This window comes from Sander vitreus, chromosome 17 (assembly GCF_031162955.1).
Source record: "Sander vitreus isolate 19-12246 chromosome 17, sanVit1, whole genome shotgun sequence".
Lineage (NCBI taxonomy): Eukaryota > Metazoa > Chordata > Actinopteri > Perciformes > Percidae > Sander > Sander vitreus.
Genome location: NC_135871.1, coordinates 7,093,181 through 7,165,269, shown reverse-complemented (window position 1 = coordinate 7,165,269; position 72,089 = coordinate 7,093,181). Strand labels below are relative to the sequence as shown.

At 41.1% G+C, this 72,089-nt stretch overlaps 1 protein-coding gene across 1 annotated transcript; it reads left to right on the top strand.

Annotated features, from left to right (window-relative positions):
- Positions 1–48,819: 48,819 nt before the first annotated feature.
- Positions 48,820–69,288, top strand: LOC144532785 (gamma-aminobutyric acid receptor subunit pi). The gene is made up of 9 exons (XM_078273722.1): positions 48,820–48,905; positions 53,263–53,375; positions 57,561–57,628; positions 58,858–59,075; positions 61,429–61,511; positions 66,379–66,516; positions 66,683–66,835; positions 68,148–68,338; positions 68,926–69,288. Exons 1-9 carry the CDS (start codon positions 48,820–48,822, stop codon positions 69,286–69,288), a joined length of 1,413 nt encoding a protein of 470 aa, XP_078129848.1.
- Positions 69,289–72,089: the final 2,801 nt, after the last annotated feature.

Below are 72,089 nucleotides of genomic sequence, written 5' to 3'. Positions count from 1 at the left end.
GAAGCTGCAACCATCATCCATCATCATCAATCATCCGTCAATCATTGCTAAACTGCACGTGCATTATTCCCAGATCTTGTAATCCCTTTTGCGTCAATAGTATTATATTCTCTAAATTCCTCATATATTTATTTTCTTTATTGGATTGTATTTTTTTTCAGGGTCATGAGTCCCGGAGCCAAATCCCAGCATGCTTTTAGTCGAAGGCAAGGAGATACCCTGGACAGTTTGCCTGTCCATCACAGCACTAATGCAGATAGACAATCACTCTTTTTGCAGTTTTAATTTAGTCTCACTTGTCGCACATGTGAAACAAATTTCTCATAGAAGAGCTTTAAAGCAAGACTATGTAATACCATTAATCCACCCAAATGTGCAGGTATATGCATGTTTTTTTAAACCTGTAAAAATAGCCTATAGACTTTACTTGAGATACAGTGGTTCAACGTCACAAACATGCTGGAAAGTGTTAACTAGCTGCTACAGCTTTCCGACAAAACTGCGAACTCTGCTGTACATTTACTCGATATCTTCGCTAATAAAGTGAGTTATTCACTCAGACCGATCGCTCTGCATTCACCATCCTTCTCTCATTCGTTCCACCACGCAGGCCCCAGAGTCTGTTACCTACTCTGTCTCTCTTTCAAACTCAGTGCCGCTTGGGTAGAGACGGACAGATTTTGTTGGCTAAGATGATAAAAATTACTGATGGAGGCGACGTGCGTCACAGCATAGCGCTGGAAAAGGGACGGAAATTAGCGTCAACCCATTGGAGCTGGAGCCCATAACTATCCGTGCATTTATTGTCTAACTACTATGTCATACGTGAGTTTTGAACACATTTATTAATTATGATTGTCGCTAAGACGCTGACAATCACAATCCAAAATGCTGATATTTGGCAGGTACACTTTTTACCATGTTCACCATCTTAGCATGCTAACGTTTGCTAAATAGCACTTAACACAAAGTACACTCAGGCTGATGGAAATGTCACTAGTTTTTCAGGTATTTGATCAGAATCCAAAAACTTATAAACAAATTACACTTTTTACCTGATAATACACTAGATAAAAAGTGAGGGGAACACTAAAGGGATTGCAATTCAACCTGAGGGGGGCATATCCGAGCCTAAGTCTTTGGCAGTGTCCAAATTTAGGATCCAGTGGCCTGAGGGTAGAAGCTCCTCCTGAGCCTCTCAGTGCTGGCCTGATGTACATTCTTCTACCTCAACAGGAAGAAAAGGCTGTTACCTGGGTGGTTTGAATCTTTAATGACTATTCTAGCCTTTTTCTTGCAGCGCCTGGTGTAAATATCCTTTAGGCAGGGTAGGGCACCGCCTAATGTATGTTCAGCCAAACTAACCACTCTTTGCAAGGCCTTGTGGTCCTGTTTGGTGCTGTTTTCATACCAGGCAGTGATGTTCCCCGTCAGGACGCTCTCGATGATGCAGGAGTAGAAATTCCTCAGAATTTGAGGGGACACCTGGAATTTCCTCTGATGTCTGAGGTCTCTGCATTGCCTTTCTTACCACTGTAAATTCCAGTTGAATAATGTCATCTAAAATCACACAAAAAAATTAACATCTGACAACATATCTCACCATACTAACATTAGGCCCAGCAAAGGACAGTGTTAAGGATCTCTCAACATCAAATAGCCTATATGAGGACAATTAAAATGCAAAGCAAAACACATCTACTGAACGACGCACTGCCAATACATTTCAGACAGCAGTCGATACTTGAAGAAAAAAATAACAATGACATTTTAATAATTTAGAAGCTGGCCGGCTGACTAGTAAGCTAGCTTGCTTGCTAGGGGGCTAATTGTTTAGCTGTGCAGACAGTGCAGAGAGAGGGTCTGTTACGGTCTTTTTATAAATTTCACGATATTAGTTAATTTTGTAAGGTGTAGGTATGTAAATCTTTTAAAAGACATGTTATTGTTCAAATAACTATACCAACACAAGTAGTTATGTATACCTTGTTTTGTATGTTTGCCATCTTATGGACATAATGTGCAAAAATAGTTATTTCAATCGTTCAAAACTATGTGTTTTTTAGAAGGAACATTCAAACGTAATTTTTGGCCAGTTTTGACAACTACGTGTGTTTTGGATTATTCAGATTAGATAAAGAAAGGGGAGGGGCCTTCTGTGTACGCTCTCACTGTTGTTTGCTTTCCTCACTACGGTTTTCAAGCTGAACAGCCAATCAGGTGGATTGCCTGACGAAGGCCGACATTTGGCGATTGTGCAGGACACACCCGCACAAACTAGGGTGACGGCAGCTAAGCGACAGCCCAACTTGGACCGACGGCAGACGGTCGCATTGGTGTGTCAGGGCCTTGACGTTCACTTCTTGAAGAGGAATGAGGTGCGACGGTCCTTTATGTCTAAATCCAACAGGATGATGACATGGATGAGTTCATTTTCAATTAATAGCGTAGCCAGGGCATTCAACCTCTGATATTTTGTGTAAATGTCTTTATTCCTTCCAGAGTGGAAAAGTTTCTGTCTGATTCAGAGCTTGACATTGGTGTTGCGATGGTGATTGGATCGTGGTTTCGAGGTTATTTTCATGAATGGACTTTAATTGCGGTGTTGCCTTTTGCTCAGTTTACTGTGCTGGTAGAGGGAGCTCAACTCGGTTTACAGCTTTATCTTATTTGTTAATGGCCATAGATGAACAGCACATTCCAGTTCAGCCTCTGGAAATGATTTTACAAACCTAGGGAAAAGTGTACAATTAATGAGTTTTGCTGTAATTAAATGATCACTTTTAGAGAACCTCTCCTCCACTTGACTTGATACATTGTCGCAGGCCTCTTTCATAATTGCAGCCGTGTTGATTTCTCTCCTCTTATCCCCTTCTGCTCCGCTTTTTTGCACAATTACATCAGGTTGTTACCTAAGATTCCCTACATTCTTCTATAAGGTGTCCATTGCCTGGTTAATACCAGCCACATCAATTTCCTGTTTTTGCTGTACATTGTACAGAATGCCCACTTCTGGCATGAGCGCAGAAAAAAGAGCTGGAGGAACTTCGGTTCCTGCAGGTGCAGGTGCATATACAAACCATAGGCCTCGCTATCCCACCCCTCTTTTGTATGAATGTTGTCCAAACGCTCTGATCTCCTTGCGGCTTTGCCAGACAGCATGAACTGTTCTGCTTTTGAAACTCCACTGCGGAGCTAGAGTTCTGGGGGTGCGAACAGTCAATGTCTCTGCAAGGGCAGCCGTTTTCTTGGGCGGATTTGAGAAAAAAAGTGTTGAATGCTTACAACCACTTGTCCAACATTTTCCCCAAATCACCTGAAGAAAAGAAACAAACTTTCAACATTCAAACTGACACTCAAGTTACAAGGGTGACAGAAAATGTAGGTGACAGTTAAGTTCATCTAAATTGCAAATCTAAATTCTTATCCCAAGGTAAGGAGAGGAGAAGAGGAAAATGTAGAGTATTCTGCACAGAATTCCACTATAGTGTAATACAATCCAAAACAATAGCTCTACAGGAAAGCATGGTTTTGTTGGGAATGATGTTGCTTTAATTGATTTTTAAGGTTGTAGTTTGTGATTTTGTTGTATTAGGTTGCATTATATGTATTGTGCAACCACAGACGCACACACACACACCCACACACACACACGCGCAAACACGCACATGCACGCGTGCACACACACACACACACACACACACACACACACACACACACACACACACACACACACACACACACACACACACTGTTGGTTATCTGCCATTGCAGCTTCTTGTTTTTCTGACCTCATCAGACCTTTCTTGGTTTCCAAAACAATGTGTAACCGGTGTGTGATACATTACCAGAGTGTGTGTGTGTGTGTGTGTGTGTGTGTGTGTGTGTGTGTGTGTGTGTGTGTGTGTCTGACCCTTTAGCTGACTGCTGGTTGAACATTTCTCCTGGTACCACGATATGGTTTATTCAGCAGCCACAATCTCACAGAAAAGTGAAGTGCCAGCAACAAACTATGTTCCAGATACCCAACAGAAAGTTATTGCTTTCCCAGGAGATTATTAATGAACCAAACTTTTCTGTGCAGTGATAGAAATACAAATACGTACAGCTATTTGAACCTGTTGATTCAATTCAGCTGTAACTTCCAGTCACTAAGAATAGTTATTAACACATAGGCCCTGAACATGCCTTGCCTCATTCCTTTGTTTTGTGAGTTGAAATATTTATTTTCTTGGGGTATGAAATCTTTACAGATACAGTATGAGGTGGCTTGGTTTTTTTTAAATGTAGTTGTTGCTAGCAGCTTATTATTTACTCTGACAGGCACTTCACCTTCAGCTGAGCGGCCTGGAGTATTTGCAACCTCTCTAAATAATGTATGTAGGTATGAGCCAGTGGTCCTGCAATCTGTTTTTCAAACTTTTTTTGTCTGAAGTAAAGATATTCAGAGGGAGGGAGAGTGTGTTAGGGAGAAAGAAAATTGGAGAAATAAGACAGATGGGGGGAGGAAGTAAATGTACATACAAAGAAGTGCCAAAATTTGCTCAAATGCAAATGCTGCCCAAACAATAGTCCAGGAGCAACCAGAGCTGGGATATGTTGCTTTAGAGCGTCTTCTTATGCTTTTCATCAATATATCTGCAGACATCAACATGCAGCATATTCCTGATGTTACCATGGAAACAAAACATACTCTGCATGGACCAACAACAAATTTTACATTTGCCTCAGTATGTTTCAGTGTTTAATCGGTCTAATTGTCAAACCAAACAAGCAAATTGGGAGTGCACTTGCTTATATTGTTCTACAAAACTGAAGAATGTTAATGTGTATGTTAATATGTGTTAGTGAGAAAATCACAAAACTAAGAATAAACTGTGAAATTTTTCACCCGCTTATGAAATGTGTACTGTAGTGTAATATGTCAAATCTACACCATAATGGCTTAGTATAATTAGTTTTTTTTCTCGCATACACTGGTACAGATATTGCTCAAGGAAGACAAAATACAACCCTACATATTCAAGTTTTGAACCCTCTTTACCCACCTCACCATCCTTCCATCAATCTGGCTGTAGCAAACACTGAAGTATTCAGTGCAAATCAAATATGTTGCACTGGATTTGCAGTGTAGGATGAGGTTCTGAGTATTCACAGAGACACATGGGCGTGTTGATGACGTTCTTGTCACGCGATCAACGAAAATGTCTAACCGGATGACGACGAGATTATGAGGTCGCACTTTATTTTACGGTACTTTAAAAAGACGTAATAAGCCATACTTTGTATCAAATGAGATACAAATTGTACAAACACGATTATGAGAACTTCTGTCGATTAGGGCTGACACCGAAATCTAAAGACAAATCCAAGTAACAGCAAGAGACACCGTTGTTTATGACCAAATAACAAACCAGCTACGCGACCGCGGCGTAATATGCGTCATGTCCTGCCTCCTGCACGCTTTACCCAGGCGCCACTCCTCGCCTAAACTAAAAGACATATTGCCAGTAAGTGAGACACGGACAATCTCCTGTTGTGTGCAACATGTGTGAAAGGGCAACTTCTAACAATGTCTGGAGTTTATATAAAGTAAATGACTCTCTTTGAGCTCTGTTTTTGGTCTCCACCAACTCCTGAGGGAAATATCTGACTCTTTAGCTGCTAAATGCTCCACTATGTTAACTTGATAGTTGCTAACTGTGGGACAGTGGGTTTTTTTAGAGATTTTTTTGTTGAAAAAAGCTACATGCTCTGGTCAAAGATTATGCTATTAGAGAGTGAACAATGTCAACAGTCAAGTTGGTCATTTCCTCTGATTGGCTCACAGTAATGACAAGACTCCTGGTAGTTACTGCGTCCAGCTGTTTCCTAAGAAATAACTACAGTAGCTTACCCCTTTCCTCCAGTCTTTATGCTAAGCTATGCTGATCGCCTCCTGGCTCTAGTTCCGTACTTAACACACAGACATGAAAGTGCTACTGATCTTCTCCTCTAACTCTTGGCAAAAAAAAATAAAAAAAAATGTTAAACTATTTATTTAAGGGAAGTTTGCAGAATTTACAACATTTATCAGATTTGTTTTGGCATCTGAAAATGCACATCTCTTTCAAGAAAACACAGGTGTTGCTGGTTTAAGGTGATCAGGCTGCAGGAAAGAAACATGAAAACAGGGGCCTGCACTAAAGATCATGTTCAACCATTTTCCACTGGGTACACCAGGGATGACCAGCCAAGAAAATAAAGTAATCCTCAACTGGAATGGCATCAACTGGAATCACACTTTGCTCTGACAAAATCTCTTAGTCACGAACTCTCAAACTACATTGTGACTCATTTGCAAGCCCTGGTTCATTCGTAACTCACCAGCTTTGGGTGAAGCAAATGTTTCTCCAATAGTTAGTAGCAGAGAAAAACAAACTGAAAGGTGTGAGTACTCAAAGTGGAAGGGTCTCCAGTGGACTGGGATGACTCACAGAACACATTTTAGTGCAATAACTTCAGCACAATACCATTGGAGGTTTATCTCAGTATCTGCAAGGTTAAGACATTTTTGGTTTGTCAAACTACAGCACTGTGTTATTATGACTTGATGGATTTTGTATTCGTAGCCATTTCAGTATGAAGATAAAATCCAGTGGATCGTTTTACCAGGTGACAGGTGATGCAAATTCAAGGCTATTTTGACATGGAATTAAGTTTTTAAAAAAGCATGTCACTTTTGAAAGATAAAAGCAAGTTTTCTCGACTCTCGGTAGCAAATCCATTTTGTTTACTTACCAGTCTGAATATTCTCTTTCTGCCCAATAAACAATATCAGCTTTTACTGGATAGTTTTGTATAATGTGAGTAAAACAAAGAAGAGAGAAACAACAGAGAGAAAGACAAAGATAGAGAACATGGTTGAATGAGCGAGGGATCAAATGGGAAAATATTTAAAGAGAGGAGTGATGAAAGTACAAGGGGAAGAATCGGGGAAATTGTTTGTTTGGTGTGCTTCTACCTGCTCCCCCAATGCTTAAATTAGTTGTGCTTGTGTTTTTAAGTACCTTTTACAAAAAAGATCTGCTTCCTATGTTCCTGATTAAAATTCCTGTTTAAAAAAAAAAGAGGAAGCACATATTTTAAATGACCCCAAATCCCTTCTAGCTAGGCAAAATAAATGACATGCAAAAAGGTAACATTATTGAGCTGGAAAGTGACTTTTTAGCTCTGTAATTACTTTCTTAGCTAGAAAGTTGCAATGACACATCACTGCAACATCTTTTGATTCATTCATCAACCTAGCCCCGCTGTTTTGTGACACATAATTCTGCCTTGTATGCAGGGTTATTCCAGTCATCCCATCACCAGTGTGGGGGAACACTCGACACAAAAACAATTTAATATGAACACACCAGAAAAATGAAAGGATGGAAACCTCAGGTGGAATGACAAGGCAGTCCAGCTTCCTCTGACATCTGTTCCTGTGAAAGGAAAGAAAGGACGCCACTAACAGTTTACCCCAGATACCACAGTCCCCTCTGGCATCAACATCTGTCTAATGAGGGTGCACAGTAGCTCATGTGAAGCCAGACATAACGGCACTTTGATATCATGAGGTTTGCTAACTTTTCAAGAAGATACAATGATGAGGATGAAAAAGCTAAAATACTAAAATGTATAAGGCGTCTTAAAATTTCCCTCGGGATGAATAAAGTATCTATCTATCTATCTATCTATCTATCTATCTATCTATCTATCTATCTATCTATCTATCTATCTATCTATCTATCTATCTATCTAGAGAGGCTTAGATGTCTAAAAATCTAATTCCCAATCTGTATCCAGATGCTTCATCTCTTATTGCATTTATTAAAATATATCTAAGGGTTTGCATGGAGAAAATATAGGACTGCATGCTTCTAGTCAATATTTATTTGTCTACTTTTCATTGTACAAGCCAAGCTGTGGGCATATAATGAATTAGACAAGTTATGTATTGGTTTGTAATCACTCCAACGCTAAATAACTCAGGTGTGACTGAAAGCTAAATGAGATCAATTGTGGCCTTACTCCATCCAATAGGCAAGTGCATTGAACACATTTTCTATTGTGTGGTTGTGATTATAGAAATGACCAGGGGCAAGTTCATAGGCACATTTGTAAAATGGGTAAACATGTGTTAAGATGCAGGTTTAAATCTCTGGTTCTTGGCAATATTAAACTGTACATAGTTTAGTCACTGTAATAAATAAATGCCAAGTAAATAATTTGAAATGTTCTAATATTTAATAAAAGCTTAAAATAGCTGCTATTGGTAACTCCAAATAGCTAGAAACGTCTATCCGTCTGTCTGTAAAGAACTGCTACCAGATTTAGCCAGTTAGCTCCTTTTAGCTAGAGCAGCAATGCCAAAGTAGTTCTGAATCAGCCAACTGCTGCAACTGCTTAGCTGCTGCTGTAAATAAACTCAGTACGCAGAAACTAACATCTCATTTTCATGTACTGAGCTTAAGAAGGCTGCACATGCTAATTATGTAACTAGCTGAGTAAGTAACTAGCTAGGTGCGGTTGTGACCTTAGTTCATTAGCATAAAAGTGAAGAGACAATATCAGCAGCAGTCAATGTTTGTTTGTTACTTCTGCCACATCTAAAGATGTTCCTCGGAGAAAGACACACAGCACTGAAGAGCAATACGACACAAAGTCTTTCTCTGTGGTCGTTCAGTGTTACAGTAAAAGGAGCTAGCTAACACTGCTAACACTTGGGTTCCATACAACTGTAGTCCCTGCTGCTCACATTGACATAGAGAACAGTTTGCTGTCCATGGTTCTGAACTAGTGCAAATATAGGGTCAAGACATTTTTTGCCCTATAAATAATTGTCATTTTAGAAATAATAATGCTTTAATGGTGCAGAAATTGTTGCCAAATAGATATAAATCTTCACCTCTCCAAGTCAAGGGCAGAATCCATGGTTGATAGCATGGATCTAGCTCTGCAAAGGCCACACTCTTGTGCTTGGAAAATAAATTGTGGATGAGTGATTCCTGAGGCTTTGCACTGAAATCCATCAAACAGATTGGGAGGTTGGGTCACCTTGCAACTGATTGAAAATACATGGCCATGCTAATATCCCAGCTAGCTGTACTGGCTCTGTGGTCAAATGTGAAATGATTGGACAAGACAGAGACACTCTGCAGCACTTCAGTGGCAACTGGAACACTCCAAAGACTTACTTCATTGCCACATTTGGAAAAATTATCTCCATCTCTATAGTACATATCTAGCTTGTAACTTGTTGAATAGGAATAATATATCACACGTGGAGCTTAAGAGATCACTAGACAAATGCATAAACAACTTTGGTTTCAGGGTGCACCATTAATCTGTTCTCCATTTGGTGTCCCAGTTCTAAGTTATGGAACATGGAGAAAACAGCCCACATAAATCATGCATGTAACATGCACATGGTCATATAACCCTGGGTTAAATGGTTTGGTGAAAGCAGCAGCAGCAGATGAATGAGGGCTCAGGTGGATGGTGAAATACCAGGATTCAAATGAGACAGGGAGAGATTCATCACAAGTGGGCCTGTCGTTGGAGGAAAAGGTTGTGAGCATGATGGCCTTCAAGTTAGCGGCCGTATCTTTTCACCTGTCTGTTCCTCTCTGCATAAAGAATGGCAGAGGGACAGTCCCCTGTTGGAACTTCAAGGATAGAGAATAGAAGATATTAAGTCTGTAACACGCTACAAGGACAGTGAGACATGGCAAGTGGCAGTCATTTCTGGATGTGAATTGTATTTCTTCGTTGAATTGTGGGATGGATGGATGAATGGATGGATGAATGGATAGGGAGGCTATTAGGGAGTAACAAGATCTCAAAAGTCAGACGACTATACTTCCTTTTCTTCTATTTTACGTGAAACAGTCTGTAAAAGTGAATATTTCCTCAACTGTAATGTTTAGCTCCCTACAGTAAAATGATTCTTTAATTACCCAAAGGCATTGGATTATAACTTTTTCACTTTAAAACAATGCAATTACTATTTGAGTGTCTACGAGTTGTGAACAGTTAGCCAAAGAGTAATTTTTCCTCTCAAGTTCTTTTGTTTTAATACTTTGTCGACTAGGCCCCAGGAGGCGAAATTGTGAAGAAAAAAAATACTAAGATTAGAGCAAAATCTGAAGAAAAATAGACATCACCCTTTTGCTGCGGAAATATACAGTATATCTTTCTGCATTCCTACTCTGTTACTCAATTTGTGACCACTGCAACTCAAACTATACTAAATGTCACATTTACACAGCATGAGCTGCCAGGCCACATCACATTTGTGAGCACTGCCTAACTGTAAGTGTAAATGAGTAGAAAATGCACAAGTGTGAATGAGGTTGCTAAAATGTCAGTTCCTCTGACTGTCAAACATGTGGTAGTTGTTTTGCGTAAAACAAATGTATATTTTTCAATATTGAACTGATCTCCAAAAGACATTTGTTTTTACATTTTTACAATTTTCATTCATTGAACTCAACCAATAAAATGCCTCCAAAGAATCACTGCCTCTTTGAAATACATAATATATACAGTAGCTCCATTCTGCAAATGCCTTAATAATCCACACAGGGAACTCCTCGTTTCTCCCCTCCCCACTAAGGTCAGGGTTCAGGTTCAGGGTCAGCGAGAGAGCATGCCTCCCTGGAGAGGGAAGCTAATACATCAATGGGCGGAAGGGATTCTCTGTCCCACTTAAGCATGCTTCTGCTGAATGACTTGAACCCGCTCTCGCTTGAATGGTGGTCTCTATAAAAGCACCACAGCACTCCCCTGCCCTATCATGCAGTTATGGCACACATGTGAGCTCAGATTGGATCAGCTGCTGCCTGACTGACCACCCCTAACACCCTTTGGGGTGTTTTGGTTGGAAGTGTACACCCACGCAGAGGTAAAGAGGTGAGGCCTAGGCAAGGTTGTCGACCTCCATCCATCAGAGGCAAACACCTTGGCACAAGGTCCTCCATCCTGACTTGTAGCCCATGAGCGTCCTTCCCTGGATTTTTAGACCAACCTATTTTTTTTCTCCGTGAAGCTGATTAGAAAGCATAATAGCTTCAAGTGCTGCTGTGAAGCGTTAAACGTGCACTGACAGGATTAATGTCACTTGATTTATTCAAAGTACCACAAATAGAGATGGAATGATAGCACACTGTGTGAGTCGTGTCTGTCAATATATATTCCATTAATCCACTATGGTGTCTTTGATATAAAAAACATCGCTGTTAAGGGTTTGAAACACATGCATCTTTGTCTCATATGAATGGGTTAAAAAAACAAAAGAAAAACACAAACTCATCCATGGTTTAGGTTGTGGTATGAAATATAGTTTTTCTGTGGACAACATCATGACAGATATTCTGGGCATTCATCTCCTGGGCAGCTTTGGAGACTCCAAATCAGCTGCGAGTCCATGGCGTGCGTCATTGCGCAGCGGCGCGTCCAGCACATAGTGGTTAATGGGAATCCGCTGACAGAGCACAACCAGTTGTTTCTGCAAGCATATGTATGCGCGGATCAGCAGGTGCTCTCTTCACCCAAACTGGATGGAAGTCACGGTTAAAACCACACCGATCTGAGAGATCAATTCTTACGGCACGGACTCCCTTTTCCAGGATGTACTGACATATGTGACATGCTCACGGCGATCGGCACTTACAGGTAAAAGTTCGGATTTTAACTTTGTTACCTTGGCTAATTTCTGTTTAAATGGTGGCGGAACCTGTTCGTGCTTGCTGCGACACACATTCTTGGAGACGTTTGTTATTTTTTCGTGCGCCTTTTTCTAACCAGTGCGCCTTTGAACAGAACGTGCCGTCTAATACATGCTGATTAAAAGTCCGCTGACGATTTAAACTTTGAACTATGCAGTAATCTTTTTTTTTTTAAGTCCGAAAATATCAAAAACAATCTGTAGAAAATGTTGATGCGTAGTGAACTGTTTTTGGCGTATCTCGGTGTTACTTAACAGCATGGTTTCCCTACTAAAATCTGCTGCTTTCATTGAATTATGCCTGTGTAAGCTGTTGGTGCACCAGTGTATGATGCTCTTTATTGATGTGAATGAGGGTTAGGAGGTTAACAAGAGCCACTTAATCCTTGATTGATTTTTCTGTGGGGCCATTTTCTTTGGGAGATTGTGCTCAGTTTATAATAAGAGCAACATTCACAGTATTCCAACGGTGGTCCAGCTCATAAAGCTTTAATTTACCTTTAATAAGGCACAGGGGAGGTTTAGATGATGGTAGTTATTAAGGAGAAATAACGGTGAAGGTTAGGAATGAAGGGTGATGTGCAGCCTGCTGTCTAGCTGTGTCTTATGTGTGTTACTGGGAGACATACATGGAGAATTTATCAGGGTTAAACACTACAGCCTGTAGACTTTCACAACCTACTGTAGATAGTTCTTATCAATGGTGATGTCTACTTTGGCCAATATTTTCCCAGCGGCTCTGCATCAGATAAAAACAGTTAAGCTGTCAAGTCAACAGAAAAATGCTCCGAGCAATGCGATGATTCCACTGTGAGAAAACAAAACTAAAATCACGCTTCTGCTCCCTGAAGCCTTGTGCTGGGTTTCCCTGAGTCCTCCTATAATTCTCAAACTATATTTATCACAATGATGCCTGTAATCAGTGGAATAAGCACAGATTGTAAGGCATTCTTAATTGGTGCAGAATTCTGTTCACTCATTTGGTATAAAGTGCCAGCTGTCCTTCAGATTTAGCTTTCACAGTGCAGGCCAGCAGACACAAGACGGCACGGGAAGGGAGAAGAAGGAGATTTACATGAATAGAGTTGTACAGAGATAATATAAAGGCTCTCTGTTATCATCAAAACTCCAGAGCTGGGGGTGTATTCTCTTTACCTCTCAGATGGACAACATGGAAGAATAAAAAAAAAAATAGCAGTTGTAAGCAGCAAACTGAAGTATTGTAGTGGCTGTGCCTTTTTGGACAAGTGACAGCATTGTCTACCTTTTCATTTTTCTCTTTCTGTATTGATTTCCCCCCTTCTCTGTTTCTTTTTCTTTTACCTGCTTATTGACTGCTTTGAGCTAAATAAGAGCGTTATTTTCTGTCATACATTCATCCATCTCTTATGTCAGGCGCAGACCTTATGACCCCACTTTTTCATACGTTTAATGTGTCTGCACTGAACTCAAAGCAGCATTTTAGACTCACCAGGTTTGTTTGCAGTGCAGGTGCATCATGGCAGTAGCTGCACAACTACCTGGTTTATGTTTTATGGGATGTGCCTCTAATCAGTAGCACACTGCCATCAGTAATATAATCTGATAGCCTAAGTCCTTCTGGTATTGTCCGTTCTCGAGCTGTCACAGTGTCCAGATGCGTCTTCAGATCAACTGGTTTCCCTCAGGCTTTTCTTTTCAAGGATTACACGTAATCACAAGTGAAATGTGGCCAAAGCCCAGTGGTGTGGTGTTGATGGACCAGACGCTCTTAAACAGATACACACAGTATGTTTCAGTGGATGGTGATGAAGTCCAATGTATCTTCATTTGTCAAGAAAAGTTGACACAGTGGCAAATATACTTATTCACTTTTGTGCAGAAACTGCATCCTCAGTGTTACATAGAAACACAGGGTTCTCCTGGATAACAACCCTGTAGGTTTATGTTTTATAACATTATAATTATTTCAACTTAATCTCTGAGGCATAATGTTTTGTCCATCATTGGTATAGTGGGCGGCTCTATATACTACAATACCCATGAGCCTGCCGCTGTTGCTATGAAGAAAAAGCAAGATATATAGGCATAGGGAATCAGAGCAGGAGCAATTCAAAACACTTTGTTGTTGCAGTTGGGAATTTGTCCAAATTTGACTTAAAATCTAAAGTGGAATTAAATGTATCTTTGGATTGTAACTGTTGTCTCAACAGTGTAACCTTTAGCTCCATCTCTCCCTTAGCAGCCCAAATAACAGGCTATTAAGCTCTGTAAATGGATTTTTCATTCCGAAATGCACCATGGGAGTGGTAGTTAAACAAGCAGCAACCTCAGGGGCTGGAAAATCAATTAGTCAATCAATCAATCAATCAATCAATCAATCAATCAATCAATCAATCAATTCCAGTGAAATTAAATCCCAATTAGTGCCAAGTGCTAACAACTGCAGTTCCTCGAATAGCCACTTGAGGCTAACTTCAATAGGAAGTCAAACACCTGCATATCCACGACGTTCCACTTCTGGGATTGCTCCGTTGCCTACAGAAATTCCGCCGGATTTCACTCTTTTCAGCCGGATGTCCGTCACCTTCCACTTACCTTGTGTTGGAATTCTAAACTCCGGTGGATTTATGAGGACTATGGTTAACTGCTCCTCAGATCTCTGCAGGGTACATTTTCCTCCCATGCTGTGTGGACTAGCCAGACCTTCCTCCGCAGCGCTGTCTGGCAATGCAAGACTAATCCCTATAGTCCCCTATGTTACATTGTCCAACTTTACAGCAGAATTAAACAGCTTGGCACAAAAAATGGCTTTGGTCTGAATAGCTTAGTTCCCCCCTTCATGCTAACTGTATGGGGGTGACTTTTTGTATCACTCACACGTTGACCTATTTTAAGGCTTAAAGCTTCTGTATAATTAAGTTCTGCTTTGAGTGACAGGTGGCTGCCATCACAAGTGGCTAGCATAGACTGTAGGCTTCATTAGGCCCACCTTAGCTCCATCCACCTTCCTCCTCTTTGCCCATGTTTTGATAACACAACGTCAGGCACTGCCTAGAGGGCAGAAACCTATGCGTTACTTCACGGAGACTATGTCCATTTTTCATACAGTCTGTGTAGTTCCTCCCAACGATTGGGACAGATGTTAATTCTCCGCAAGAAGGCAACCACGTGCATTTCCTAAAATGTTGAACTATTCCTTTAAACACAATCCCTACTTCATTATTATACCTTGCATTTTTTATGGATTCCTCCTCATCATTACCACGGCTGTAATTGCAAACCTGCAGATTTCCTCCCAATGCTGTATGTTGATGGGCAACACTGCTGACTCATCCCAATAATGATGCGGAATGACAGACACTGGAGAACTGTCTGAGATGATGAGAAGTAGAAGTCACTCAGAGTCTGAATCGAGACATCTAAACCCACAGATGAAAGAGGGGAGGAGAGGCATCCGCCTAGATGAAGTCCATAGAGTCTCTAATCTTTCTGTGAGACATTGCCTTTTGTGTTTGAAAGAGAGAGAGAGAGAGACAGAGCAAGAAAGAAAGTGAGACTGAGAGGCTCTCTGTCGGGAGGTTGTGCTGGGGGGTACAGAGCAAACTCATTTTTATATAAACAACAAATGTTTTTTAGACTGTAGCAAGAACCTTAAAGACCCTACAGCACATTGACAACATCGCTAAGATCCTTTGATAACAGATGAAATGATTAGACCACACAGTGAAATACTCCATTACTCTATTCCATCACTCTTACATTAGTTATTCTTTAAGAGCTGTTTTTGCTTGTATTAAATCTATTTATTGTTTTACTTTTTCACCATATCTTCGTGTCATAGTTTTCTACCTGACTGGATAGGTAGAGAATCAAAGAATTATTCGGCTGACAACATTTCATAAAGTCTGGATGAGCTCAAGCCTTTAGGGCAGTTGTGTTACTAGAAATAAATGAAATCCCTGATGCTAGTTTATGAGACAAGATATTAATGTGCTCAAATATATATATCCAAAGCAATCGCTTGCTAAAGTATAGTCAGAGATGGCCCCTACATGAGCAATGGTATCCGTATTGGCTGATTCCCTGAGTTGAGCTATCAGAATCAGTATCGCAAAAAAGATGGATTTGTGCATCCCTAGAGATTTGTGAAACCCTGGAATAAAGGTGACAAAAAAGCAATAAAAAACATGTATAGCCAGGAACTTGCACAACACAATTTCCTAATTAGCACCTATAGTAAATGATACTTAGGCTTATTTCTGCCATTTTATTAGGTGGAAAATCTTTACACTACTTTTGCTAAAAATCCCCTACTGCAATGTTTTGCTTAATAAAATGGACATTTTAAAACCTTTGATTTGTCACAGCAAAAGTAGTACTGTGTACCCAATACTGTACCAATGCCTCATAAGCTATGCTAGTGAGCCAGCGTCCACAACAGCAGGGCCCTACTGGCATGGGAGGCATCCATTATTTATGCAATTCATTACAACGGTACCTTTCCAGCTATAACGTGTCAAAATTTCTGCTGTGCACGTAGTTTTACGTGTTACACTGTAAAACTACTAAGACTCACCTTGAGTAAACTACTTAGTGTTTATTATGTAGCTAATGAAGCCATTTTGGATGGCGATATCTTGGGGGACAGAATCACGCTGTCACAAAGAGAAACGAGAGAAACAGGAAAATGCCAAAAAAGCTGCTGTGGAACAAAAAATATAAATAGATTTTAAGCACATAAGATACGTAAATATTCACTGTCAGTGTGGTAAATCGCTGAATAATGCTGGTGACAGTTACTAGTGAAGGATAGCTAGCTTGAGTGGGAGGCTGCTGCAGTTCAGCAGCATCAGGCTGTCATGTCCAACTAAATCTCAGCCTAGCCTTGATCAAACAGTTGGCTATTAACAGGGTTGGTCATTTACAGTGAACACTTACAGTAGTCTAATGATACCTGGCCATTCAATCAAATATGTATCAATGTCCGGATAAGAAATATATGCCCACTGTGTTGGGTCACTGATCTACGTGGACAGGGGAAAACTGAAGGGGCATGAGAGCAGACAGATCAACCTTAATTTCTTAATGTATCACGAACGCTCAGGTTTAGGCAAGTTTGTAAAATACCTATTAGACATGTCTATTAAACATATGTGTGTTTAACAAAAAAATGTATACAAAATGATTTAAAAAAAGTATAATCCAAACACACGTCCTTTTCGGTTTTCTATCCCCCAAAAAGGGGTGTGGTCTTGACGTTTGTCTATTCGCAAAGTCTCTGAAAAAGTTGTTTTAAGCATGGTTATCTACAGTAGGAATTTAACTTTAAAAATAAAAAAAAGTCAGCTCCTAAATGTAGCTGCATTGTACATGTGACATGCTAACATGTCATTACTAGCTTTTAGCTTGTAAAGATGTTTGCATGCAAATACATTGTTTAGGCCTACGTGTGCTTACAGGACAATGCTAGTTAGCTAACCAGACCATAATTATAAGAGATAGGCTAATGCTTTATTTTTCATGTTGTTGTGGCTTTTCTGCCTGCTTGCTACACTCAGGGCAAGTAGCAAAAAAGCTTTGTTGTTGTAATTTTGTTTTGTGTTTTATCAGGACCATGAAATATTCAACAAAAAAGCTTTTCCTGTATGGAAAGCCACTACAACAGGAAAAAGAAGATCATTATCTTGTATAAATTTGGTGTCTGGTTAGCTAGCCGTCACTGTCCTGTTAACAATCACACATGTAAACAATTTGTATGCTAACATATCTTGAAAATCAATGCCACCCTTCAATAAGTCAAGGCTATTGCGGAGATAAAGGAGAATAACTGGGGGAAGGGCTGAATTTGACTATGGACTAGCAGCTTGGAGGCCACAAAGGTTGACATGTTATGTGACTCATCCAGTATGCCTATAGAATAAGTACTTTGAAGAGTGACAAAGGAGAGAAAAGCCAGAGAATTAGATGAAGTGACTCAGTTCTGCCTGACACATCTTTTTTTTATATTTGCGACTGCCCTTTTCAAGTCAGCTTAAAATCAAATTGCCAGCAGTTGGAGTCACAGCTGAAAGACAGCCTTCACTTTGGAGGGCTGTTGCCCATCCTCCAATGTTGGAGTGTCCTTCATCATGATAGTCACTGAGCGCGGGCGGATGCCAGAACAGATTTAACATATGAACATGGGCTGAAGAGTAGAGATATCTGTGCATTAGGTGGAGCGCTGCCTTACCTGGGGCGCTGATAAATCATGGTCCCATCTTCTAAAATAACAAGTAAGCAGATATTTGGTACTTTGAAGATTGGAGTTAAAACAGCGGTAGTCAACAGCCAGCTTTCTATGTGCACGTTGTTGCATCTGTATGTGTTTTAAGTGTCCTTTGGTCTAAGGTTGTGTACCATAAATGTGAAATAAGGCCACAAAGGCTGAAATCTGTGTCTAATTTATTTATTTATTTTCATCCGAAAATGTTTTCCACTGACAGTGACAGATGGATTCAATTACACCTGATAGTGAGAAAACAAACAAGGAATGATGTAGTTTTCCCATGTACTGTCCATCACCCAAGCCCATGCCCACTAGGGCAGTAACTATAGGGTATTACAGACAATCGTATGTCAAAGTCACACACTTTACAAGAGGAACATTAAAATGGATTTTGAAGTGAAGTACAGGACTCTAGCTGGTTACAAGTCTGTTGCATGGATTCTGGTTATTTGAGTATTGAGTTTTCCTTTTCTAGCACTGGAGTAAAAACTAATTTAGATCAATATGTTATTGGGTGATGCTGCCATCTATGTACTGAAGCATGCAAATTGTCTTTTTGCAGGATGCTTCCCACTTTAAAAAGCTGTTGTAGCAGCAGATTTAAATAATCCAGATTGCCTGCTGTATCCTACATATCATATCACTTATACATATACACCCAGAATCTTACAGCAATCTTTTCCTATATCAAAACCTCTTGACATCCGTTCCTAAAATATATAGCAATATTCGAGCATTTGCATTGAATGACCTTAATGGTTCTCTTGGTTATGTCCTAGAATATGCTGACTGAATTGCTTCCATGTGAGTGGGCGTCATTCAGTCCTTTTAATGCATTACCAGGCTGCATGTATAATTATACATAATCGCTGTCCACAGTAGGGGTCCAAGCATAATGCTGGGAAAGATGAAAAGAATGTCTAATACATTTATCATACGACATGGCACCTTGTAATTCATATCCGCTGCAGCAGAGAAAAAAAAACATTACAAAAAATATTTTTAAGCTCTTTTTATGCTTTTAATAAGCTGAAAGTCCATTCCCACTAATTACCCCCAACTCTGCTACTCAATGAGTGTGTTTAAGTGTATTCTGTCTTCAGTGCATCAGTCCAAAAATAACACTCCTATTTGGGTTTTAACATCCTTCATTGAGCTTTAATCACTCTGAAGTGGTGCACTCTGGCGTGTAAATAGAGCTCAGTCTCAGTCTCATTTGCTCAGTCTTATGTGAGTGACAGGTCAGCGAGGAGGAACTATGATATGATGATTGGTTATTTTTGCTAATATACAGCATTGGAAAATATTGCTTTAGCAGCATCAGTTAATAATTTAAATATTTTACCTGATAGGTAGCCTGTATCCACGACGTTCCACTTCCAGAATTGCTCTGTTGCCGACGGAAATTCCGCCGGATTTCACTCTTTTCAGCCGGATGTCCGGTACCTACTGCTTTCTTTGTGTTGGAATTCTAAACTCTGACAGATTTCTGAGGACTATGGTTAACTGCTCCTCAGATCTCTGCAGGATAAATCCAGACAGCTAGCTAGACTATCTGTCCAATCTGAGTTTTCTGTTGCACTAATCAACTGACCTAAAACAACTTTTGAACATGCACGTTCATGCAAGTTCCTTCCTGAGGCTATTTTGCAGAGACATCGTGGCTCTGTCCGGCTCAATAAACCACAGCAAGTTTTTCTCCCATCCCAGAATGCTGTGTGGACTAGCCAGACACTCCTCCGCAGCGCTGTGGAGTAAGGTCTGGAAAAGCGAGACTACCTGATGGTAATGCCCCTTAGTACTCATTTAGCTCCCTTTACTGGACTACGGCACACAGCATGTACTATTGCGTTGCTTCCTCACATGAGCAATACATTTTTATTTAATGTTAAGCTTTCACAAGGGACAAATAAAGCCAAGTTAAATTCATAATGAAGTAAAGTAAAGTTAAGAGACTGCTTAACTTACTAATAGCTGAATACATATCACCAAGACACACAACTGACTAACCCTAACCCCTTTGGTTTAACAAAATCCTAGCCATAACCCCTTGACCTGACTGTTCATTTCATGGTTTTGCTGCTCATTGACTACTGCTTTTGTGGTTTCAGTGAAACACTTGACACACTGACATTTTGCATAATTCATATTTTGAATCAAACCTTTCTTTTTTAGGAACTGGTAGCCAATCAATCTACTTGCTCAGAATACAAACTGATACATTGACAGGCCAATTTAACAAATGCAGGTTGTTTTAAAAAAAAAAAAAAAAAGTCACACATTAGTAATAAATAATAAAAGTCATTGAAATCCCAATTTAACAGGCTTTGCTAATGGCCTGAGGTTTGAGATGGTGGTTATGTTGCTGTACAGGCCTGGTAATGATTTGTTGCACCATCTCGCTCCTATCTTCTTTCAAATACCTGGCCCAGCGAGATTGTGTGGAGAAGCGACAACAACAACAACAACAACAACAACAACAACGGATGTGCTAGCAACAGGTCACGCAGAAGGCCTCAGAAACAGGCTGAGGAACAGGGCACACCGCACACCACTGCCCAGCATCCTGCTAGCTAACGTCCAGTCAATAGAAAACAAGCTGGACGAGCTCAGAGACAGAATTAAATACCAGAGGGACATGCGAGACTGCAACATCATCTGCCTCACTGAGACATGGCTAACATCTCGATACTGGACCATGCAATTCAACCAGCAGATCGCCTCTCAGTTCACCACATGGACAGAACGAGGCTCGATGGTGTTTTTTGCCCCCAACTGCTCCTTCCAGGCAGCGCTGCGACCGCTGCCTTCAAGGCACCTAACCCTAACCTTAACCCTAACCCTAACCATAACCAGTGCCTAATCCTAGTGCCTTCCAGACAGCGCTGCCTGGAAGGGGCCGTTGGGGGCAAAAAACACAGATAAACCAGAACGAGAGAGTCCGGAAAGTCGAGGGGAGGAGGCTCTTGTTAACCACCAGGCTGAACATCAGGATGCAGCTGTCATCGTAGCCGGGGATTTTAACAGTGCTAACCTGAAGAGAGTCAGACCTGACCTTCGGCAGCACATCACATGCCCCACCAGAGGAGAGAGAACCCTGGATCACTGTTACTCACCCTTCAAGAAGGAGCTTCTTCCCTCAGGCTGTCCGTCTGCTCAATGAGAACTGTGGCTAGCCCCCCACCCACCACCTCATTTTCTTGTGTTGTATATATTACTATTTTTATGGATGTTATTGTTATTGTTTTTATTGTGACAGAACAAGTACACAATGAATTTCACTGCACATTGTACTGTGTTGGTTGATTGGATTTATACTTGCAGGATTATTCAAATAATGATCTGAATGCACTATTTACATTAACAGAGTAGCTCATGAGTCATAATGCATGGTTGTTGAATGGGCTTATCAGCAGTGAGTTAAATCTTTAAACATTCCTGCACTTCTTCAGGAACGTGTGTGGGTAAATGTAGTCTGTTTGACTGTAACAAAGTTGGCAAATTGATCATTAAATAGATCCTATAGTCCTATAGCTTCTGTGTGCAAGGGCTGATGTGTGCTTGCTTAGCTACCAAATTGTAGCTTGTTCAGAGCTGTAGCACTGAGAATTAATAACAGGAAAGTCAGGAAATCTAGCTATGATTACATATCTGTAAAATCCAAATTGCATATTGTATTTTAGTACTGTGGTACGCATCTGTCCACAGCAGCTTAAACTACTTACATCACCATGATTACATAAAGATTATGGGCATGGTGGTTAAGTTCATTGTCAGTTGTACTCTTAAGCCTAGCAGTGATTGCCAGTGATGCCTGACCTGCTATAGACCAACACGCTGTATATGATGCATAGACTGTAAAAATAATGGACAAAGCTTTCGGGTCTGAAAGTGAAGCCAATGCTGAAGTGCCTTAAACCTGCATTCTATCTAATTTCCAGCAGGAGGCGAATCCACTGGTTGCAAAAAGAAATCTGTTTCTATAGAAGTCTATAAGAAAATGACCCTATCTCAATTAATATTTTCATAATGAGTTTATGTTCTCAGTCGCTACTTTCAAGTCTTCTTCAATACAGCTTGATGTTCATTTAGTAAATTATGGGCCCATTTATTTTATTTTGGCCACGTCATCCTCCCCTGCTCCACCCTCTTGTCAAAAATTGTCACGTCCGGTTTCAAAAAACCAAGATAGTGGTGGCCAAATTGCCAAACAAGGCAACAATCAAGGCTTCAAAACGGCAGTCCACAAACCAATGAATGACGTCACTGCTGCTACATCGACTATTTTTTTTACAGTCTGTGGAATTATGTAACCAAAGGTCTTTTACTGTACTTCAAGTCGACACCACTGTAAAGTCACTTTTAACACCACAGCCACAACTTTACATTAAATATTTCCTCAGCCCAGCATGCCGTCCACATTATTCGGGTCTCAGTGGTTGCATTCTGATCTCTAAAGGTTTTCTGTCTGCTTTCATCTTAAAAAAGCCATATGAGAGAGAGAGAGAGAGAGAGAGAGAGAGAGAGAGAGAGAGAGAGAGAGGATGACTCTCTTTGAAGGATATTGCAATATCGTTTTGTACTTTTCAAGTCTGGAGATCACAGTGGCAGGCTTGGAGTTGAGGTCAGTAACAAGAGGTCATTACTGTTGAGAGAATGTCCCTCAGGCATGTCAGTACTAAGACTCGCTCTTGTGCGATTTAGAAATACGTCTCGAAAAATTGTCCCACATTTCAGTGTGTGTAAGAGAATCTGTAAAAAAATAACCAAGTGGCACCGAGAAACCATCGTTACCTGGGTGATAGGTATCATCTCAGTAAAAATAATATTTGTGAAACTGTGGACTGTAAAGATTAAAAATAGAAAAGGGGGCACAGGCCATCTGTGATGTGTGCCAACTGATTCAGTTTGAAAACTGCTCCTGAAAAAGGACGATGTAGGAGTCTACTACTACTATCTTCCATCCTTGCTGAGATGCATCAAACCATCTTGGTTTCAAAGGGAACAAAATCCATATTTTCTAAATCAACTATCATCACTTGCATCTCTCTAAATTGCATGTTGTTGTCCTTTGTTTGCTTTGATCACAGATAAACTCCACCTGGCATCTCCACTCCTTTGGCAGCCATGTCTCTCTCTGTATCTGGAAGGACTGTGTTCACTATCCTCCTCATTAGCAGGTAAGACTGCTTACAGAAATACAACCACTGGGATATGCAGACACAAAGCCATCGTAACAGGCAGAGGGCATCATTAAGTCATGTCAGATTCACAGAACACCAACGCTGTGAATGTGGTGAGCTGAGAAGGAAATAAAAAAGGTACTCAGTTGTATCATTTTCTCGTGAACCATCAATACTCAATATCAACTCCCCATGCATCAGACAAGAAGCATTGAAATTCCATTGCCAAGTTCACGGTGCTGCTGAGCAGAGCTGATGAAGTAGGATCCAGTACCATGTGTATCAGTCATTGCATACAATTGGTGTTATAATCCCTGCAGAGGTCATACAGAGGGGATGATGGGATGTTTTGGTGCTGTTTTGTCAAGAGAAGCCTCTCCACTTCTTACAGTTTCTTTTCAAAGCACAGAATGCACTTAGCACATTTTTGATAAGGCAAACCCTCTGGGTCTGGCTGAATCCTGCTATAAGATATTCTCTGTATAGTGCAGCGCTTCTTTGCACAATCAGCTCTGGGATTCATGTGCTGTAGCAGATTGCCTAGTGCACTAGTATGTTGCCAAATGCATGCTTTTAGTGTAAATGCCATATGCCAGACTTTAACCATTCCAGCATGAAATAAACGGATTTCATGAATCTGTGAGCTTTCAAAGATTCCATGCTGATTACTTTTGCAATGATCATTGTTGTGATTGAGTGAACCGTCTGGGTAATGACCCTGTAGTCACTGCACTATAGACATCAAAAGATTGTTGCATTGCAGTCAAGGCTGAGAAAGCCTTAAGCATACAGTATACATTCGTATAAGACATCTCTGTTGATTTATTAATCAATGGAAAAAGGTTATTTTATTGTGAAAATATAACTTTAAAATGCAAGTGTAGCTGGCAATATTTGCACATTTTGTTAAAGGTATACTGAGTAGCATTGTGCTGCTTGTAAACATACAGTCCTTATTAGCTCAATAAGACATCAACCACTGCATTTTTATTAAGTCTCTCATTGTTTATTCAGCTACTGTATGCTAATAACGTACTGCCATTATAAGGAATAATGCCCTCACAGGTCTGCTCAGGTGCTGCAGATTCAATAAAATGTGATACCCACAAAGGTCCTCAACTTGTAAACGGCCTTCATGGGAACAGAGACCCAGATCATGATGTACAAAGTATATATCCAGTCCAAACTGTAGGATTTCGTTGGATTGCAGTGTGTCTTGCTTCTGTGCGTCAATTTGACTGATATCAATTCAAGCGGACTCGCTATAAGCACTGATGACATTGTATGCCAATGATTCTGGATTGGGTCTAATTATCCTTGGTTCTAGTTAAACTGGGTCTGATGGTGTTTTTCTATTGGTACTTTTGGCCCGGCGGAGTCAAACCATGCCACACTGAGTTGCGTTTCCATTACCACTTTAAACACGCCGAGTTGTGCCAAGTCGCGCCAAGATGGGCCATCTCCGGACTTGGGCTAAAGTGCGCCTGACCCCGCCAAGCGAAGAAGACCCCACCTTCTTTCCCTCAAACAAGCTTGTGTTGCCTGACTCAACTCAAGTCTGTGCAGGTGACCAGAGAGAAAGACGTTTTTAAAAGTCATTGTGTGTTCAGCTTTCGGTGACTGTTTCACGTTTGCTTTTAGCTGTATCGGAGTCGTGTCAAGTTACTGCTGATGATAACCCAACATTTCCTGATTTTGCTTCTTCATAATAAAAACGTTTAAATAACAAAATAACGGGCTCCTTTCATTGTGAAGATTTTACAGAAAATAACGTGGGTGTATCCACCGTTTTACAGCCGTTCCTTTGACCACTAGTCACAGCCATGGATCCGCCCGCTGCTTTTCAACGCCATCGACTCAAGACAAGCGTGTTACAGTTAAAGACACACCTTCAAGGGTTGTAGACCTGTTGTAATGGCAAATCCCCACCGTGCTGAGCTGACATGCAGAGTTAAGCCAAGTCTTAGCCAAGCCAACATGTGTATGGAAAACCACCATGAGTGTCTCAGTTCCCTTTTAGTTAGCTTAGCGTGCAGCTTTGCCTTGGGCTGCTCAGACGCTTTGGCTTGTGTCCTGTCTTTTCCGACTGGAAAAGTAGAACAATGTAATTTTCTTTCTGCGTCTCAGTGTAGCGGCGTGCAGCTCACCATGAAATGGAGGTGTTTTTGAAAATTCAATTTGAATCTAGTGACCGCTTTCACTTTGCAGCATTTCAGCATCAAATGTTTTTTTTTTTTTGTAGGACATGAGGATTTATCTCAGACTACCATTTTTCCATAAATGATAGGTAGAAGAAGGAGAATTTTAGGATAGTTCATCCTACTTAAGAAGAAAATCTTGCCCATTATGCCCTCTATTTTCTTTTCAATTCCAGATCTATACGTTTTTTTGCTGTAAATGCACCATTGTAATGAATGAAAATCTCTTTTTTTAGTCTGGTCTGTTTAATTTAGTGCTTGATGAACACAAAACTGATCCTGTGTAATTAAATGATGGAAATTCAGTCACTGCAAATTGTGACAAATAATTCAGCATGTAATTAATATGACCTCTGTGACATCAAGGCCCTAGAAAGTTGATTTACCATGGCCTGCAGCCCATCAGCAAACCCTGTCGGCATGAGCTGCTTAGCCCAGAACCCCTGATAGCGTTGTCGATTTAGTGATAAGGAAACACTGATTGCCCTCTGCCAGTGGAATACAAATGCGCTGCAACCATTTTCACCAACACACATGGCCACATTATTGACCTAATAGTTTTATGAAGACGACCCATGACCCTGACAACGCTGAAACTGCCAGGACCTTGCAGCAAAGGAACGCTCATAAAGGGTCATGAAAGTCTCGCATACATCCAGCACAAACAGGCTCACAGGGACATGAACGGCCTGCTTGAATTCTGTGGAAAGATTGATGTCTTGCTTCATATGGAGGATACAGTATACCACCAATGTAGATTAATTCGATAATGACACGTTGGCAAATGCTTGAGTGTCAGTCTAGCCTCAGATAACTTTCTCCTCTCATGTTCCTGTAGCAATCATTGACAACCCTGGCAGAATTGGAGCTTTGTTTGACTCCCCGAGTTAAAAGAACAAAGCAAGAAATCCAAGAGGATCACAGCTGAGCTTGTTATTATAAAAAAGCTGTTGCTTTAAAAAAAAACAAAAAAAAACTGAATCGTTGTCATCTGAGGCAGTCAGCCATATAAAGTATTAACTGATTGTTGACTGTAATGTAAACATTGCAACAGTGCACCTCACATATATGCTTTAATTTCACTTTTTAATATTTTGTGTGTTGATTCTTCTGCTCTAATTTCAGCTAGATGTTCACATTATAGCTGGTGTCTTTTGCAAGAGAGCTAAAATTCAGAAACAAACAAAAGGTGAGGAAAATATGCAGGGGAGAAAACAAAGCATCAGAAAATAGAGAGAAAGCGGCACCATGAAAACAATTTATTTGCTAAAGAAGGCAATACATGTGACTGTTGTAATATCAAATTGATATTGAATTTGCTTTGTTACTGCTGCTACGCCTGTTAAGCTTGTTTTTCCTGTTACGTAATTTTTCATAGATGTAAACACAGACTTTTGATGACGTCATGAAGTTGCGTGGGATCATGGGAGTTGTTGTCTTCATTGTTAACCACCATTGCCGACTGAAATGTATCTGTTCACAGACAAGTTAATGTATTAAAGTTGTATTCGCGTTACGTTCAGTAACGTGCCATTCTCATGAAATAGCTGCAGTGTTTCACATATAATTCCTTAGATAAAATACTTTACACAATGGATGTTCTATTCATGAACAGGGATTTTTTTATGTTACCTGTAACCCCAAAAACTAATGTGTGTAATGCACACAGCTCCGGCATGTGGACAAATCCAAAGCTTGACATGTTTGCCATGGCTAGTTACGGTTGCTAAGCTATGATTAATCAATCACTTGTCCGGGGAGGGGTTTAGCCCTTCTTTTATTTACAATAATCTGATTAATTTGTCTTTGTTAAAACAGCTACAGGGTAGAAAGGGCACATTTATGATTGTGCACCCTTTTGTGCCTATGTCTCGCCTAAAATGTATTCAGAAACATATTTCAGCTCACTGTTTAACTGTTATACGAATGCGTTGTTACCAGCCTGCCGCCATATTGGTTATGTGACGTGCTCTCATTATATGTCACCCACTAGCGGGAGCGCTTATTGGTCCGGTGGTCTTATTGGTCTCTCTAAGATCTTTGGCGGTGGCGCTTCCACTTCAGCTGGGTCGTACCAAACATTAATATAGGGGTGCTGCAAGGCCTCATCTACAGAGATGCGCTTGGAGGCATCAGTCACTAACATCTTGGATAAGAGCTATCTTGCTTGGCTTGCTTTCAGTTTATTGTGGTCAGAGTCGCCAGGGAAGAGCACAGTAGTGCATTCTAGTAGTTGTAGGTTTTCTACCTTTTGAGCGAAAGGGAATATCACAGCTTCTTTTCTCTGTTTTCTCTGGCCATGTAGCACCAATTTAAACAATGTCTGAGCCATTCTACTGCATAGACAGCCCTGTTTTATGAAATGACCCTCTTTCCAGCGGTAAAGTACTTCTTTAACAGCCCACTATTACAAACCCAGGCGGCAGCATCAAAGCAGTCATCTTTGATTTCTCATTTAATCTCTCTCAATAGAGGCTCAATGACATAAAATAACACCACAGCACTGAAAATAGGAAGCGATGGTTTCACAGCACTGGTTACAGAGAGCATGGATACAATTTCACTGAAGCCTATTACAGGCAGATTAAAGGCTTACAGTATGCTTTTCTTGCCTTTACTGGAGAGACATGACTTACTCCTGTATAGAAATCTATTTCTTGTCCCTGGAAAGATTAGTGTACCCCTATACTCGGATAATTAAATTACTGAATTGTCTCAAACCACCACAAAAAGAAACGTGAGGAGAATTTATTGTCCTGAGAGAATATTGTATGCTACTGTAGTGTAGTGTATTTAGTTTTTTCTTAAAGCTACATTGTGTAAAAATTTCTCACCTTTCTTAAAGGTGAAATTGTATATGACAACCAACTGAATATTACTTTCTAGCCCCGCCCATTCCGATCGCGTTTTAACTCCTACGGTGGCCGAACCTGAAATTAGCTCTTAGTATCTCCGTCGTTTACCCGCAGCTGTTCTAGCCACTCCAATATTAACTTTGGTCTTGTTGCTTTGCCTGTCACGTTATCATTTTAATTCTCTTTTTCGCTTCCCTGGCGAGTAATCTCTCCCTGGCATTTGTCATGGTGCGGGGTGCCACTGAGTGTAAAAGGGCAAAAGGTGGAGGCCGGCACTCGAGCGACTCGCCCGTATGTACTCTGAATGATTCTGAATGTCAGATCCTACGCTTACGAGAATACTTTGATTAGTTGGTGGAAGTAATTACACATGAATGAGCACATATTTGTGAAAGAACAAAGGGGTTTTTGCTAAGAAAAATCTGTCATATTTCATTAAATGACCTGTAACAGCAAACGAGACTAACAGTGAAAAGAATGCTATTTTTCTTCATTTTTTCCCGCCAAGTCACAGAATGATTTTTGGCAGGTAGACGTTGCTACAGTAACACATTCTGATGGATCACAGATTTCTTTGGAACACCAGAAAAGCTTGTGTTAGCGTATCCAGCCAGTTGAGCCAGGTAAAAGGAAGCAGGAGATTTCTTTATGTATCTTTATAATTGTATTTTAATGTTATTTTACAAGTTATCTGTTGTAGTTATGGCTGATACTGGGGCAGGACCATCACAGAAAAGAAGGAAATTAAACGAAGAACAGCTAAGAGCTAAAAGGGAAAGTGAAAGACAACAGGCGATAACACGAGTCACAGTCGGTCGGGCTATCAACAGATGGAGACAATTACGGGATTGTAAATTATTCAAAACCCACCCCGAATTGGCCCTCAGGTATGTAATATGTCTATTTCATTCATAAAATAACTTTACAGTGCGCGATGTGGTTGGACGTCAGTAGCCGACATTAAATACGTCCCCCTTCCATTTATCGTGGACGTTTTAATCCTTTTAGTCCGTGTTTGTGTTGGCTTACTATTTTCTTTTCCCTTGTCCCCCTGTACTTGTGTGAAGTGTCCGTGGGTTTCATGAAATGCGCTATATTAATCTAAGTTATTATAACATTGGTTACTACAACAAACTCTTAAAGTGCCCATATTATGCTCATTTTCAGGTTCATAATTGTATTTTAAGGTTGTACCAGAATAGGTTTACATGGTTAAATTTTCAAAAAACACTATATTTTTGTTGTACTGCACAGCTCTCTCTCACTGCTGCAGATCCTCTTTTCAGCTGGTCTCTGTTTTAGCTACAGAGTGAGACCTCTTTTCTTCTTCTTCTTCTGTACTATCTTTGATTGCACTCGCACATGCGCAGTAGCTCAGATGTAGATCATGTCAGCTAGCTAGCTCCATAGACAGTAAAAGAAAGGCTGTTTCTCCAACTTCAGTCAGTTACAAGGCAGGATTAGCTGGGAGACTTCTAAATGAGCGTGCACATGGAAGTAGTTCTTTTGTATATTATGGTGAACTTGTGTGTGTTGTAGCAGTGCTTTGCTATTGAGAACGAGGTAGCATGCTAGCGTTAGCGTTAGCATGCTAACGCTACGAGCTAATGGTTGCGGTTAGCCAGCTCGTTTCGGCTTGTGACGTCACAAGCCGTGCCGATTTTGAACAGCCCACCCGGAGACTGAAGGCAGGACACATTCAGAAACTGTATCTCACTCAGAACAGCATGGATGGATTTTTTTCAAAGTTGGTATGCGTGTGGAAGCACCAGAGACACAAAAGAACACCCTAAATCCCAGAAAAAGTGTTTTTTTCATAATATGGGCACTTTAATGCTTTGGCTCGTGACACAGTGACAGTGATAACGTTGTCCGGTTTAGGTCACGATACATCTAAAGTAGGCTAAGTTACCGTATGCAACACTTGAAATGCAACGATGCTGATCTGTAACGTATTCTTTTATTGTAAATTAAAGGTTTTCTGTCAGAGCAAAACATTCATCACAACTATAAAAAAAACAGCAATAAACAAGCCGTTCTTTAATGTCACCAACTGTTGTTTAGTACCCTTTTTTTTCCTTTTCTTTTTTTCCTTTTTTAAAAAGTATCGGTTCAGGCACCGTTAATTATGTATGCAATTAATTTCGATTAATTAATCACAGAGTATGTAATTAATTAGATTAAATTTTTTAATCAATTGACAGCCCTAGTAAAAACACTACCGCTTTTGTCCAAAGCGGCCGCTAGAATCAACACAGACTGAAAGTTATATATCATATAACCACTTTAAAGGGGAAATAAATAGTGTTTTAGTGTCACTTATTTACAGTAAATGACTTTATCATGTCTGAGGAATAGGTAAGGTTGTAGTTTTAAAATTTAAAAGGAAATGTGGGTTGGTGTATTATTTTCCCCATTCATTCAGAATCAGATAGTGTGTTTTCATGCAGTTTGAAGGTATGTTGAAGTGTAAGCTTCCTAGAGATCATATAACAACTGAGATTGTACTCCAGCTAGTGCTCTGGCACATTGATTTGGAAGAGTGATCGTCAATTTGACTGCTCCTGACAAGTTAATGCTTGCGGCAGCTCGCTGATGTGACACTTGTCAAGGGTTACCAAAATGTAACACCACTGATGTTTCTGAGCTGATGCAACCATTTGAAGCTTGACTGAAATACAAAAAAACACATGGTTAGACTTTAGCTTTGATACTAAGTGGCTTTAAAATGCTTATTGCAGTGGTCGCCATAGAAACACAAGATAACCCATGTTAGAATATCTATTAGTTTGCCAGTGATTTGACTAAAAGCTTCCTACAGTTACTGGCAGCAGAATAACCTCCTAGACAGGTCAAGGGAGAAGGCTTTTAAGAGATTATTTGAACTTTTTCAAAGCCTATTTTTCTCAGAGATATACACCCGCATATATTGCATTCAGTCTTAATTTAAATAAGGTTGTAATTGAGATCCTTTTGAATTTCACACAACCCCCTTTGTCTTTGCTACAGCGACTACATTAGGTTAGAAATGCCCTTGCCTCGCCTATTTGAAATTCATCATTTATCATTATCTGCAGCAGAGCGAACTGAAAACCAGTTTTTCATGTTCATTAAGTTTAATTGTAGATCCCCTATCTGGAACAATATCTTCCCTCGGTTGGGTTTCTCTCCCATTTCCATTTTCACAGCGAGTTGTCATGGTACCATTGTCACTTATATTTTCCCTAAGCAAGGCACATTTCTCACTAGAGACCTGCTTATTCTGTACTGCTCAACGCTCTGAACCACAGGGCGTAATCTTATTGGCCTCTTCATTTCTGTGAGAGCACCTTGTCGTCAACTCATAACAGATTAACAATAAAAACACATACCACCTCTGTCATTTTGTAAAATAATATGAAAATGCATTTTGTTGGGCGTTGGACGTTTCTTGACATGGTTAAACATATTCTTCGAAGATGGGTCTTTAACAAATGATGTGATATACATTAAGAGTTGATTTCACTCCCTGCGGCAGATGACAGACGTGGCAGATGTTCCCCATTTAGAAGTTTAGCATTTTTGGGCACATGATTTGAAGTGCTAATGTTTTAACCATAAAAGTCATGTACATTTTGTGAATTTAATTTTCAAAATTAGAACATGCATTTGTTATGTTATTCTGTTACTTAGCCTTTAATAACTCATACATAAACAATTCATCTGCAAATGATCTGCAGAATTGTGGTGATTGGGGTCACCCAACTGAATATGACAAATAAAAAAAATGCATTTATACACGTTTGCTAGCTGGAATTAAATACAGCTTGCAATGTATTGTTTTGTATCTTCTTTTTAGTGTATATGGTGGAGAAAATGAATCAATCATTACGATGATTTGAATGAATATGATTTGATTTCCAACAGATAATGTCTTAACATAGTGGTACATTGTTACTCACCAGAGGGAATTATTTTTTATTTTATATCGACATGTACATACAGTATCGTTTTATTTTTATTTTACCTTTATAGTAGCTTTTTTACTTTCCCCTTCACAATCAATCAATCAATCAATCAATCAATCAGTCAATCAAACTTTATTTATAGAGGACTTTCAAACAACCAAAGTTGACCAAAGTGCTGAATAAATAAGACATAAAGTACATAACTCCCACAGGCATAAAACAGACAGCATTACAGTAAAACAATAAAATACTTCTCCTATGAACTCCTCTTTCGAGATAAGACATAATGATAGGAAGTAGCATTATTTGGGCTACACATACGTGACTGTAGGAAAGGGTACAAAGCTCCCTAAAGTTCAGAAATGACCAGGTTTTGACTGACTAGTTCAGTCCTGTGGTTAGAAACCTTAATCTCTGATATAACTGGAAACGTTAGCACTCCATTTCTTAGACAGCATTACATTTAAAAAAAAAAAAAGAAGCTATCATGTCAATTACAGCCTGCAATCTACCATGCCAGTGTCTGGATGTGATTTAAATTTAGATAAGTGAGTCAGTATCAAATGGGGAAATTTGAAGAAGTCAACCCTGTACAGTATGAACAGTATCTGTGCATGAGCTCCTCCAAAGCTTCAAGGTCCATTTCATATCGCAAGACTGCAAAGCCAGAGCTAGGGAAACAGCTCTTATTACCATGATAACGCTTTGTAGTGTCATCTTAATTAATACTAACTGAGATCTTATTTTGGCCTTCCTTTGAGCTCCTAAAATCTCAGAGCTCATGTAAAAGAAGATGTATTAAAGGAAGCACATGCTCGCCTTGAGCAGGATGTTACTGTAGCTGATAGCTTTTCCCATCGGACAGAGACTCTAAACTCAAGATCATTTTACTTTGTATCTCCCTCACCAAGGCTTTCTCAATGTTAAAGGCACTTGCAAACTGATTGTCATGTGTTTGCTTCTCTCATACTTGAAGGCTTTACAGGCTTCACTTCCTGATGATCCAATGATTAAGTTTAAGAGTAACAGTGTGATTGAATCACGGAAGCACAGAAAGTTCAAGCTGTGAAATTTCAAAAAGGTTTCCCCCATTTTAACGTCATCAAAACCTCATTTCTTACCCTACTCTTTTTTTTTGTGAGTACTTTAATAATTTAGTGCCAGAACAAACATTTTAACATTACTTAAATTGCCATTCCTATACACAATACTGTAAACTTTAGTGAACACAGTCTATTTTCTAGAGAACTCTTTAGATAGATATGAAATATTTAAAGGTCCCACGGCATGGACATTTCACTTTATGAGGTTTTTTAACATTAATATGAGTTCCCCCAGCCTGCCTATGGTCCCCCAGTGGCTAGAAATGGCGATAGGTGTAAACCGAGCCCTGGGTATCCTGCTCTGCCTTTGAGAAAATGAAAGCTCAGATGGGCCGATCTGGAATCTTCTCCTTATGAGGTCATAAGTAAAGCTCATTGTGGGACTGGCTCTAGTGGCTGTAATTCTGCATCAAGGCTGAATTTCAGGAAAGAGACTTCAGATACAGTATTAGGGGACCACTAAGGTCTATATAAAAGAGACTTCAGATACAGTATTAGGGGACCACTAAGGCCTTTATAAAAGAGACTTCAGATACAGTATTAGGGGACCACTAAGGCCTATATAAAAGAGACTTCAGATACAGTATTAGGGGACCACTAAGGTCTATATAAAAGAGACTTCATATACAGTATTAGGGGACCACTAAGGCCTATATAAAAGAGACTTCAGATACAGTATTAGGGGACCACTAAGGCCTATATAAAAGAGACTTCAGATACAGTATTAGGGGACCACTAAGGCCTATATAAAAGAGACTTCAGATACAGTATTAGGGGACCACTAAGGCCTATATAAAAGAGACTTCAGATACAGTATTAGGGGGACCACTAAGGTCTATATAAAAGAGACTTCAGATACAGTATTAGGGGACCACTAAGGCCTATATAAAAGAGACTTCAGATACAGTATTAGGGGACCACTAAGGCCTATATAAAAGAGACTTCAGATACAGTATTAGGGGACCACTAAGGTCTATATAAAAGAGACTTCAGATACAGTATTAGGGGACCACTAAGGCCTATATAAAAGAGACTTCAGATACAGTATTAGGGGACCACTAAGGCCTATATAAAAGAGACTTCAGATACAGTATTAGGGGACCACTAAGGTCTATATAAAAGAGACTTCAGATACAGTATTAGGGGGACCACTAAGGCCTATATAAAAGAGACTTCAGATACAGTATTAGGGGGACCACTAAGGTCTATATAAAAGAGACTTCAGATACAGTATTAGGGGACCACTAAGGTCTATATAAAAGAGACTTCAGATACAGTATTAGGGGACCACTAAGGCCTATATAAAAGAGACTTCAGATACAGTATTAGGGGACCACTAAGGCCTATATAAAAGAGACTTCAGATACAGTATTAGGGGACCACTAAGGCCTATATAAAAGAGACTTCAGATACAGTATTAGCGGACCACTAAGGCCTATATAAAAGAGACTTCAGATACAGTATTAGGGGACCACTAAGGTCTATATAAAAGAGACTTCAGATACAGTATTAGGGGACCACTAAGGCCTATATAAAAGAGACTTCAGATACAGTATTAGGGGGCCACTAAGGTCTATATTAAAAGAGACTTCAGATACAGTATTAGAGGACCACTAAGGCCTATATAAAAGAGACTTCAGATACAGTATTAGGGGACCACTAAGGCCTATATAAAAGAGACTTCAGATACAGTATTAGGGGACCACTAAGGTCTATATAAAAGCATCCAAAGAGCACCATGTCATGGGACCTTTAAGAAGATTCTATCTACAATGGCTGGAGCTTCTACACAATTAAAGAACAATGAGGGGTTGGGGGCCTGTATAGCTCTCCTGGTAGAGCGTGCGCCCCATGTACAAAGGCTCAGTCCTTGTCGCAGCGGCCGCAGGTTCAACTCTGACCTGCGGCACTTTGCTGCATGTCATTCCCCCTCTCTCTCCCCTTTCACATCTTCAGCTGTCCTATATAATAAAGGCCTAAAATGCCCAAAAAACAAATCTTCAAAAGAACAATGAGGGTTAGACAAAGTATATCCTAAAACAAATAATACCCTAAAAATCTTTTATTCAACATTTTTAATTTCAGTATTTTTAGCTTTAAACAACACAATTGTTTTCACAATATCCCTCTTGTTGCTCTCTCACTTGTCACTTGCATCCCGTTCGACAGAACCTCTGGGGAGCTTTATGAACTTTTTACCTGATGCATCACATTTGAATCTTCCCTCTAGTTTATAGTGTCTGCATGTGTCTAACTAAACTCTGCACTGGCGGACTTGACTAATTTGTTTCTCTAGTTGAAGGTTTTTTTTTTTATCTTTCCAGATTGTACAGTAGGGATAACCTGTAGGTGTGTTGGCAAAGGTTTTGATGAATGCAGTTGGCCTTTAACAAGAAAGTGAAAAGGTCAGATCTGATGAAAGCGATAGGCTACTAACGATCCACCCTTTCCAGCTCATTTACCTAAATAAAATGTTACAGGTGCCTACTGTGCTCTTTCAGTGCATTCGGAGAGAGCTATTACTCTTGCAACATATTGTTACGGAGCATGTTCAAGCTTTCAAGTCCTCCCTTCAGGATTTTGTTGTTGTTGCAGAATATAAATACTTCTCAGCTTCTTGAGTGTCTATGTGCTCTGTGCAGTGGAGACTTAGTAATGTAATGCAGCATGTAACTGTGATGATAGTTCGCCCATGATGAATCCATCAAAACTTTAACAAACCTATATTAAACCAAATTATTCACTTCAAATTCCTGCCTTAAAAATGTATTTGCACAATGATAGTAGGTTGGTGGCTTTTTGAGAATATAATTAGACTCTTATTATACTTGCCTACAGATATTCTCATTCTCCATATACCTACCTTAATGTTTCAGCTCTGCAAAAACTCTATTAAGGGCTGCTTGACTAATCCTAGAATACCCTGGGGATCTGATTTAATGTGCTGTCGTATGGATGTGATGAAACTGAGAAGTATTCTCCACTCTTTTGTTCTTTGGCAGCGGCTCAACTCACTTCAACTTTCGACAGCCTTTAATTAGAGACTTAAGGGTGATGGAGGACATGGGCGTAAATCTGATCTAACAGTAACCTAACATTTCCGAAGAGCAATTTTTGAAGAGGACACAAATAATTCAGCCACAATTATACTCGTAGAGGACATGTGTACACAGATGAAAGCCTAAATACTATCATTAGTGTAGCATGGAGACTCTACCATTATCCTTCTTTTCAGTGTTTCTCTCGATTCAATGAAAAAGCTGACTAAATTGACCAAAATATTCTTCTTTAAAACCATTTATTTATTTCTAAGTTGTTTACAATCAAGCCACAAAAATACCTTAAAACATAATGACTTATTTTGAAAATATTTCCCCATATAAAAGAAATACAATGCTTTTGTACACTTGTTAAATTAGCTGATCATAATGTAAATTAGTGAGCCACTAGTAAAGCTCATCTGCTCACCCTGACAGCCACACACCTCCAAAAATATGAACTAAGCTCAACACACTTACCTGAGACTCTACACCTGACTGTCCCTCGTCTCCCTGAGACTCTCCACCTGACTGTCCCCGGTCTCCCTGAGACTCTCCACCTGACTGTCCCCGGTCTCCCTGAGACTCTCCACCTGACTGTCCCCGGTCTCCCTGAGACTCTACACCTGACTGTCCCTGGTCTCCCTGAGACTCTACACCTGACTGTCCCTGGTCTCCCTGAGACTCTACACCTGACTGTCCCTCGTCTCCCTGTCCCTCAGTTCTTTCTGTCTCCTTTGCCTGTGATATAGTGACGTTATTATTTCCATAAGCACCCATTCTTATAAAGATGTTACCAAATTGTCTTGATATGAGGACTTATTGTACTTACTTGGCATTTTGGTGTACTGAAAAAGGATCTTATGCCTGTTTTTCATTTCTCTGTCATTTTATCTGGGCAACAACAACACAAATCTTTAACGTCAGATGTCTAAATATGAGTTAGGTTCATAGGTTCACCACGCGGTCATATTATAATTATAAAATGATCTTGCGTCCTCCACATAAATATTAGGTTTCTTCTGGGACAGAGGATATATATTTAACTGATCAGCCACTTAACTTCATATTCAGCAAAACACAACTGTAGATCTTCAATATTAACCCTAATGTCAGTTCACACACATAACGTTAGGCTTATCGCCGCGGTAACGTTAGTTGTAGTGGGTGCATTTCTATCCAACAAGCTATTAAATAAGCTAGGTAACGTTACATTATATTACACTAACATAGCAAACTTTTTGTCATGACTAATTCATTAATTACTCAGCATCATTTCTAATTGAGAAAAGAAAAACTTCATCCGATGTTTAATGTGAATAAAACAGCCTTGAACCGCCTACTTACTAATACATTCCTGTCACTACCCGATGTGACTGTGAGTCTAGTGCAGATCCTAAGGTACACATCTATGCGTTTACCTGTTAATTAACAAAACTGGTTAAAAAATATATTAATATTTAAAGCTTTAGTGCGTAACTTTTTGATATTAATGAACATCTATTACATTCAAGTCATTGCCAAATGAGTTGCTACAAAGCTAATCAAGACTATCAGCTCCACACAACTCTCTCTGGGGGGGGCGGTGCGTGGTCATGGTAGGCTTGAATCATGTGGACGCGTCTACAGTTTTGTTGTCATTACTTAGAATTTCTCATGGGGGCAACAGAAACTACGCACTATAGATTTAAATAAATCACTGGGAGAGTCCGGTACAGCCCGACTCTGGAGATAACACTGAGATTAGCTCTCATATTCAAGTTTATGTTCTGCTTGTTCAACTGTTGTTTGGTAAATTGCTCTTAAATACATTTAGAAAGGATTTAAATTACTATTTCATTTTGGCGCTGGTGATTTTTCTTTTGGGGGTGGCTAAAACCTCTTTCGGGGGCGCCAAAAATTCCTCTATGCAGGAAAAACCCTGATATTCAAACACATATACAGATGCTGGCATCAAACAAGTTTTATTTTTGAAATTGTTTTTTTTTTTTAAGGTTGGATAAAAAATGTCACATGAAACCTCACTGTTGTCAGAGCACTAATATTGTTTTTTATTTCATGATTGCTCTGAATTGAGAACAATTTTTGCAAGTTATGTGTGGACACGTTTGGTAGAGGCATCCATTAACACGCTTGTTACTCCATTTCATCTGGCATTGAAAAGAAAAGACTTAATTATCCTGATGATGGGATTTTTCTGGATGGTTACATTTTTCTTCATAACTAATGAGTTTTTTCCTCAGTAATGACTTAACTCTGTGTTTAATGGGCAGGAAGAACATGCTAAGAGTACTTATAAATTACCCACAGAGGCATAAAATGTATCGCTCACTTAGTAAAAATCAAACTTGAGTGCAATCTTGGCAGGATGACGGCTACAGTTTCAGAGCAATATTTCATTCCATTTGGGATGGTGCTACAGAAAATAATCAGGGGGTCACCAAGTCATAAGGACACATTAGGGACATTAGGGAAAATTCTGAAATAAAAAAAACAAATATTGCAAAAAAGGTTTTTATGCTTGGCAGTAGTGGAACAGTTGATGTATTGATTAATACAAAAAGTGAATGTGAGTGCAATGGAAAAGGACTTGGGGGATAAATCATGACGTACATGGAGCATCAAACTTACACATCACTCAAGCTTCCACTGAAGAGACCAAAACATCAGATCAACATTCCTCAAACTAATACGTAATAAAGAAAATGAATGCTGTATTTCCATCACATTTTCTCCATTGTTTTCCATCATTTTAGGCTCATTATTACCTCATCACCTCTTCTTGTTGTGTCCCCTTCCTCTGCAATCGTTTATGGCAGCTGACTGGAGAAATAGCACCACCAACTCTCAATTAGCCAACTCCTCATATTCCAATGGAATAACACATGGATGGAAATTCATTAATTCACATTTTCTTTTGCCGATTTTCTGAAAATCTGTTGATAATTTCAGTCTCAACTAAATGAACCAACATGGTGGACTGACCAACCGACTGACAGACAGACTGTCCTCCCCATGGCAATAAAAGGAAATATATTTGCACCAGCAGTGCTGTCCTCTTGATGCACAGGCTGTTAGGCTTTCATAGTTTGACCCAGAACTCAGAGACAGATACACAGACAACAGGGGAGCAGTTTAGGTGTTTATTTGAACAAACTTGGAATAAGCAGAGAGGAATGGTGCAGGTGGAGTGGCTCCAGGCGGGGGCGCAGCTGGAGGCAGGCTTACAGGTGTGTGGCTGGACAGACTGAGACTCGACGGAGGTTGCGGAGAAAGTCCGGTCCTGACTCACCCAGGTGTTTGTACGGGGAGATGAGCGACAAGGTGAGCAGCGAGGAGAGCGGGGTGGAGAGGCGAGCAGGCAGCAGGAATCAGCAGGCGAGCAGCAGGTCCAGAGACGGAATCTGAACACAGGAGATAACGTGAACAAAACCACTGGGAAGCACAAACACAGAGCTAGAAAGATGAGATACTAGGAGTGGAATCGCTAGTAGGTTACTGAGCCACGTTACCACAGGAATGGTTGAAACAAACGGGCGCTGAAGAGGTGAACAGCCTGAGTAGATAACTGTTAGGTGATTAGTGGAGATGTGCTGCAGCTGAGCTGGAACAGAGCAGGAGAGAATGACCACGCCTCTTGACCTAGATTCCCTAGGACACGCCTCTCGCCACAGCAGGTAGGGACAAACACACAGACAACACAGGGAAAAAGGAAAGAGGATAACAGACAGGACAGGGAAACAGACACTGAACCATGACAGTACCCCCCCTCAATGGACGCCTCCTGGCGTCCATTGGCTTGTCAGGGTGGTCTCGATGGAAATCCTTCACCATCTGAAAGTCCAGAATAAAACGCCTGGGGATCCAGGTCCTCTCCTCTGGTCCATAACCCTCCCAGTCCAAATAATGGAAACCCCTGCCATGTCTCCGGACGTCCAGAAGTTCCCGAACTGTGTACGCCGGATGATCATCAATAAGACGTGGAGGAGGGGGATCCGCAGGCGGACACAAAGAACTGGAGGAGACAGGCTTCAACCGGGACACGTGAAAGGTTGGATGGATCCTCATAGACCGGGGCAGCTTCAACTGAACAGCTGATGGGTTTATGGACTCGACCTCAAGGACCCAAAAACCGGGGCGAACGCTTACGGGACTTAGGCCGCAGGGGAATGCTGCTGGAAGAGAGCCAGACCTTTTGACCAGGTTGGAACTGGGGAGCAGGAATCTGGTGTCGGGTCAGCCACTCTTATTTCGCTCCGTGGTCTGGAGAAGAGCCTCTCTGGTGTCCTCCCAAACCTTGCGGCAGCTGCGAAGGTTTTCTTGAACTGACAGAACAGCCAAGACCGGTGGCAGAGGTGGTGAGTGAATTGTGGGCATACATGACCCAGGGGAGATGGTTAGCCCAACTGGATGGATTGAGAGCTGCCACACAGCGAAAAGCAGTCTCCAGGTTTTGATTGGTTCGCTCAGTCTGGTGGAAACCTGGGGAGAGGCTGACAGAGGCACCCAGAGCAGAACAAAAATCCTTCCATAAATGGGAAACTGTGGGCCTCTATCAGAAACAATGTCCACAGGTATTCCATGGGGACGGAAAACATGTAGGACAAAGAGGTCCGCTGTCTCACTGGCAGATGGTAATTTAGGTAATGCGACAAAATGGGCAGATTTAGAGAATCTGTCCACGATGGTGAGTATTGTCTCATTACCTTCAAATTTAGGAAGACCAGTGACAAAATCCAAAGCCAAATGGGACCAGGGGCGGCTAGGGACTGGAAGGGGGAGCAACAGGCCCAAGGGAGACCGGTGAGATGCCTTATTCTGGGCACAGGTGGAGCATGCCGCCACGTAGGCTCGGACATCAGCCTCGATGGAGGGCCACCAGAAGTGCCTCTTGAGCAGAGAGAGTGTTCTTTTCATACCGGGGTGACAGGAGAAACGAGAGGTGTGGATCCAGTGAAGAACTTGAGGTCTTACGGCAGATGGGACATAGAAGGTTGGGGGGTCCGTCGGCCAGTCCAGGTTCGGTCTCTTGAGCCTTCCTGACTAAGAACTCGATCTCCCAGCGGACTGCCGCTACCAAGCAGGAAGCGGGTATGACAGGTTCGGGATTGCAGGTCTCTTCTGAGTCAGAAAACTGGCGAGAGAGAGCGTCAAGTTTGATATTACGTGTGCCAGGACGGTATGTTAACACAAAATTGAATCTACTAAAAAACAGGGCCCATCTGGCTTGACGGAAATTCTGCCTTTTAGTAGACTGGATGTAGGCCAGGTTCTTGTGGTCTGTCCAAACGATGAAGGGCTGTTCCGCTCCGTCCAGCCAATGTCTCCACTCCTCCAAAGCCAGCTTGACTGCGAGTAGCTCCCGGTTTCCCAAGTCATAGTTTTTGAAAAAGCTACCGGATGAAGTTTCTAATCAGTGGGAGAGCATTGGGACAAGACCGCTCCCACTCCCGAATCTGAAGCATCCACCTCTACCACAAACTGCAAACTGGTATCAGGATGAATCAAAACTGGTGAGGTAGAAAACAGTTCTTTGAGAGTACTCACGGCTGATTCTGCCTCTGGAGACCATCCGGCTACCACCCGCCTGAAATCCTTGATGAAACGGCAATAAATTTAGCAAAGCCGAGGAATCGTTGCAGCCGTTTCCTTGAGGTAGGAGTGGGCCACTCGGTAACTGCTCTTATCTTTTCCCAATCTGGTGAAACTTGTCCCCGCTCGATTACAAAGCCCAGGAAAGGAACTGACTGACGGTGAAATTCACACTTTTCCGCCTTTACAAACAGCCTGTTCTCCAGGAGGCGTTGGAGAACCTGACGGACGTGGGAAACGTGTTCATCATGGGATTTGGAAATCCCATGATGAACAGTATATCGTCAGTATATCGTCTAAATAGACAAAAACAAAGCGATGGAGAAAATCTCTTAAAACATCATTGACCATGGACTGAAAAACTGCTGGAGCGTTAGTGAGACCGAATGGCATGACTAGATACTCAAAGTGCCCCAGAGGAGTATTGAATGCTGTCTTCCATTTATCCCCATGTCTGATTAGGACAAGGTGGTAAGCGTTACGCAGGTCGAGTTTGGAAAATACGGTGGCACCCTGAAGGGGTTCAAAAGCCAAATTAATGAGAGGCAGGGGATATGTATTTTTGACAGTGATGTTATTGAGTCAGAGCAGAGCAGAGAGACTTTCAGAGGGCGGAATAGCAGAACCAAGGCAGACAGAATGACAATGAGTGCTCCAGCTATGGATCTTGGGACGTTGCCAATCAATGTGGGGATTGTGACAGCTAAGCCAGGGATAGCCAAGGATAAGAGGGGAGGCAGAGGCTGAAACTACCTTAAACTGAATATTTTCCCTGTGATTGCCGGACAACAACAGAGAAACTGGGACAGTCTGGTGCGTAATCTGGGCAAAACGATGGCCGTTGATGGCAGTGATTGTGATAGGGGAAGACAGGGGCTTAACGGGAATTTTGGCTTGCTTAATAAAATTGGCGTCGAGGAAGTTATCCTCAGCTCCAGAGTCAATCGGGGCGGTTAAGGGATGGGACAGGTTCTGGAATTGGAGAGTAGCAGGAATAGCTAGTCGGGGTGCTGTGGGTTCAGAGTTAGAGGTAGGGCTCGCAAGTACACCCACTTTTACCTGCAAGCCTTGTCTTTTGGTTGGACAGGGCAGTTGGCGAGAAAATGGTTGGCGTCCCCACAGTACATGCACTCACCAGCCCGAATGCACTGTTGTCTCTCAGCTGGGGACAGTCGAGCACTGCCCAGCTGCACGGGCTCATCTTGCTCCTTAGTAGAGGAAATGGAGGTGGGTGAGCGCTGTCCAGATGGGATTGTGATCCGGTGAGTCAAAGGTGGCTCCCGTCTTCTGTCCCGCAGCCTGTTAATCTTAATTGCTAGGGACACGAGAGAATAAAGGTCAGTGGGCTCATCACGGACAGCTAATTCATCCTTGATAATGTCACTCAAACCATTTAAGAATGCTCCCTGAAGAGCTTCTTCATTCGATTTGGAATCTGCGGCCAATGTCCAAACATCGACAGAATAATCAGCCACACTGCCCGTACTCCCTCAGCCTTAGGAGTCTCTTAGAGTCATTACCGGCATGGTCCAGATGGTCAAACACAATCTTCAGTTGGAAAGAAAAATCATCAAAAGAAACTCGCCATCTGCTGGTTGGTACATACGGCCTCTGCCCAGGCCACAGCTCTCCCTCTGAGCAGACCCAAAGCGTATTGTACCTTAGACGTCTCGGAGGAGAATGATAGGGGCTTCTGTTCGAAAACCAGACGGCACTGAAGCAGGAAGCCACGGCACTTGTTTAATTCCTCGGCAAAGGGTTCTGGAGGTAACAGGCGTTCCTGGGGAACAGGTGCGGTAACCAAGCCTGAGGGAACAGGCAGAGGAGGAACAGAAAGAGGATTATTCTGAACTACCAGATTAGCCATTTGAGATGTTAACTGGGTAACCTAGTCTAACAACTGCTGGTTGTTCTCCACTAAAGTCCGGATAAGTTGGTCGTGTTGGCCCAACAACACTCCCTGGGAGTGAATGACGCCATCTCCCTTTGCCATGTGTGATGTCTCTGCTGAGTCCATTGTTTGGCCAGTTCGTTCTGTTAGGCTTTCGTATTTTGACCCAGAACTCAGAGACAGACACACAGACAACAGGGGAGCAGATTAGGTGGAGGAAAAGGAAAGAGGATAACAGACAGGACAGGGAAACAGACACTGACCCATGACACAGGCACCCATATAAGCATATCTTCAGACTTTCCTTATTTTTGCACAAAAGGAGAATTAGAACGAGGATACAATGCTTGGTTACTCATGAATCCCTTCTCGAGACTTGTGACACTGTCTAAATAAAACACACAGTCTTCCGAGCAGTAAGGGAGGAGCTCAGTCAGTTCACAAAGTGTTTGCCAACATGATGCTATATTGTATGGCTCTTGGAAGTTTGAGTAACTTCATGTCAGTTAAACCATTTTCCTAAGAGGCATTCAAATGTGCATCAGTATTTTCCAGTCAGAGAAAATTGCATTATCTTGCAGCACTGGCCATCATTTTCTTTAGCATTGATGGAAAGTAGTACGGGACCTGCCCGCCTGCATTACAACAAGCAATCCACCTGGACTGAGCCACTCAGAAGACTGTGTACGCATTCAATCAATAACTCATGGCTGATTCTCAAGCCCTAATCGCATGAGACCAGTATTCCCAGGGGATCCGATGTGAGTTCCAAATTCCCTAACCTATGTCTGTGTTTTGTGTGGCGCATTGGCACAGAACGAGTGAAGTCTGTATTTTACTCAAATGTACTGACATTATCCCTCACATATGATGTCAAAGCTTTCTTTTATAATTGCCAATACAGCCAATACAACCCCGAATCACAGAGATGCCGATTCAACCTCTGTGTTTGGCCAAATATGATTAACATAATTGCGGTGGAATATTTACTTGACGAATTACAGACAAGAGGCGATTAAGATCACAGACGAGCTCTGCAATTATTACAAATTACTAAAGGTCCCCAGGTAATACTAGGTAATAGGACTTTAGACTGCAATCTCGCTATAACTGTATAAAGAGAAGTGAGAAGCAGTTTGGATCTAACATCAGACTGAAAGCAGGCGCGCAGTGCTGGCTACAGCCGGCTGGATTTGTCTCACAGCAGGCTCACTAAAGCTGTGTTTAATCACTCTGAAAAACTCTCTGCAGAACCTCTTGTCAAATCATGCACCGCTTGTTGTTCAGACAGCCATATGTGTCTTCTATCATTTTGTATATGTGTTTTCTCATTTCAACGGCTTAGAATATTCTTACTGTTCATACACGTTCACAGCTTTGCGGCTCCTGGAATGACAAACTGCCTGTGGAAAGCAATCTTGTATAAAAGCAGCATCTGACACATTAACAACACAATTAACGGACGCACATGCTGTGAAACTCACATGGATAATCCGTCCAATTTACCGTGTGTTTCAGGACATTGTTTTATTTCTGATTGCGCCGATGCTGTATTATAACAGGGCATGACAAGTTCATAGTGTAAAGTGAGCAATACTTCAGCATAATTGACAGGGGCTGACGGAGCAAAGCACTTCATTGACAAATCTCACTCTGCCCCATCAATAAACAGCCGAGCAGAGCTCCCAGGCCTTCATGTCGCCTATTATTGATGAAAAAGAGGTTAATGATATAATGGAATAATATATTGGAAGTAGCAAAGCGCTATACATGATGTAATGATGGTATTTTAACATTAAAGTAAACCTATCAAGATTGTTAAGCATAGGACGCCTTGTAATCCAGGCAGTAATGATAATTATTTTCCTTCCTTTTTGATGTGTTTGTGTGAGGTTATAACTAAGACTAGTAGCCAGAAGCATATCAAAGTGTTCCATCTATACTTGCAGATTTGCCTGAAATAAAGTCACACTTCTTTTTGATGTAGGACTCACATTTCTTCTGAGATTCAGACTTCAAGTAGGCTTATGAAGACAGTAAATGTTCTGTATTTGGCAGGAGGGAGTTCTTCTATTCTCCTATGTGGATGGGGCTTAAGGAGCTGCCTGGGCTAGCATGAAAGGGAGAAACAGCTGCTTCTATCCACAAAGGCCTGCAACATGAACTCAGGAGGACTTTTTTTTCTTTCGTGGTGCCTGCCTCTGCATCTCCGAGCCAGGAGCGGCTGAGGGGTCTGAGGAAGCCTGGAAAGTCCCTGATGAACAAGAGAATAATCTCTGTATATGAGAGCAGCAGCGACTTTCCTCAAATCCCATTTCACAGCGGCAAAAAACTGATTATTCTCCGCAAAAAAAGGAAAAAAAGCGGGCATTTAATGCAACGTGACAGGCGAAGCATCCATTGCGGAGCGAACGTTTCTAGCAGACCTTGAGGATTGAGCTAGGCTGTATGTTTTACCTGTTCTCTCCAGCAGCCTGTCACTAGACAATGGGTGCCTCCCCTGACTTACAGCCTACTGTACCAAGGAAGTCAGGAGGGCACCTTTCATGCAGTGAAAGGCACCCTCCATACATGTCAGCTCTGTATGGAGGGAAAATGAACCCATTAATTTGGCTTATATTTGATCTGGGGGCTGTGAAGTAGGACGCAAATGTCATTAGTTGTCATTTGAATATGAATAAGCTTGATTCCCTAACCTTGAATGTCAACCGAGGACTTGCCTTGTTTTATATGGTTTGCAGAATAACTAATCATGATGTCATAACCCCTGCCATAAGCCCTACACCCCTGCCTTATTAAATCATATTCCGCCCAGCAAATTTGTACATGCTCCTCAATGGGGAATGTCCAATCAAATTGCTCCTGTGCGTATACAGAACACACGCGTTGAACTCCTTTGTGAAGCTTGAGCGTCATGGCATGCCAATATCTGCGGGGATTTCTGCAGCAGAGAGGAGGCCGGCTGAGAGTTCGGGGAACAAGGAATGACATGAATCAATGAGAGAAGAGTAAGAAGCGAGGTTGGAGTCAAACATACTGCCGAGTGGGAGAAAGAACAGAGAGGGAGAAGGAGGTCCACAGTGAGTGTTACTCAGTTCTCTGTAGGGGTTATTTTCAACTGAATTAATCTGTTGTGAAAAGTGCTGCCAGGACTGATGCCTTGGAGTTTCGGAAGAAGAGTAGGAGTGTGTGTGTGTGTGTGTGTGTGTGTGTGTGTGTGTGTGTGTGTGTGTGTGGGGTGGGGGGGGTATCTGGGAGGCTGTGTCATGAAACAAGATCTGAAAAGGTTCGAGTCCTTCATTCCAAGCCACCCTGTATTACTCTGTCTGAACCTCTCTCTCCACCCTCGCATCCAAACACAAGACATATCAGCATAGCCTATAGGCCATAGAATGTAGAGTATGTCGGCATAGAGGCTATCCTGTGGTGGTGGAGGTCGCTCTTGCTAGATGTTCTCTAAGTGCAGGACTACACAGTTTTACAGTCTTTGACATATTTAACTGGGAGGGCTCTCAGAGAGCGCGGACCTCCGCCAGAGCTATATTTCACAATGGTAATGCAGCGGGAATTTTCTAAGTCGGTAACTCATTTTAAGGATTATTCTGACACCACATGAATGCAGCACAAATGCCTTATCTCACAATGTTAACGAAAGTGACACATGTTTTGTATCCGCCCCGTGATTTGGATCTGCTCCAAAATTTGATTTCTTTTAGCAAAAAAAAAGAGCTTAAAACGCAACTTGCTAGTGCAAAGTAAATACTAGCAAGTTAAGCATTTAAGAAATAGATTGTAAAACCTTTTGTTTTTTACTTAATATTTAAGAACTTTTCTTAATTTACTTAAAATATATTTTTTTTATAATATTTTAACTGTTTTACTTTACTGATAGCATTAATCGGTCAAAATTTGTATTGTCGGTTAATGGTTAAACAGTTAATTATTAACATCCCTGCTCGCAATTTATGTTGTACAACCTACCTTGCAAAAAGGCAAAAATGAAAATTTGTGGTTGTGCTGGAACTATTTCTTTCCAAACAATATGCAACAGGTTATTTGATGATTTTGATGTTTGATACTATGGGTGTTTAATTTACAGTAAAAGAAACATTGGCTAGATGTTTTCCCCTGCTTCCAGTCTTTATGCTAAGCTAATCACCTGGCTGCAGCTCCATTAGAGTGCGGATCGGGCGGCATTCTGACAGAGCCCAGCCCGCGTCCGACAAAGCAGTAACCTTACCCGGCCCGAGCCCAACAGGCATTAAGATATTTATGTCCATACTAATGACACATGTACGTCTGTTTGTGTGGAAAGCCTGCTTTTATTAAGCAACTGTAGGAAGGCATTCGGAAATGTCAACAGATGAGCGCATCAGCACACATGGGGCAACAAGCGCACGTTACACAGACGCGCACCTACATAATAAGCTGTTTTAAATTTAAAATGTTCAATGCCTTATCGCGCTGATGTGACCGCGACCGACCCGAACCCCAACATTATTTCTAAATACCCGGCTTGGCTCGGGTATCTATCCTCTATGCTCCACAGAGTACTTATTGCACAGACATGAGATATGAGGTATTTATCTTCTCATCTTACTCTTGAAAACATGTAATTTTCAAAATGTTCTATTCTTTCAAGCTACACAGTACTTGATTAAGTGTTTTTCTGAAACTACTGGCCACCAGTACATTTATTGGCAGATAGTTTCTGATTTCTTCCATATTCTTTCATTGTGTTACTGGTGTTTTAATTCACACAGTGGATACAGTTTGGCCAGCAGTAATATAATGGGTGCAATATTTTGGCTCATTATCTTCATCATTGCGCAGTCAAGCAACCCAGACATTGACTGTTTACACTGTGAGAAAGAGGTGCAGAGACTAGAGCTGAAGATCTTTGCGGGTCCCGACAGGTTCGGTCGGGTTCGGTCTTAATTTCTATCATTTTACACAGGCTCCGGGTTGCGCAGTAAATGAGCAGTCAGGTGATGCATTTCGATGAGCGCAAAAATGGATGCTGAGGAGGTGAAACGGAGGATGGCCTCTGGTGATTACGTTTTGGTTGCACCGGCAAAGAAAGCAAAGTCTGAGGTGTGGTAAACTTTTGACTATGTGCACTGCGCATATTTGAATTATGTCGGGCTGTAAATGGGTTTGGGCTTTTAAAAAGCTGTCAATCAAAATGTACTTGCCTTGTCGGGCCTAACTTTTAAGATTACAGCTCTAACGGAGACAAATAAGAGATGAGGAGAGAAGCGGAGCACAATAAGCAAACCAAAGGGCCCATTACCGAGAATAGTGGAAGACTCTGACTTTGACAAAGAGACAAACTGATCTTTGTCTCCTGCTGGCACTTCCTTCCCACCAAGTTTAGAAGAATGTAGGCCAATTAGCACATTAGGAGTTGTTTGTACCCACAGTGTCATGTGTCTGCCAATAATGTAGCGGTTAAGCCCTCAGAAATCAGCTGGTGCCATGCAACTCGGCTGCTCATATCGACATCCCGTTTAGCTAGTTGAAGTGCTTATGTGCTAGATGCGTTCTTGAAATCATTTTGCATCTCTTTAGCATCACTGTAAGTGTCTGTGACTCTGGTGGTTTTGTACTGCACTTAGCATAACTTGTCAATCACTGGGTTCACTGGCATTTAAACATGTTGATAGGCGTATCACAAATGCCAATTGTTAGCATTTTAACAAATGATGCACCCATCCATTCATTTTAAATATAGCCTGTCCTGATCAAGGTTGTGAGGGGGGCTGAAACTCAGCATGCAATGGGTCAGAGGCAGGGTACTCCCTGGACAGGTTGTCAGTGCTCATAAACAGAAAAACACACTCACACATACAGGCGTTTGAAGTATACCCTTTAAACATACACATCACTTCATTCTAAAAACATGATGAAGTGTAAGGTGACAGTGCCACTTATTCTTCGTACCTGTCACAAGTCAGGGACTTAAGAGAACCCAAACGCAGAGAGCAGGCAGGCAGGTAGGAGAAAGTTTGAGTTGAGGAATTATTTGACCAAAGAACAAAAATAATCGTCAACAAAGGGAGTCCTGAGAGGAGTAGGCAAAAGCTAATCCCAGAGTGTAGTAATAAAGAACAGAATTCAAAAAACAAAGGAAGTACAACAACTAGGAACTTCAGACAAAAGGAAATCCAGGGAGTACAGAACTTAACATGACTGCCACACAGCGCCAATACGGGAACAAACAAAACGATCGTACACAAGACAAACGGAACACAGAGGCTAAATACAAGAGGTAATGAGCAAACAAGGGACAGGTGATACAGCAGGTGAAACACATCAGGGCGGGGCAGGACAATCAGACAGGCGGGAAAACACAGGAAGTAAAACTAGACAAGACAAGGCAGAAAACCAGACCACCAAAATAAAACAGGAAACAGAAACAGAAATATAAACAGTCCCAACAGAAATATCCACAACCACAACAGCACCACCGCTACATCATCTACACAAAGCATGTTTTACTTTGCGTAAAATGCTTCACTATGAATGTACATTCAAATATCCTGCAATAATCTTCATATCATTTAGTATACTGTAAATATGGCAGCTAATGTACAGAAATCCTCCTGGGCTTATATAGAGGGGCACATAAAAGACAAAGTCATTGTTTTTATTGTTTTATTTATATCTATGTTTTTGCAGTTGTCTTGAAACCAAGTGACTTATTATGGCAGAGGCCTTCTTCAGCTCAGTTGACTGAATTCAACGTTTCATGTTTTTTTTTTTTGATGGGCAGCCTGGTGGGCAGGCATGTCAGGTCTGTCAGCATTCATTCTGGGAAATTGTGCACGCCGCACTGTGCTTTTATCTAGGGAGAGAGGGACCCTACAGTACATAAATATGAGTGGTGTGTGTGTGTGTGTGTGTGTGTGTGTGTTTATGTGTGTATGTAAGAGAGAGAGTTAATGTGTACTTCCCTCAGCAGCACACAACCTAAAGATCATATCTTGCTTATATTTGTAGCCTGTGTGATTCTGGGAGGATTATAACGATGTATCCATTTCTGAGGAAGGGTTTTTTTCATTGTCAGGGCTCAGTGGATAGCGACTGTTTGGCAGGTTGGAGAGCTGAGGTCTCATCCCCGTCTGCAGGTGAAGGTTTAGACAGCCAGAAGTTAGAGAGTCTGGGGATTTACAGATATGGATAGGGTGAGAGGAGCTGAAAACTGTTAGCACACATTCAGGTCAGAGAAGCTGTGTTTCATTGTCAGACGTGAAAAACACCGGCAGACTTCAAAGATGATTAGCTCTGTGGCTAACAGTTAGTGCTAGGAAATCAATTCCATGATATATGGCACATTTAGTTGTATGTTTTCTTGATTTTTTTTTTTTATTCCCATGTTTTATCACATTCCCACCATGACATGTTTTATTTTTTCATTTCAAGCTGCTACCCTTATCTGTGCCACTGCAGAGGCTTTTTTAAAACCCACTTACACATTTACACAGATGCAAAAAAACATCTGTGAATGTAATGAGGGTCACACAGGGCGACCCAGATTGATAATGCAGTATGCCAGAGGCAGAGTGCTGCCAGTACCGTCGCTAACGTGGCTTTCCCATCCAAGTCTGTTGCCTGTTGAAACAACAGGCTGCGAGCTATGTTAGTGAGACTTTATGCAGCATAGCAACAGGGTGCTGCGGGCGAGTTAAGAGTCTAAGCTGATTTGACATAGTCAGGTGAAACAAGTTCTGAGTTTGGTGGGGGAAGGTTTTTTTCTGTGATTTTCGTTTTTGTAGAAGTCTGTCTAGAAGAGCTTTGGCTCTCGGCGGGTGGTGGAATCACCAGTAGAACAGCCTGTCCTTAAATGTGGAAGAAATAAGAAAGGACTGGTGTGTCACAGTTTCAGGAGTTGCAGGTTAGAAACAAAACGCAGGACAAGAGACGGGGAGGTTGCAGGGAGAGTTTCAATGATCTACGACGACGTTTCAAAATGTACTTAAAGTGTTAAAAGTAAAAGTAGTCAATGCAGAAAAATCCTCCGATTTTAGAAACTGGAATCGAGCAAAAAAGTCCAGTCAATCAACCAAGTGTTTAATCGGCTAATCTTTTCATCATGGACTTGAAGGCCTGTATGTTGTTGGGTATTTCATTTATTTATTGTGTTTTATAAACTGTGTTTTGTGTGCAAAAATCTTAATTGGTAAAGTAACTAAAGCTGTCAGATGAATGTAGTGGAGTAAAAAGTACAATATTTCGCTCTGAAATGTAGCAGAGTAGAAGTAGAAAGTGGCATGAAAAGAAGACTCAAGTACCTCAAATTCTTACATAAGTACAGTACTTAAGTAAATGTACTTAGTTACATTCCACCACTGCTAATTAACATACCGTACAAACAAAATCAACACCAAGAAGAAACTGAGTACTGTGTACTACAGGGTCGGATATAACGGGAACACTACTGGATTACAACTAAAGGAGGTTGCTTTATGGCACAAAATAGCAGGACGATGTTGCTTTTCCAGCACCTTACGAAAAGAAGCAACAGGGATTATACAACGGAACTGTAACACAGGCATGAGATGGAACCTACCAGTTATCTCGAGTCAAATTGATTAACTTGTTTACAGCAATTAAGATATCAAAATTTAAGATAAACCGATGCTTTAAAACATGTAGCATCTTCACCTAATGATGAGTGACTGAAGGTGTGGGCCATTTGATGACGCTGTGTGATAAAAACAGCATCCCATCTCCCTTCTACATTCTTGCTCTCCTTGTCACTCAATTTACTACAGCAGTGTAGAACTGACAGAGGGGACTCTGAGAGGCTGCCAGCATATGTAGATGCATGCTTTCTGCCTTTGCACATGGCCTGATCTGTCTTGCCCCAGCCCCTCTTACATCATGGCGCGTGCCCCTGGGCTTTCTCTACAGAGCAGGCGTTCTGTGTTTAGAGCCTGAATTATACACAAGCGCACACACCACTGGGGAAGACGCAATGAGTGTTCTCTTCCCCGGCCGCAATTGCCAGCAATATAATCATCTTCCCACACATAAATAGGCCTTTAAGGATAGCATTCAGAAACAACAGGGGGGGGAATCTCATGAAAGCAAATGGTAATTTTAAAGACAGAAGTGAGTGGAAAAGCAGAGAGGTGGATGGTTTGAAATAATTCTGCACCTAAATCAATTTAAGGTAACCAAATAAAGACGGTTTTTTATTGTTCTATTTTTCTCTTATTCCTCTTCCTTTAGTTTTTCAGTTGCCATTTTAATCTCCTGTCTTTTCTCCCACTCCCAACATGGTTTCTAAGATTTGCTGTGGAACTCAATCAACACCCTGCAGATTTTGTGCGAAACGTGAGGAGAGACGAAAAATAATAAAATAATACTGGTTTCTGTTTTTCTCTACTTCTTTCTTTCCTTCTTTCCTTCTTTCTCTGTCTGTCTTTCTTTCTCTGCCTTTGTTCTCAGGTTGTTAGAGAGCTCGATGCTCAACGCAGAAGTGAAGGAAGGAGAGATTCTACCTCCTACCATTCAGAGGCTGATGAAAGGATACAACAAGTACCTCAGGCCTTTCTTTGACAGTAAGGAAACTGCAGACACATGGAAATAATGGAACACTCAAGGGAAATGTGTTTGACAGAGAACGAGAGGGTTTCATATTGCAATTTTGTACTTGCGTGTCCCTTCTGAGTAATAAACGCTGTCATATTTGAATTGACTGCATATGTATATTATGATATAAGATGAAGTCAAGTCTTGGAAATTGTCCCACAATTACTTTGAGTGTAATGAAACAATAATAAGGAAATACATGCCGAATAAACCAAGCAAACGCTGATATGAGGCCTGTCAGAGTGCATGATATACTTAAATACTAATATCTTTATAAATCTGAAAATATAATGTTGTTAGTAGCTTAGCCAAGATAAGAGCTGCTAATACGTGTTGTGATTTAGACTTCAATTGTCAGCAGGCGGCCATATAGAAGCAAAGTCTTTCTCATTGTACGCTTTCAGAGGAACGATGTTATGTCATTCCCTGCAAATCCCTCGCCACCGTTATTGTTCTGGGCTCCGGGAATGCGAACACACATATTCACACACCCACACACGTGTATCTGCATTACAATGTAAGAATTTCCAATGATTTTATTCATTCCCTAACCCTTGAGGAATAAAATCACCCTAAAAATGCCTCACTAGATATGTGATACCTGTAATGTTGTCAGACCCAAAGGCATACATAAATCCGTGGGTGGACATTTAATTTTGGTAAGTGGGTCCAATGAAAACATAATGGGCAGCACCGGTACAGGAGTGTAGGTTATAAGCACATCCTCCTTATCTATCCTATATATACTGTACATATGCATGTCACACAAAGTCATGGCTGTATTCCATTTCTTGAGCAGCACAGATGGAATTTTCACTGATCTGGATACAAAATATTAAGCAACATTAACAGTTATTATATTTAGCAGGTCAGTGGAAATGCTGCCGACCTGGGCTGGCGCCTAGGAAATTGAACACAATTTGTGAACGTGATTTCAGACCAGCAGAGCGATACAAGTAAACATGACATAAACACTGAATATTAGCCAGGACCTCTGTCTTAGCTTTGATTACCAAGCTCTATTTTGATGCTTTTTTATGCACTGGTGCCTTATTTACATGCAAAGTATACAGTATGTATAGCCTGGTGGACACCAGACCCTTCTCAGTTGTAACTGAGAGCGGGTCTGGGGACGGTTCATTCACAGCTCATTTCCAAAGGGGCGTCACCAACGGACGCCGCTCAAATGCCTCTGGGTGCAATTGGATAGTCCTTCAACCAATCAGACCACCGATCCGTGTGATGTAGCAGCGACAGCGGCATCAACGGGTTGCTGCGCTTCGGTGGCCGCCATGTTGAATGTAAACAAAAAGCTGCTCGCCGTCGCTGCATTATCGTCATCGTGTAAAGCCCGCCTCAACGGTTGTGATTGGTGCTTCGATTTGGAAAAATTGGAAATGGGCTTGAATGGGCTCTTGGCCAGACTGACTTGCCAGAAGTTCGTCAGGGGTTTTCCCAGCCTACAGTAAGTCTTAATCATTGAAAAAATGAAATTGTTTTTTAATTTTTTAGATGAATAATGAATTGTGATGTAACAAACTATGGCTTATGCTCTGCCATTTCTCCTCTACTGTAACTTGTGTCACTCAGGGCTGAGCACCACACACATAGTTAGTTTAGAGACATGTATTGTTGTTGACAGGCTGTTATGTTTCGAGGACTATCTCACATTCACACACATTACGTTTTTTGTCGAGCTTCACGCTGGCAGACACACACACACACACACACACACACACACACACACACACACACACACTCACAGTTCATGTTGTCAGTTCATGTTGTCATATTGCTACTTGTGCATGTGAACCACCAATTTTTGCACACACATGCATGCATGCACACACAGAAACATACACACCCACACACACACACACACACACACACACACACACACACACACACACACACAGACACACACATGTACACCCACTTCATGTCAGTTTATGTCAGTTTATGTAGTCATGTTGCCACTTGTTGCCACTAGCGTGGGTGTATGTGAACCACCAATGTTCGCACACACATGCATGCACGCACACACAGAAACACACATACACACCCACACACATGTTTATGTTCTAATAAGGTTCTTTTTACAATAAATGTTCCATTAAAAATATGTTTTGTCATTTTTATTGGTATTTATGTTAAAATAAAAGTTAAAACTGTCCGGTGAACAGTAAATTAAGGGGGGTAGCAACGAACAGTGTTTGAAGGTTAAGTCTAGCGAGAAAACCGTGAAGTTGGCAACACTGCGATACGTGTGTGTATGTCAGAGGTCAAGGCTAAAAACGCTCCTAATATCCATTACATTTTGCTAGTACGACTTTAGGGACAGAGTCTCGTCTAGGACGGGCAATGGTGAGTCAGTGGGCAGACCTGGACCCCCCCCACGCCCGTCCACGCTGCTGAGACTGAGTGCTGTCATCATGCACTCTTCTCACTCTCTGTTTTCTGAGTTTCACTGCTTGTCAATGTCATCCTCTGGCCAGATAGCCCCAGGCACAGCCCGCAGGTTTGCTCAGTGCAGTCTGAACTCACAATTTAATCATTATATCTCATGCTCATCAAGTAACCTTAAAGGATTAGTTTGACGTTTTGGGTAATACGCTTATTCACTTTCTTGCCGAGAATTAGATGAGAGGATTAATACTACTTTTACGTTTGTAGCCTGATTACGTATAAAGCTACAGCCAGCAGTTAGGGCAGCTTAGCATAGATTGGGAGCAGGGGGAAGTAGCTAGTCGAGCTCTGTCTTGTGTTTGTTTTTTACACTTTTTGTTTGTCGTCCGCCCGTCTAGTTTTCTCACTAACTGACGACAGTATAGTGGTACCTATCGAAAAAAACATGTACATTACATTTGTATCGTTCTTGTCTCGCCGTTTAAAAATACGATGGCGGTCCCGTAGCTTCTGCTCCACAGCAAAGCTATGTAACGGCAAATGCCGGCCCTTGAGTTCGAGTAGTGTCCAGCGATCCACACTCAACATTTTGGCCACTTTGAGTGGAGTATCTGGGTACTCACAGTGCACTGTATGTGGCCACACTTTGTCAACGCACTATGTACTCAAAAGAGCAAGTGTACAGACGTGCGTGATTTGAGACACATTGAGACATTTGCTTACAGTAGCACATGCTGCAACTACACACCCTTACCCGCACCCCTACAGTAGGCACACACACACACACACACACACACACACACACACACACAAAGACACATACAATACAGTATCATGACAGAATGACAGATGATAGAAGGAGAATGGCAAGATGAAACATAAGAGAGCAGCAAAATTACCCCTCTTTGATGGTGAATCAGGGAGAACTAATTCCCTCAAGGGGGTTCACACTCGACAGACTGCAGCTGTTGATGTGCCAGCGATGTGGGGTCTTTAGCGTTTTTAAATATGCTGTCCTTCAAAAACCTTTCATCATACAACACTATGCTTTATTATACAACCATATATCCCTATGCCTCCTAAATATACACTGTTACGTCATATAACCCAGTCACGTGTATATCCATCTGTATGTATGCATGAACACTCACTGTCACACATTAAAGGTCCCATATTATGCTCATTTTCAGATGGCTACTTGTATTTTGGGTTTATACTACAACATGTTTAAATGTTTATTATTGCTTTTCTACTGTCTGTCTGAATTATCTGTATTTCTCTCTGTCTGAAAGGCTCTGTTTTAGCGTCTGTCACTTTAAGCCCCCCGCCTGAAAAAGCCCAGTTTGTTCTGATTGGTCAGCGTTTGGGTCTTTTACATCTGCGCTCTAGGTATCTCATTGCAGCCAGGGAATGACTGTAAAGGCACTGTGTCGGCACTTTCTACCCATCTATAGTATAGTTGTGACATCACAACCGTACAGGGGTTCTGACGGCTTGTTTAAAGGCTCAGTTTGTAAATACGTGGTGTGTGCATTCCTCCGTGACTTGAGCCATTTGATACTTTCATATATAAATAATATAACACCTAGACATGCTTTATAATTACACAAAAAACATCACTCACTTTTACAATATGGGAACTTAAAAGCATAGGTATATTTATTTATAAGGTATTTATTATGTAGTGTGTAAACATACAATATATGACACATCCAGCAGTTTATTGTTGGTTTCTTCTTTGTTTCTAGATGGTCCTGTAACAGTGGGTATGAGCATGGACATTGCCAGCATTGACACCATCTCAGAGATCAACATGGTAAGACAATATTTTACAGTATAATGAAATGAATATACAAAGCTGGCAGGGGCTAGGGGCTAGGGGCAGGGGTGGGCACAGATAATACCAGTACTGTTTCTAACTTCTGATTGCGTGGGCAGCCTACAGCCTGCCTACAAATTCTCCCACTCTGCCTCTTAAAGACACGGGTTAAAGATCCAAGTGAATCACGACTCAAACAGGTTTACATATCACTGGGTCACAGGGTCAATACCTATGTGTAAATAATGTTAATTATTCATGTGAATTATTTACAGAAGCAGCATTATGAATTACAGCTGAAAAGATTAGTCACTTAAATAATAATCAATAGAAATAGGATCAGCAATAATGTTGATAAACGGTAAATAATTTATGTCACTTCCCCTGTTTTTTTTATAATAGTAAACTGAATATCTTTGTGTTTACTGTAGGACTGTTGGATATAGAAAATAATTTGAAGATGTCAGCTTAGGCTCTGAGGGATTATTATTATTTAGACATTTTCTGACATCTTACAGACCACTTACTGTAGAAAACAATTGGTAGATTAATCAATAAGAAAAATAATTGTTATTTGTAGCCCTATAATCAACTAATGACACAAGCAATAATGCACCGTTTAGAGCCTCCTCCCCCAGTTCAGCAGAGTGGGACTCCAAACCTGAAATGCACATTTCACTTGGATCTCAATAACAGCACACAAGAATCGATTAGAACAAAGCATGGTAGCACATGGTTTGCACATAGTAATAGGACTATTGAGATGGTGATTGTCAGACTTCCACTTCATGGGTAGGCCTCACTTAAACAGTGGACAGGATGATTTCATTTCACTGGGACTTATTACTTCTTGTGGAACATTTGAACGTTTGGCTAGGACATTGCACTCACAGCTTGTTGCCACACAACAGAAAGAATTGATTCAGCAGCTACAAATGATGTAATATAAGGACTTTTAGAATGGATGTCCTGCTCAAAATGTGTTCAGTGTCCTAACAACCAGAACAGACTTGCTGACGTGAAGCAATGCTGTGGATTATTGTTGCTTCAGGCACAGAAGGGCTTAGGGACGCCATTAATACCCAACAATGCAAAAAAGCCTAAAGCTGAATAATGAAATACAGATATACAGTAGATGCTTAGGTTGCAAAAACCTAACTTGTTGGTCAGCATATTATTGCTATGCTTGTTAGCTCTGTTGTGACCTTTGAGCCCCAATCCTGCAGGACTACACCGCCACCATTTTCCTCCGCCAGCGCTGGACGGACGAGCGCTTGGTGTTTGAGGGCAACAAGAGCCTGAGCCTCGACGGGCGGCTAGTGGAGCTGCTCTGGGTCCCTGACACCTTTATCGTCGACTCCAAGAAGTCCTTCCTCCATGACATCACCGTGGAGAACCGGCTGATACGCATCTTCCCCAACGGGACCGTCCTTTACGCGCTGAGGTGAGATAACGAACAAGCTTGTTGGTTGTTGTGTTTGTTTTTCTCTGCTCCAACAGACAATGAAAAGTAAAGGCCAGGGAATGGAGAAGAAATTGGCTGAGGGAGGAAGCGTGGGTTAAATTTGAGATAATGTGATTGCAAAGCAGGGAGCTGTGTCAATTCTATTACTTGGATATTGGATTGTATGAATACAGCATACCATCCGTCAATACAAAGAGTTGTGGGCTATTAAAGCAACAGCAAGTCCCGTTAGCATCTTTCCGGCAGTGATTGCTCTGTGTGCGAGGGCTTAACATCTGACAAACTCTTGGCAAGCTTCTGAAACATGCATTGCTTGACTTTCTGATTAGACATTGGGCCAAGCAGACAGGTTATAGATAGAATGGTTATAGATGATCAAGCAAGTGAATTTGTTCAGCTCTGTTAAGCCTGTGATAATGGGATTTACACATCCTACTGCTTTTATGTCACATGCATTAACCTCAGCCTGTCTGTGGGTTGTGTAAGAGCTGTCCAATTGTACTGATTTGACTCCCCTCATTTAATGCTCATGTACCTGGATCTCAGTGGTGCTGAACTTCTTTTCACGCATACAGTTTTGTCGTGGTTACACATGTTCTGGTTACGCAATGAAAGAGACAAAAGCCCATGGGAAACATTCTCACTGTTCTTATGGCAACGTATTAACTATCATGGCCTCACAGTTAATCATGTCTCCAAACTCTGTAAACATCAAGAGGGCACTGCATTGCTCGACGGTGTGTGAACATTTTGTCTGAGAGTTTTGATTTACACTTTTATTTTTAAAAAGTACATGGCATTGTTATATACAGAGTGACTCCATTTGGGGATTTATGTTCTTCTGAATGTCTGTATGTGTCCTAGACTTTACGGACCTTTGCCTCCATAAAGAGAACTGCACAGTTTCAGTTTCGGGGCTTTACCCTGACAGAGGAAATGTGGAGGAGTGTAGCGCTCCCAGTCAGAGAGCAGAACTAGTGAGTGTAAAACAAGGCAAAAAAGATAGTCAGGAGAGGGATGGCCACCTCAGGGAATTTGGGCTGTGAAAAGGGACAGAGTGAAGTGAGAAATGTGAGGTGTTGAGGAAAGGACAACTGTGGTAAATGTTTTTAGTGCTGTGCCAGAGGGAATACATTAGAAAGCACCGAGGTAAAGGTTGAGCAGTTAAGAGGGCAGATTCAATAAGAATTACTGTATTCTACTGGTTTTACGAGGGTCCAGTTTGTTCTCTGATGAGATAGAGATGCCTATCAGACGAAGGCTTATGTAAATTGCTGTAAAAGTCAAGGTGCATGGTGGGCGGATTTTCAGATGGTCAACATCCATTTTCCCAAGTCAATGTGGTACAACCTATTAGTGTATAGAAATTTAAACAATTTTCATTTCATACACAAGCTCAGTGTCCCCTTTACTAATTGTGCATGGTTATGTATAACATTTCTAAGAAATGGTATTAATCTTAGTTAGAAAGTAGGACTTTGAGGCTCTGTCACTTTTAGCAAACTGTGATTTTTGAAGTGGTAACTGGAGTGACTCCTACATGTTGTATGTGAACAATTGAACATGTGAACAGGGGTTGATGCATAGACAATGCATTGAAGTGTTCATTTTTCTGATACGTTTTTTTTTTTTTTTTTTGTTATTTGATGCTATGAAAACGGGTTTAAAAGCATGATTGACAGCTGTGATTGACTCAGGATTGGTCGGGTGGGTGTATGGGCAGGACTTTGATACCACGGCTCCACCGCCTGATCACTACTGCACAGACTCTTGCTCCAAAATTACAAGATCGCAGCACCCATATCCGGGATATTTGGGATTCACTTTTGTGCAGTGGTAGGAAGTGGAGACGTGTCGGCCAACTTTCTATACAGTCTACGGCTGTGAAATGTGGACCGAAGTTATGTCTACCAAAAATACCCTCCCTCAAGCACCGAATCACTCAATAGAAAGCCTCCAGAGATGTTGTGTCATGGCTGCATCACATCAATCATCAGAACTTCATGCATACCTTGTCATGATTAGGACTGCCCATCATTAGTTCTATCGAACACTGCCATGACTCAATATTTTTATGCTAGCAAAAGGAAAGCTTGTACACTGACACTGTATTTCCCCTACAGTTTTGTCGACAGTATAAATACAAAAGATTATACTGTGTATAGGTGCTAACTTGGGATAAACAGTGCAGCTATAATCCACATGGCTAATTAATATTCACTCGCATGCAGTCCGATGATGTCATTCATGTGAGAAACTATCTCTTACACACAAGTTAAACTTACTTCCATGAAATTTCCCTTGTAATAAAAACATCATTTTTGTTTTTTAGGATTACCACCACCGTGGCTTGCAACATGGATCTGACCAAGTATCCCATGGACAAGCAGACCTGCACGCTCCAACTGGAGAGCTGTAAGGACACTTCATACTTAATAAAGACGATCCAAATTGTGTAGCTCCAAGCTGTGGCATTGACTTGGTGGGTGGGATGTCTAATGAGTCTGATCAAACCGAAGGATCAAACAGATCACTTTCTTTCATCTTCTAGTGTGTATGTGCCTGCCTGTGTCTGTGTGTGTGCGTGTGTGTGTGAGAGAGAGAGACTGCATGCTTGTGTCACGTAGCAGACAGAAAGTTTGGGTCATGATGTAGTATTCTCCTGTGCAGAGCATGGAATTAACACCCGCCCACCCGCCAAATGCGGGTGAATTTTGCAATTGACGGGTAACACTGTCAATCTACCTGCCACATTGGCAGGTAGCCAATGAGAATTGAGTGATTCAGACACGTAACTTTCGGTAAGCAGGGCCCGCATCACTGGAAGACATTGATTGACAGCCGGGGCCCCCTGTCACATTTTCATTACTCACACAATCCCAGCAGTCCCACGTGCAGCCACTCAGTCAAATTCATTTCCTTGTTTCTGTTATGAAGACAAGACGTGTGTGACTCGAACATCTCACATTTACCAACAAAACGTACAGCGAAAGACCGTGCAAAACATTTCAGACCGTCCTGCCAACCTGTATACATTTTAACATCAATGTACGCTGTAACGAAAAAGCTGAATGAAAGCTGAAAGCTGTTTCAATCCTGCTGGCTCTCTGCAGCGGGCGGGGCTGTTGCTCCGTTTCCCCCGCGACTGACGCGCCCACACACAAACACACACGGTGGATGCAGGAAAAAACGCAGATGAGACGTACAGGATGACCTAAATTGAGGACAGCTACGCTCATTACCTGTGTCTGTCATAAACTACTGCCATTAAAAAACAAAGATAAAGTTACTCTGATAATTGTTTACCTCTTAAAGGTATAGTTCAACAGTTTAGGAAACATGCCTAGTTACTTTCAAAAACTACAGGCAGGAGACCATTAGCTTAGCTTAGACTTAAAGCAAGTGAACAGAGCTAGGCTAGCTGTTTCAACTGCTCCCAGTCTTTTTGCTAAGCTAATCTTATGGTCTCGTGTCTCTAGTGCCACAGTTAAAGGTTCTCTGTGGAATGTTTGACCAATAGTAGCACTATGGAGAGTTATTTTTATGAGTGGGTCCCCATTTCTGTTTATGTCACACACGAGGATGAGCATGCACACGTGCCAACATTTAGTGGCAGTAACATGCAAGGACACGTGGCGACGTGCTAACAAAAGGCAGGGTACAAAAAGACTGCCAGCAAACAAACATGGATGTAAACACGGCACAATTTAAACATTAAAAAACTGGCTTTTGCAGATGTTTTATGAGGAAGAAAATACACTCAACACTTTGGTCAGACATCAAGAATACACACAATGTAATTTGGTGAGTAACCAAATATTACATACATATATTTTGTTTGTTTATAACACAATTCCACATGATAATTCTAACGCACAGATGTAAGAGTGATATCAACCATTTAACTTTCAACAAAAAAGCATATTTCCAATTTCAAACTAGACCTTTACTTTTTAAGCCCATAAGCCCTTAGGCACCACATTTTAGGGTCGGCCGTGTCCCTGACAACAAGCCCCCCTTATTTTACAAAACCTTAAAACTCATTTTAAAATCTTAAGAATGCAAACCTCTGCCACTAGGCTTAGAGAATTGTTTACTTGTTGAGATTTCTGAAAGGTCTTGAAACTTTCCTGAAATGAGAGGAGTGATGTTTTCAGTGGTATCAAATGGAAATGCAGTGGCACCATGTTTATATTTAAAACCATTGAGATTAAATAACATGGCAAGATGGATTTCTTTTTGTGCAAGGGTGGGAAAGAAGAAAAAGTCCCCCGCCCTTCCTCAGCCTCCCTCACTCATCTGCCATTTTTGCTTTCCAGCTCGCTTTTGCTCAGTGGTATTAAATGACAGCCAGCCAGCCAGCCAGGCTAAGCTAAGTCTGATCTCTGCCAGAAGCCCACCACGACCTCAGTCCCAAATAAAACATTTAACAGCAGCTCCAGTCCCACTTTAGCAGACAAAAAGACATCTGGACGTTAACGTTAGGTAACTAAGAGGATGATGGATCCTTCCTCCGCTGCTTTAATAATTCCAGGCTAAATATCTGCATCTTTCTCTCTCTCTCTCTCTCTCTCTCTCTCTCTCTGCTGTCTCTGTCTTTACCAACTTCTCTTACAATCTCTCTCATCCTGCTGCTCTATCTCTGCTGCCTTATCTGTCTCTCTCTCCATTCCTCCTCTCATTCAATCTCTACCTCCCTCTTGTTCTGCCTCTTCATGAAGATGTATATTCAAGGATTTATTTCTTTTAATGTCGTGCCAAAAGTGGATGCTCTGTGCAGGAGGAAGGTTTAAAGAGAGCGTCGTTGTGGGAGGTTGCGAGGTTTTTAGATCGGGATTGCAGTAAAATATTGAGTGCGTTCTGACAGCAAAAAGAGTCAGAAGATAGTCGCAGTCTTTTTTGGTCTTGTTTTAATTAAACTTTTGGTGGTGGCTGTGAAAAACTCTTTGATTGTAGATGTGGCTACTGGTTTGCAAGGGGGCAACAAGGCACTGTAAGGTTGAACGTACCCTCTTGTAACTCTTTCCATGCTATTGCACAGCATGTCACTACCCATTTGTGTCTCTCATTTATACTGTAATGTTGTGGCTTTAGGTCAGGAAAAATAATGAGAGAGATGTACAATGAGAGAGAAAACAGTGAATATACAGGACCTTTGAGCATCAAAGTCAACATAGAGCCCTTCATTAGGGAACTTAGGGAACTGCTCCCAGCACCATGGCTCACACTGGTCAATAATACATGACAACAGCAAATTAATGAGCATTTCATGTAGATTATAGAAGTGTATTCCAGCTTCAGCCAGCTGCACTTCATCCAACATTTCTTATTCTCTTGCTCCCTCTGCAGATAAACGAGAATAATACACCAAAGTGGTTGTTAATCACATCTTTTTGTCCTCAGCAAATTTGATCATAAGAACCACACCAGTTCTTTTTTAATTGATATCATGAAAGTTACATTGTACAGTACCATCAAAAGCACTGCCACAATTAGCCGTGGCATCTTGGACCATATTAATTTTGCATGCTTTCTTATTCCAAGTTGTATTTGGGTTATCGGGGTTCTCTAGGGAGCGGTACAATATGCATGATAAGTCTGTTATGGTACGAGGCAAGAGTTGAGCTCTTCATCAGGACTTTTTGCTACCCCCTTTGAAGAAGTGAACACAAACACCACAAATGCATTTCCATTAGCAAATCTTGTTAGATCTATGTGTGTCAAACTGTGTTAGAGGTAATAATGGGAATTAGTTTCCACTGTGACTGTAACTACATACACAAAGCATAAGCATTGTATATTAAAGAGTTTAAAGTGTCGTGTTGTTTTAAGAGCAAACATACAGTACTTTAGTGTTGGTGTAGACCTTAACCATTAGCTTCTCAGAGGTACCATAACGTCTTAAACTAGATTTTCAGAGGTTGCCAAATGTTTCTTGTGCAGATATTAAGCATTAGAGGGAGCTTACCACCCACTATGAGATGCAAGCCCCAAACAACTCAACCATAAGAGGAACAGACTTCAGCATAGATTGAGCAATTAACATTCACTGCTGTTCTCCATCTAGCTACTTTGGGGTTTAAAAAACTATGAATTCTGTTACTCTCTATCATCATTATCTTCATCATCTTTACAATAATTAGGAATCATAGCAGCTTTCTATGCTAATGTGTATTCTGCTCGTCATATCTGCACCTGCACAAACAATGAAACTGCTCCAGGAGAAGAACATAAATGTCTTTTATCTACCGTGTAACATTGCAACCCAGTCTCACGGTAGTTCGTGAAATGGTCACGTTATTTAATCTATTGATTCGTGTACACGGACATGTTTATGTCATTTTTTTTCGTGGTGGTGAGCACGAATGTTAAACTAATGTATTTCAATGGGAAGCATCTTTCGTGATCACAGCACGATTCTTTGGAAAACAATGCCAATGTAAAGTTAATGAGAAGATGACGTAGCATTAAGAGCGACTACGGTAGCGAGTAGTATGAAATGCCAAAAATCCGCGCAGGGAGGTTGGTCAGGGTGGTGGATGGGTCAAACAACACAGGACTTTCACTCCGGAGACCAGGGATCATGTCCCGCGTGTGAGGGTTCCTTTCCCCGTTATCTTTTCCTAAACACAACCGTCCCGTTGTTGTCGCACGTTAGCCCAGAGACCGCATCCATCTCCCGCGTGTGCCGTTTCCTTTCCCGTTCTTGATGCTTCCCATTTCGTGCTGACCACCACGAAAAAAACGAGATGAACATGTCCGTGTACACGAATCAATAGATTAAAAATAACGTGACCATTTCACGAACTGCCGTGAGACCGTGTTAAACATTGACATATTATCACCTTATAGCGTTTCATAGTGAACGTGTTAGCAAACAGTTGCCCATATACACATCCAACAGACATGAAGCAACATTAGCATTAATGTGGAGTTGTGTTTGTGATCACCTGACGAATGCTGGGGAACAGTAGGTTAATCAGAGCTTTTTGTCTGAAAGCAGCTGCCTGGTTACAAGGTTAATGAGAGTGGGAAGTCTGAACTAAAACAGTAAAGTTATAAAACAGGCTATAAAACCATAAACTCCACTTTGCGTAGAGCTTAGGCGAACTAAAGCAGCGTGTGATTATTCTCTGTGATTTCTTTACTACGAGCAACACATTTCACATTAAACATACTCATTAGAGCCATTGTTAAAATAAAAACATTGATTGATGCAGCTTTAAGTTATTTTCTGTAATTTTTCAAAGAAAGTAATTTCCATCTCTTTTCTCTCCTACAGGGGGTTACAACATCAATGATGTCATGTTCTACTGGACCAGAGGAAATGAGTCCGTCAGCGGTTTAGACACCCTACAGCTGGCTCAGTACACAGTAGAGGACCACTACACATCTGTCTCAGAGGCCGTTTATGAAACTGGTAAATATGCCCTTCAATCCATCGATTAATGTTACTCCCAGGGCTGTACAATACACAGTCGGTAAAATTAGAGCCCTTATGGGTGGGATTGCTGATTCACACCACATCTTTTCTGTTATCAAGTACAGTACTGTACATTGACAGACTTGTGTCCCTCTTTTCAAAGGCAATTACCCAAAGCTGGTCTTCCACTTTGAGCTGAAGCGGAGCATTCTGTACTTCATCCTCGAGACTTACGTCCCCTCCAGCCTGCTGGTTGTCCTCTCATGGGTTTCCTTCTGGATTTCCCTGTCCTCTGTTCCAGCACGTATTTGTATAGGTATGGGCCAAAACATTCTTTTGTACACTCAAATGTGAAAATGTGCCTTCCTGGGCAAAAAAAACGGTGCAGACGGTGCTGCATACTGTTGTTATGAGATTAAAAATCCTCCTTATTTCTCTCCTTCATCAGTCATTAGTAGTATGTTTACTACTACACAAATATAAGAGACTGTTATTCTCCTTAAGTGAGCACAGATGTTAGTTTGGGTTTGATTTCAGAGGGCTGAGGGTTGAAGAGAGCATGTCTGGTGTAATAGTGGGGACATCCAAACATAGATGGTGCATTGGATTAAATCCACCACTACTGCGTTCTCAAAACACACAAAACTACAAGATATCCTACTTCATGGCACATAATCTTTGCTTATTTCTTGTGTTGTTGCTGCTCTTTTTCTTTATATGATTGTCTGTGTATCCTTATCATACCATGCCTGACTGAAGTTAAATTAGAACATTGATCTCATATGTAAGGACATTGGACATATGATGAACTCCAGATGAGGGCATATGATTTTCTGGTCATCTAGCTGAATGTTGGAAAAAGATGACTTGAGTTGCAGTAGCCTACTGAAGGCCAAACTGGAGTCATGAATAGGGAGTGGAAATTAAGTGTTGGGTCTCTCCGGTTGCAAGACATGGCGAGAATGATTCTTATTTGTATTTCTGTCAGCAGCTCTGTCTAATGGAGTACCCCACTCTCTGTGTCATTCTTTTTAAACGCAGTTACATACAGGATAACATACATGTCAAAGGATAAGGCATTATCCATTATGTATCTTATTGTCAACAAATCCCATCAAAAGACCAAACCCCAGCCATGACCTTATCCTTTTCAACAAGTATTGCCTGTGTATCAAAATCCCTTAATATAGTTTATTCATCTATGCCATTGATCTATTTTGTACAAAACAAACTCATTAAAACATATTAAATAGCCACACCGTTGCAGTGGGTTACATTTATTTCTGTATTTATTCATAAAGCAAATATACTGTACACTTTATTCACTGAACTGTTTTTGGGGTAGTTGTCTGCAGGTTTAAAGCCCCCTGGAAAACCAGGGAAATATTCCATAACATTTATTATATCTATGACTAAATAAGCAACAATCAAAGTTAAAGTTTTGAAAAAAAACAAACACAGGAATCCCTCATGTTAAAAAAAAACCCAAAACAGTTCCAGCTTTGGCAGAAATTGTGTGTTTGTGTAGCAGTCCATCACTCATATAAAGACTGATTGAGATAATAATCGTTAAGGTCTTTCATGACTGATCAAAGAATCCGTATGTCTCTGTGTGTTGTTTGTGCCAGGAGTGACCACCGTACTGACCATGACCACTCTGATGATGGGAGCCCGGACGTCACTGCCCAATGCCAACTGCTTCATTAAGGCCATTGATGTTTACTTGGGAATCTGCTTCAGCTTTATCTTTGGAGCGCTCATTGAGTACGCCGTGGCCCACTTCTGCACCCTCACTCACATGGACTCCCACATGGTCATGGTGAGACCATCCTGGATGTAACTGTGTTATCGTTAATTGTTGTGATCACAGTCATTAGGTGTGTCTCAAAATGTGGATACTTTCGTGAGTACACTTACATGTAGTACGCTGTGTACACTATGTACTCACTTGTGTAGTGCGTGCATGTATAAATTACATTTGTATAGTTCGGTTTTTGCCATTTCAATCGCAACCGCTGCAGCTTCCTCGCTATACAGCATACACGAGTTTGAAAATACGTTGGTGGTCTGTAGCAAAGATTGCGACCGTTGAAGGCACAAAGGAGTAGCATGCAGAGTCCGGGTACTCGTAGTGCACTGCATATGGCCATACTTCATCAGTGTGAACGCACACTACTTACTCAAAATAGCAAGTGTAAGTACAGAAGTGCACGATTTGAGACACAGTAATTGTCTCCATATTTGGTGCTCATCATCATCATCGTCGTAATCATCATCATCATCATCATGTCATCATGAACACTTTGGGGTGAGTTGAACAAGTGCTAAACGCTCTCAAATTTCGATGTGTCATGTTTTTGTTTCTATTCAAAACTCTTTCTTTCTGTGGCTCTCACTCTCCTGCAGTACTCCCATCACATGCACGACTTCGATGATGAAATGAACGGCATCATCACCACCATCTCCAATCACAACAGGGCCAAGAGACGCAAGGAGGCTGCTGCAACTCCTACCCCGACACCCGCCTCCCTAGAACTCACTGTCAGCCCGTCCACCCCCTCGGGCAGTGAGCCTAAGCCCGAGGCACCGCCCCCGAAGCACACCCACTGGTGCCTCACTGCTCTGGCCACCGTCCGCAAAGTGCTCCGCTCCATAAATTGCTGTCACATAGAGAACCCCCACCACATAGACAACTACTCCAGAGTCACCTTCCCCCTCTCTTTTGTCATGGTTAACCTGCTCTACTGGATATATTATCTGTACTTTTAGCATTCGCTCGAGTACAGCATGTGTCCCAGAGAGTGTGAGACGGAGAGTGTATGTAGACAAGTGTATTTTACTGTATATATACGTACAGTAAATGTTATTTAGGTGTGTTTTGAGATGAGTGTGTAAAATATCTGCATTTGAATTCATGAGCGAAGTAGCATACTCGCATAGGGTTGTTTTTGGGGAAAGGTAATGCTTATGATTACAGCTCCATTTTTCACTGCTTTAAATTTAATGCAGCTGGTCTTGTTAAAAAATATGTCTATCTGACACTGACTGGGTGAGATTTGGTCAATGCTGATACACGTTGAGTTAAAAGGATCTTTGCTTACAAAAGGAAAAATGGCCAGTCTGCCTCTTTTTGGCTATAGTATATTCATTCGAAGTGTATCACCATGAAGGGTGTTACTGTCTGAAACGCAGAAGATGGAGCTGTAATTTGAGGCTTTATGACAGAATATGCTAGCAGTGCTAAGGGAGACAAATGCCTGTTCCACCTAGATTCTCTGTTGTGAAGGAATGATTATTGATACTACAACTTCATCTTCTATTTCTGCCTGCAGGTCCCTACAAACTTTAAGCCAGTCTCAACTTCTGCTCGCTGTTAAAATCTCTCTTTCTTCTGTGTCCTTCTATGACTTATTTTTAATTCACTGAGCAGTGCTGTCTCTCTTTGCCTGCGTTTATTTTTTCGCTGACACTATAAATGTAGTGGCCTTTGATCACTTCAGTTGTATACTGGAAATCTGGCCAGCAGTATGACGACACTTGTCATCTCACATTGTAAAGCAGTTTCACAAGAAGGGAAAAACTGTTCTTCAGTCTCACAAGGGAGGGAATGAAACCACAATATTTTAAATAATAAACTACATAGCATAATTATGATGTTATGAAATTAATAAGCATATGAATACATAGAGTGCAATATATATATATATATATATTTACTGGTAAATTAATTTATCAAATTATTAAAATTGAACTAGTTATTATAACTTGTTTATGTTTTTTATTTTCATTACTTTCATTTTGGATTGTATTTTATTTTATTTTAGAATGTCCTTTTTTAAACCTCTGTTTTAAGGGTATTTTCCCAAATGACACTTTTTATTTCATAATGCAAAGCCTCCATTAGCAGGACTCAGCTACAGCTAACATTACCAAAATTTTACCAGCTAGCTCCTGCTAGCTTGATCAACAACCATGCTAAAGTAGTTCTAAATCAACCTCCAAGCTGCTGCAAATAAACAGTGCAAAGAAGCAATAGCTAACCTCTCTTATTTTGTTTAACAAGGCTATATCATGCTTCCTACCTAACCAGCCAGCTAGCTAGGATAGGTTTTAAGCTTGGATTATTGACACGGCATCAAGCTGAGGAGCTAGTGTTAGCTACTATAAGATTTACCTTGGCAGTGTTATGCTTCTTCTTGTTGGTTCCTCTAGCTAAGAGGAGCTATAGCTAGCTAGCTAGCTAGCTAGCTCGCTGGCGGCAGAGCTGTGGCTGGCAGTCGGTGGTAAATGCTAGATCGGTGGTAGATGCTAGCTCGTACCCAGCGAACAACACACGGACCGTTATTTGAACCCTGAACGTTGTAGTGAATAAATATGAAGCCAAACGCAGCATCTATCAAATAATTAATTATAGGCCTACAGGAAAACGTGACTCACCTCATAAGTAGTGAGATGTAACCCTAACTCAAACCCTGTCTTTTAACCCAACCCTTCATAGCTAGCTAGCGGCTAACTTAATTGTTGACACTAGTGCAGAACTCCAATTTCATTCTGTAACTCGTTCGCTGGGTTCGATCTAGCGTCTACCGCAGTGGGTGAGCCTGCCAGGTGAGGATGGGGGCAAGGTGAATGTCATCAAAAAGTGACATTTTGGAATAAAATGTTCTATAATAAAATAAATAAAAAAAGAACCTAAAACTGATTTTATAAAAATAGCATTTAATAGTAATGGAAGTAAGTTTTTATACGTTATTCAATTATTTCACAATTTATTGATTTATTTATAAATGTGACTTTATTTATTCACATGGTTGTGAATTTCATTATGTTTTTATATATTTATTTAATATTGAACATGTATCTTCATACTAACTGGGCAGGTGTAACGCAACATTCTGGATATACAGGGCAGCAACACCTAGACATACAAGGTGCCACGTAATAGTAATATATGCAGCACTCTTTATGGGCTGCTGGTAGTGTTTCTTACTGTGCTTTTGTAATACATATGTAGGCCTAAAGCAGTAGTCAGAGCTAAATGTGTTAGACATTGTAGAGTGATTTGAATATGAATGAAATGGCCAAAATATTTCAACAGGATGTCATCATATTTGCATTATCCAAGTGGAAAAAGCTACGCTTGAGGTTTCCCTTCTCTCCTCAGTTTTTTAGGCTGTTGTCATTTTTCGCTGCGTGACTGTTGAGTATTTCAGTTCAGGTGATACAGTGTGTACGCTACCAGTGATGTGAACCAAAGAGCCAAAGATCCAATTTGATTTTCTCTTTGTTTCCCTTTAGTTCCTCAACTAGGAGATTTTAGGTGCATTTTCAAATGTTAATATCATGTTTGTTCTTGATAGAATTCTGAAATAGCATGCAGTCAATAACTGGATGAACATGACACTTTACATTTCAGATAGAAAACAGGATTCAGTTTAGAAACAGAGATGCATGTTTATTTATTGCTATATTCAATATAACTGTGACATTCATTCACATTTCAGGAACGACCATGCGACGAGTATGATTCTAAGCTGAATTTGTAATATTTATTTATATTTCATTGCCTT

Excerpts from the sequence above, each read along its gene's own strand:
- LOC144532785 (XM_078273722.1), top strand. The coding sequence starts at position 48,820 with ATGGATGCTGAGGAGGTGAAACGGAGGATGGCCTCTGGTGATTACGTT. Across the intron at positions 48,906-53,262 it reads AAAGCAAAGTCTGAGGTGTG|GTTGTTAGAGAGCTCGATGC; the intron begins GTAAACTTTTGA and ends CTTTGTTCTCAG. Across the intron at positions 66,517-66,682 it reads AGAGGCCGTTTATGAAACTG|GCAATTACCCAAAGCTGGTC; the intron begins GTAAATATGCCC and ends CTCTTTTCAAAG.